This window comes from Herpailurus yagouaroundi, unplaced genomic scaffold, assembly GCF_014898765.1.
Source record: "Herpailurus yagouaroundi ecotype Mexico unplaced genomic scaffold, PumYag 29, whole genome shotgun sequence".
NCBI classification, from domain to species: Eukaryota; Metazoa; Chordata; class Mammalia; order Carnivora; family Felidae; genus Herpailurus; species Herpailurus yagouaroundi.
Window position 1 is genome coordinate 77,971,111 of NW_024412377.1, and position 72,089 is coordinate 78,043,199.

The window sequence follows — 72,089 nt, forward strand, 5'->3', positions numbered from 1 at the left end:
TTTCCATACAACACCCAGTGCTCATCCCAACAGGTGCCCTCAATGCAAATCACCCACTCTCTCCTCCCTCCCACTCCCCATCAACCCTCAGTTTATTCTCAGTTTTTAAGAGTCTCTTATGGTTTGGCTCTCTCCCTAACTTTTTCTTTCCTTCCCCTCTCCCACGGTCTTCTGTTAAATTTCTCAGGATCCACACAAGAGTGAAAACATATGGTTATCTGTCTTTCTCTTTATGACTTATTTCACTTAGCATAACACTCTCCAGTTCCATCCACGTTGCTACAAAAGGCCATATTTCATTCTTTCTCATTGCCACGTAGTATTCCATTGTGTATATAAACCACAATTTCTTTCTCCATTCATCAGTTGATGGACATTTAGGCTCTTTCCATAATTTGGCTATTGTTGAAAGTGCTGCTATAAACATTAGGTTGCAAGTGCCCCTATGCATCAGCACTTCTGTATCCCTTGGGTAAATTCTGAGCAGTGCTATTGCTGGGTTATAGGGTAGATATATTTTTTAATTTTTGAGGAACCTCCACACTGTTTTCCAGAGTGGCTGCACCAGTTTGCATTCCCACAAACAGTGCAAGAGGGTTCCCATTTCTCCACATCCTCTCTAGCATCTATAGTCTCCTGATTTGTTCATTTTAGCCACTCTGACTGGCAGGAGGTGATATCTGAGTGTGGTTTTGATTTGTATTTCCCTGATGAGGAGTGATGTGGAGCATCTTTTCATGTGCCTGTTGGCCATCTGGATGTCTTCTTTAGAGAAGTGTCTATTCAAGTTTTCTGCCCATTTCTTCACTGGATTATTTGTTTTTCGGGTGCGGAGTTTGGTGATTCTTTATATATTTTGGATACTAGTCCTTTGTCTGATATGTCATTTACAAATATCTTTTCCCATTCCCTCGGTTGCCTTTTAGTTTTGTTGACTGTTTCTTAGTTTTGTTGATTGTTTCCTTCACGGTGCAGAAGCTATGCTTCTGCTTCTTTGAGTAGCTGGGAGGCTACATGGGTGGCTCTCTAACCACTTTCAGGTGAACGATTTCACTAAGAAGTCCTAGCCTCAGTTTCCACCTTGATTCTGGCTCTAAGCTCAGTATTTAGACTATTTCTATGCTACTGATATCCGCCGTGCCTCTACTTACTGTCTGCATCTCTAGCACCAGTTCATGTCTTATTTGCTTATTTGCTTGGGAGGGGTTATCCTCAGAGACTGCCACTACCTTATGTGAGAGAGCAATGCCTGCGTGTGTCACAGCTATGATATAGTTGTTTGGAAGTTAAAGGATCTTTCATGTCACACCACTCTACTGGAATACTGGTTAAATATGGGAAAGAGTGGTATATATTATTTACCTTTTATATTTATAAATGGATATAGAAAATGCAATATGATTTTTAATTTTTCTCCTCTAATCTGCAGTTTTTACTTTGAATTTTTCTAGGCTGTGCTTTAAATACAATTTTATGATTGATATTATTTTCCTTTTAACATGAAGTAACGTCCTTTATTTATATCTTAATGTCCCTTAAATTCTATTTTTCATATAAATTTGCTTTCGCTAGTCTTTATCTAGTGAATTCTTTTCCACCCTTTTATTTATATTCTTTTGCAACAGGTGTTCAGCTTTTAATGAGAAATAGTTATATAATTCTAATCTTATGTTTCTCAGAAACAGTAAATTTATGTCATTTATCTTTATTGTGGATATTAATACTAATATGCATTTGGTCTAACTTTTGCAGTCTGTGATATATGCCATGCTGCTTTTGCTTTCTTTTTCTTTTACCTTTTTTAAATTCATAAGTTCCTCCTTTCCCCCCATTACACATTATGTTATACATTCCATTTCTAAACTCGGTGATTAGTCTTAAATATTAAACAAGCTTATTAAGTACTTCTTCCCTAGACTTCCCACAGCTTTTAAACTCTTAGTCATGTGTTGCTTATACACATCTTTATGTGATTTTCACTTGTGGGTAAAAGATTGATAGAAAATTTTAGGTTTATAACAATTGCCCCTTAGAAGTTTTAAAATAAATTTCTATTGTCTTCTGAAATTTTTTTATTATAGATGGTGTCTGCTACAATTCAGAATTTGTTTTGTTATTTTTGTTGTTGTTAGTTATCATTCTTTTTTCTTGGGTAGTTTTGAGTTTTTCAATATGTCCCTGATATTAAGTAGCTTTATTAGAATGTATGAAGTGTATATTTCATTTTCTGTTCCACTTGCCTTATTGTTTGTTGAGTACTCTCAGGTTTCTTCGAGTCTCAAAAATTTTAGCCATTATAAGTCTGAATTGTATCTCTCCAATTAGTTCTCTGTGCTGCTCCTAGAAATTCAATAGCATACTTGTTGAGTTTTCTTCTCTCCTTTCTGTTCTAAAATTCTACAAGATTTTCTCAGTTTTATATTTCTGATTATATATTTCTATGTGCCTAGTTTACTATAGAGCTTTTCTATTAAAATTTACAATACCAACTATTAAATTTAAATCCAACATTTTAACTGGTTAATTTTTATATTAGTCTGTTATTAAGAACTACATGCTTTTATTACACAATTCATTGGAGTCTGAGACTCCTAGATGTCTTGGGAGCAGATTCTCAGTAAAAGCAGCATGTGCCACTTCCACATGTGGCTCATAAATCTCTCACCCATGTTTTCCCATGCTCTTCCCATTTTCCTGTCATCTTCAAGATGGTAATAGGAGCAATCCTGAAGCCAAGTACAAAGATGGAACAACCACCTACAAGTCCAGGTCACTGAACAACTGTATGTGTCAAACCAGTAAAATTCCCACTCTGGACTGTTTGAGAAATACCTTATCTTTTAAGTCAGTAACTCTTACCTTGAAAACTCATCTTGCATTGGAATATTTCTCTTTTCCACAAGACCACTCCTCCCTGTGCAGTATTTTCTGAGGTTATCTCAGCCCAGCCCAAGGGTTCCACAGTTCTTAAATAGGTCAACCAAATGTTTGTAACACTAAAGGACAGTATTTCTTTCTTAAAACCAGCATTAAGTTGGCCAGCGTTGAACTTGTACTGCTACTTCTTTTTACTCCCTCCACCACATACAAGCAGTCTGTTTGTTCTACAAGTGGGCAAAATTTTACCAGCTGCATTCATGTAGCTAGCCTGGCTTTGGGACTCAGGCATGAGCTATGCTGTCTGTTTTCATACGCAAAGGTTGAAATTTTAGACTCAACTCCTGCTTCTGAGCTCAGGGCTATAGGGCTTCATTTCTGATTGTAACTTGTAAAATCTTTATTTTTTTGTATTTTATTTTTAGCACTGTGATACTCTTTTATCATCTCATAAACTGTTTCTATGTATTTGTGGAAGTAAGAACAGTTATCCTTGTGTACTTAAACTAATTTCATGAGTTCTCTAATTCATTCTAAACAGTGAGGTGTATGTAGAGATATATATACAAAGATATTTTAGCATTGTTAATACAAATAAAAAGTGAAAATGATTGACAGAAGGGTTTGATTAAATATATCACACTATTCTGCAGAATAGAATGTATACAGTCAGTAAAAATAATTATGTTAAAAGCTACTAAGTTGAACATATATTAATTTTCCAAATTAAAAAATAGCCATTTATAAAACATTTCATATATGTAGTTAGGCATTTTCATGTTTGTTTTTTTTTTTAATTTTTTTTTCAACGTTTTTTATTTTATTTTTGGGACAGAGAGAGACACAGCATGAACGGGGGAGGGGCAGAGAGAGAGGGAGACACAGAATCGGAAACAGGCTCCAGGCTCCGAGCCATCAGCCCAGAGCCCGACGCGGGGCTCGAACTCACAGACCGCGAGATCGTGACCTGGCTGAAGTCGGACGCTTAACCGACTGCGCCACCCAGGCGCCCCAGGCATTTTCATGTTTGAATATGTGTGTGCATATACATGTTACAGTGATAGGCTATCAGATTATTTTAAATCTGTGGGCTCTAAATGTGCATTTTCCAAAATTTTTATGATGAACATTTTCTTATTTCAAAAACCAGGATTAAAAAGTTCAATTTCTAAAGGTAATGCTAGACTTTCATTGTGAAAAGAGTTGGTATTAATTCGTAATGTGCTTAGAAAATAATTTGATAAAAAGATATTATTTAGCTTGTGATTTTTTATTCTGTTGTTTCTGGCACCAAAATAATACTTATGCTTATTTACAACACTCTGGGACTCAAATCTGGGATCCTGAGCCTGCTGCTTCATCTGGCATATGTTTAACAAACAGATGGATCTTCCATTATACCCCAAGGGTCAGAAAACTTGGGCTCTTTCAAGCAAAGCATAAATTATTTAGTAACTTCCTCATGGTTCCATTAATGACCTGATAGATCAGCACATCAATGAAATGTGTATAGTATACTAAATTGATGGCGGTATGAAAAATTCATTGAATACAAAAGGAAGAAACAGATTAATTAAAAAATAAGTGAGAAGAAAATTTGCCAACATACATTCCTCACAAAACCTTAAGAGAAATAATGAGGTAAACGAGAACAATGTAGGGAAGCATTAGGAAACAATGAGTTTAGAACCTTTGGAAGATGCTTTTTTGACTATATATGCTTAGAAAAAAATATATAAATTTCTGTTGTGAATTATGTCTTAAAAACGTAGTTGAAACAAAATCTAGAGGGCTTATGCATCGAAAAAAATTACTGGACTTGACTGCTTTTAAAGCATTCGATACAAACTAATTTTTTTGAGGGTTGGGCAAGTAACTGTAATTTTTATTTTCCAATGTATCTGCCTAGTGATCTCCATGTACTAAGTGATCATGAAATCATTGCTGAATTGAACAGAATTGATTGGAGTGTCCAAAAGTAAAAAAGTGGGGGAAAAAAGTGAAAAGTGATATATACAATTATATAAATCTGAAAAATGACAAGGCCAAATTCAGAAAACCTATCCTTTATTTGCTATAAATATTTTGCTCTCTAATTAATATTTCTGTATAGAAAGTACCTTTTAAAAATTTTTAGGTTTTAGAAAATTCATCCTTAAGTTTTCCTGTGCCACTTATTTACTCTTTCCTTTTTAAGTCTTTTAAGACTAAGAACGGTGGGAGTAGAAATAGATGTTTTTTCAAGGTGAAACATTTAAAAAACCCAAAGTTCATAAATAATGAATGTATCTTGGCCTAGAATTTAACTGATGCACACAAAAGCTAGCCTACCCGATGAGGCTGACTTTCCCCTAAGCTTTGAAGGTAATAATAGCTTTAACCTTCTTAGATGAAGAGAAAAAAGAAAGGAAAAGCATGCCTCCAAGTAGGAGGCAGCTATGTTTATGAACCCTGACGCCTGGCTAACATATTTTTGCATAAAACAAGGCTTGCTAACCATGGAAACATAAACCTAAATCATGTTAGTCAGCTCTGATTGTGAGACACAGCTGTAATGGAGAGTCTGACTGTAAATACAACCTTGGTAGGTTTTCATGTTGCTTCAGCTAATATACATAGGTATTCATTCTGCAAGGGAGCATGCAAACAACAACAAAACAAAACAAAACAAAACAAAACAAAACAAAACAAAAACATGCTGCTAGGGTACAGACAAAAGAAACTAATAGAAAATAAAATTTAGATATCCACTAAGGAACCCAACTTATTACCAACTTCTTAAAGGTTCCTTCGTGATATCTGGGCAATCATAGATCATCCTTCACTATTTTAAATTCTCTTTAATTAATCAAAAATTTTGGCTAAGGTATTCATTTGTTAAATGCAATGTATTGGCGATAAACTATAAAATAGATCCAAGAAGTCCAAGGTAATTTCTTTATATACCATTTTTATGTCTGCAAAAGATAAACATTTTGCACATATCCTGTATTTCGTATCTTTTTATTTTAGTATTCTCCCATGAAATATATATTTATTCCTCACCATTATTAACTGAGATACCTCTGAAACCTTAACGAATTGCATTTTAGTAGTGATATCAACTCTTTAATAGTTAAAACTTGTCTTTAAGCCCAATTTTTGTAACCTATAGAAAAAAATAGTCTTGGATCCTATGACTCATGTTTTGAATCCACATTCTATCATAATAAGATAAATTTTGAATGATTAACCAGAATAAATGCCAGAAAGCCTACCATCCTCATAATCATAATTTCAAATATTTTATATTCCCGAACTATTTTCCATCTGGAAAGCTTACTCTTAATAACATTCCCATCACTTCTGGAATACTTTTATTTCTTCAAGATCACCAACCCATTGATCTCTTCAGTTGTTTACAATCCATCAAGGCTGTCATGTTTTCAGATCTCTCATTATCTAGTTTAGATTCCATTGCTAATCATTTTAATATTCACTTGCAAATACTCTCAAATGCTTTGCCTTCTATTTTTTCTTTTGCAATCATTTGGCAAAATCTAAACCCAGTTCTATCTAACTATCATATAAATAGCTGAATACCTAAAATAATAATTATTCCCTATTCTCTTTCAAACAGAAGTCCGTTACATTTTTTCCTTATGCCCATACTACTCATCATGACCAGGTAATTTAGAAAAGGCTGACTCAACCCCAGATGTAAATTCTGATTAGACTAAGCCGACTATATATATATATATATATATATATATATATATATATGTGTGTGTGTGTGTGTATGTGTGTGTGTGAGTATGTGTGTATGGTCAAGTTAGCTAACATGCAGTGTAGTTAGTCTTGGTTTCAGTAGATTCCTGTGATTCATTACTTACATATAACACCCAGTGCTCATCCCAACAAGTACCTTCCTCAGTGCCCATGACCCACCTTCTCCACCACACCCAACCCCCCACCCTCATCAACCCTCAGTTTGTTCTCTGTATTTAAGAGTCTCTTATGGTTTGCCTCCCTCTCTTTGTAACTTATTTTTCCTTCCCTTTCCCTATGGTCTTCTGTTAAGTTTCTCAAATTCCACATATAAGTGAAATCATACGATATCTTTTTCTGACTTATTTCACTTAGGATAATACCCTCCAGTTCCAACCATGTTGTTGCAAATGGCAAGATTTCATTCCTTTTCATTGCCAAGAAGTATTCCATTGTATGTATGTATGTATGTGTTTGTGTGTGTTTGTCTGTGTGTGTGTGTGTATACACACCACATCTTCTTTATCCATTCGTCAGTTGATGGGCATTTGGGCGCTTCCCATAATTTGGCTATTGTTGATAGTGGTGCTATAAACATTGGGGACCATGTTTTCTCATTCTACTTGTTGAGGAGTGGTTGAAGCATGTAATTATGACAGAATTTGGGGCAATGAAAGAAGTTTTCTAAGTGGCTTCTAGAAACAGTTTTATTATTATTAACAGTTACAAAGAGATAATGGTGTTATGGTCTACCTTCTTTGGCTAGATGTCTGCATATGGCTCTAAAACTTTGGCAACCATTTTACATCCATAAGGGAGGCTGGTCTAAGAAAAGGTCAAACACTTGGAGAATAGCCAAGGAAAGTTGCAAGAACTTTGGTTACTGCGACCCACTGACATAACTGGAATAATGAAACTTGAGACATATTACTTGATAAAATAATTCACCCTTACTGGTTAAGTTGATTTGGGATTTTGTCTTACTTGTAAGCAAAAGTATTCTGAGAAATGTGGTTAAGTTGATTTGGGATTTTGTCTTACTTGTAAGCAAAAGTCTGAGAAATGATACTAATTAGCAAGTTAATCACATACCTGGTTTCCCTTTTAAATTATGATCAATTACTCTGCATAGACACTGTATACCACTGAGCACCGAGCAATACCATATCCTTCCTAGTAATTTTACTTTTCTACTGATTGAAAATGCTATTTTATACCATCTCCTTTTTTTAAAGATTTCCTTATCACTTTAATTCCATTCTTACTGATCATCTTATCAAAATCACAATTTTTTCATTCCTAATGTTTCAATCTTAGTGTCTGCATCCTACTTCTCCTTCCCTCTTCTTACATTTGAAGAAAACTTTATGCTTCTATAAAGTACCAAGCCCTCCATTGAATTCTAAATCTCCATCACCCTTGGTCTCTAAAGGAATTAGATTCCCTAAGTCTTGTTTCTTCACTCCTGTTTTCTGTAAGAAAAAAATTGTTTTCTATATTGCTCCTACTTGATCTCAAATTCAGTCTTAAACTTATTTTTTCTGGGTTAAGTCTCCACCATTTAATTAAGACCAATTTAGCAAAGCATTCAATAAATTTCATGTTTCTCAACTCAATATATACTTTTATATCATGTTATTAAAAACTTTCAACAGTATCTGATAGAGTTGACCACTCCATCGTTCCCAAACATTTTCCATTTCCCTTTCTCAGCCATGGTGTCAGCCTATAATTTTTCTTCTATTTCCATGGTAATTCTTCTTCTTTTAATTCTTTGCATATCTGTCTCCACTAAACCTTTAAAAGTTCAAGTTTCTTAGAGCTCAGTCTGGGGTCCTCTTCTCTGCTGAATGGACATGCTCTCCTATGTGACTGGGGACCCCCCTTCATTCTCGTAACTTTTTCCCCCAAATCAAATATTACGCACACAGACACATCCATATACATTTTCTGTAATCTGTAATAAGTCAAGAACAGACAGGAGAATTCTTCACAAAACTCTGGACATTGAGGTTTCTCAGATGATGAGCTTATGACTTCTCCTCCCTAAATCTATATAATCTACCCAGGTACTTTCATTTTTACCCATGATAAATACTGTCTTATGTTGATAATGTACAGTATTTTTACCTCCGTTCAAGAGCCATAGACTTAGATACCAACGCTTTGTGGCAATACTCAAATGTATATTTCACCTCCTTTGCCTTCCTGACCCATACCCAACTATCTACTTGATATCCTTACTTGCTCATCTCACTGAAATCTTACAATGGAAATCTTGATATATTGGTCATCCCCAGAAAATACTTATCTCAAACATAATATTTTGTCAATCTGCCCTATCTCAGAATACTACAACTAACCCAATTGCTGAAGAAAGGAAATGGGGAGTCATTTTGACTTCTTTTTCTTTATCTCCCTAACCCAATCCATCAATAGCTCCAACTGGTTTGTTGTGTGTCTAAATTGTATTACATTTCATACACTTAGATCCATTTCACCTCTTACCACCTTACTCCCGCACACCACCTATTTATTTAAAAAGCCTTCTAACTAGTTTCTCTAATTTTCTCTGAACTCACTCCAATGTAGTCTCCATATAACAGCCAGAGGGATCTTTTTAACACAAATTAGATTAAATCACTCTCTATTTTAATCCTTTCTGTAGCTTCCCATTTGCATTTCAGTTATAATAAAACCCAAATTTCTTGCCAGGCCTTTGTAACTGTGCAATCTGGCCCACGTTGGCTTTCTAACAGTGTACTAGTCTCTCCCACTAGCTCACTCAACCCCAGGCATTCTGGTGTTCTCTCAGTTTCTCTAATGGCTCAAATTAGTTTCTGTTTAGGAAGCTTTCAGAATGTAATTCCCTGGAATGCTTTCCCACTGGTTTTTCACACATAGATCTCTTTTCATTCCTCCAGGTCTCAATTTAAATGTACCTTCTTGGGGAAGAATTTCTTGAATCCTATGTTAAGGGGCTTACCCTGCCCCTACCAATACTTTTTTAATATAGCAACTACATGTTTCCTTCATAGTGCTTATCATAGTCAGTCATCATTTTATCTATGTTTGTGTACTGGTTTACTGTCTGTCTCCTTTACTGGAATATAAACTATATGTTTAGTTTACTCCACCACCTAGTGTGTGTGTGTGTGTGTGTGTGTGTGTGTGTGTGTGTGTGTGTGTATCTCCAGTCTTTTCACTTTTAGGCAGAGCGACTAACACATAGTGTGTGCTTAAAAATTTTTCTGGAATTAGTGACTAAATATTAAGACTCAATAATATTATCCATAATTCAAAGAGAAATGTGGGGTATGATAAACTTTTTACAGAAGTCCTTTAGAACTCTCCCTGAAAAATCCTGAGATACTAAATCTTAAATTTTCATGCAACCCTTTCAATACTTTAATATTCAGAATTATGTACATTAATTTAAGCCAAGTCTCATTCTAAAATTAAACTTCAAAATACTAAAGTACCTTTCGAAAATATAGTAAAAATTCCAAATTGAGGAAAAAAAAAATAAGGTAGGAAATTGCTTCAAAGTGGAACTTATGTATAACAGCAGTAACTACTACTTAGTGAGAAATAGTTTCACATAGACACTATGCTAACTATTTGCACTATCCTAAAACAGTCATCATACTGAGCTTATATTATGCCAGTTTTTCAAAATAGGAATACTGAGGTTTATGAAAATTAAGTAATGCCTATGACCACACAGCCAGTGGAGTGCGAATGCCACTAAGCCCGAGTGCTGAACCTACATGTTGTATTTGCCACTATGATATTGTTGCTTCTCAACAAGGAAGGAAAAATGCAATAAAAACCAAGCGTGACAGATTGTACATATCTGCTTATTGATTACCCATTCTTACATGTTTTTTAGCTTGCCTTTCTGTAAAACAGACTGTAGAGCTGAAAACTGTAATCTCCAGACTGCTTTGCAGTATCAAGCAGAAGTCTGGCAATAAACTGGAACACAATCAGTCAGCCTTTGGGCAGGGACATCTGATCTGGCGTGTATAATCACAGAGGTATGTTTTTCTGGGGCAGCTGTAGCAGTTTGTTATCTAGCTCCTGGTGTCATAAGTGTTAGGAGATGTTTCCCTTTGTACAGTTTTTCTCTGGCCCTTCTGGGGATTTTATGAACTAACTGTTACTAATTAAATTATTTAGAATGCATTGTTCGTGCACCTAAGTACTGTGATTGGTTCAGTAATTGTTACTAGAAATAGGTTGCTATAAGTAACAGGAACCAAAATGTGGAATTGACTTAATGGATAGAGATGAAAATTCAGGTCTTAGATACTTGACACTAGAAAATAGGTCACACTTTATACACAATGGAAAATATTTGGTTGGACTGTCATCTGAGGAACTTTGCAAAGCAAACTATATACTGACTGAGTCCTGTTGGAAAGAGTGGGACTGATCAGAATGTTGGCTAGTGCTGATTCTATTACCACATTTAGGAAAATGAAGAGCTAGATGAACCCAGGTGAAAGGTAGATAGCTTGGAGGCATGGATGAGAGGAATGCCACTTCGGCAAGAGAAGGGCTCTCTTCTCACAGTCTGACATCTGTATTGCCAGAGAATCCTATAATTTGAACTCTTAGAAGGCCAAAACAAAACAAAAACCACACAATTCACATCCTAAATAGAAGGCATTGTAAAGCAGCAAACTTAATCAGAGATAGGACTGGTAGGCAGCCAGGCAAATGCAGCCAGCATGAAGGCACAAATGAAATAAAGGGTTTAGCCTTCCCCCAAACATATGATTTTAAATTACACCATGGCAATAACCATTAAGTTAAAGCAAGAAGAGTGGGCAGAATGTAATGGCCAGGCAATAAAGACAATATCCACTGTTAAAAACATTGACTAGATCATATCTTTTGCTATAGTTATACCTACAGGATAGTGACTGGACCTGTATAACCTGCTAGTGTGTGACAGAATTGTACAGTGGCCAAACATCTAGTCTGGACTGTAAACTCGTGCAACTGTCATTGCTCCACTAAAAAGGTACGAAACTATTCCCAGGATCCCCCAACACACAACTGCATGTAATTATTTTTAGAAACTGTACAAGAGGCTCAACTATCACATCTGTGTAGCCACTCAGAGGGCAGAGCTAGAGACCACAACAATGCAATGAGAGAGTACAGAGTTGGCTGATACAGAGCTTCCTCTACCCCAGTTCAGGAGGTCCCTGCGGTCAACAGGACTTGAAGATTGCTATGAATGTTAATTCTCTGGGTTTTTTTCTTAATCCTCTATTCCCAAATGGAGGTTTAATAACAGGAAAAAAAAAAAAAAAAAAAAAAAAAAAAAGGACCCACATTTCCTAGTCTGCACTGTTTCTTTACCCAACTATGAAACAGTTCTGGTCAGTGAGAGAAATATACTAAGGATTTCTGGAAAATTTCATTTTCCTCAGGTCATAGATAGAAAATCTCTAAGGATGGCCATGAAAATTCCTTCTTTTGCTTTACAGGCATGTTCCCTCACCACCAAGAGGTGGAGGTTTAGTTCCTGTTTTCTTGAATCTGAGATGGCCTTAGTGATTGACTTCACTGACAGGATATAGAAAGGATATTCAGAATTTCTGAAAGTAGGGCATATGGAAACCTGTTAGCGGCACAAAGTTTAGTGATAGCATGCCACAGTAATGTAGAAAATGGAAAATTGTCCTAATGAATAGATATATCAGGCTAAGAAAAATGCCAGGCAGAAAGCTGAACATGCCAATTGGTTTCTGTTAGATGCAGAAGATAAGATCTAGATAAAGAAAGAATGAGCTAAAAAAGACAATATTCAACATTTTATAGAGGAATTTAGAGGATAAATAAAAGAGTTAGGACTTATTGGGCTCAAAAATAGAACTGTTTATCATGTCTAGTCTTTGCAACCTGCAAAAAGTTTCTCAAAATAAGAAACCACATCAGGGTAAAAGTCAAACCCAGAATATTTCCGATAACATGTAACAGGAGGGTAAAGTTCATTCTAGTGGTGCATTTGGAGCATCCTTCCCTGATACATAAGAAGCATTTATGACAAGCCTTCAACCAGATGAACAGGCTTCTATGAATATCAGTGAATGTCTTGTAGACTTTCCTAACTAAAAAATAGAGTTCCTAAGAATCCTAAAGATATGAAGACTCTCAGACCAAAGTAGAGAGGAGCCTTTTGGGGGGGTGGGGAGGGGGAGTGGGAATGTTGATTTTTTTTTCTAATGGAGTGAACCCTAATAAAACTGGACTAAACAAAGCAGTTCAAAACTTAAAAGAGCCCTTGGAGGCTCCAGCCTTCTGAAGGCAGAAAGCAGGCTGAGAAGACTACTCAGCAGCAAACACAGGCCAGTTGTAAAGGAAAAGAAGGGAAGTCTTAAGAGTGCAGCACCAGAAACCCAGAGGGCAGACAACTGGCACACAGCCTCATTCTCAGGGAGCAGGACTCGCCCCCACTCAAGGAACTTTTGATTCCTGTGTGCTCAGGCAGACTTCAGACTTCCTGTGTATGAGCGACTGCTATGTCTGTCAGACCGGATTTCTTTTTCTTTTTAAATTTTTTTTTTTCCAACATTTATTTATTTTTGGGACAGAGAGAGACAGAGCATGAACGGGGGAGGGGCAGAGAGAGAGGGAGACACAGAATCGGAAACAGGCTCCAGGCTCTGAGCCATCAGCCCAGAGCCCGACGCGGGGCTCGAACTCACGGACCGCGAGATCGTGACCTGGATGAAGTCGGACGCTTAGCCGACTGCGCCACCCAGGCGCCCCTGGATTTCTTTTTCAAATTGGGAGGTTTTTTTGTTTTTGTTTTTTTATTGCAAATTCATACAAATGCATCACCACTGTACTATTGAATGTGTTAGATAATTTATTGAGTTTATTGGGCAGACAACTTGTCTTTTTAGGCAAAAGGTTTCATTAGAGAGAAATCATGCTTGAGAAACTGCATTTGAGAAGTGAGACCCTCATCACCCCTTGATCCTGACTTAAATGATAAATCCTGGACTTTAAACCAATGTCATAATGCCTGCCACAACTTGGGAGACAGTGAAGGGCATTAGTCTACTCTGCATGTGGAAGGGACATGAATATTAGTAGCCAGAGCAGACTGTAGTAGTTACTCTCCAAAATTGGCCACCACGGATTCCTTGTCTCCATCCCCCTGTTGCTTCTCACATGATAAGCTAGGCTCTCATGACAAGCTTTCCTTCTCATGCATATGAGTACACCTTCTTTTCTAACCAAAATAATGTGACTAGAAGTGGGGCACGTGGGTGGTTCAATTGGTTAAGCATCCCACTCCTGATTTAGGTTCAGATCATGATCTCACAGTTTGTGAGTTTGAGCCCCACATCGGGCTATGCGCTGACAGCATGGAGCCTGCTTGGAATTCTTTCTCTACTTTTCTAACCCTCTCCTGCTCTTTCTCTCTCTCAAAAAATTAATAAACAAACAAACAATGTCACTAGAAGCAATATTCTCAAACATCAGTGACCAGGTCATAAAAAGTCTTACTGCTTTTGGGGCGCCTGGGTGGCTCAGTCGGTTAAGCGTCCGACTTCAGCTCAGGTCACAATCTCGCGGTCCGTGAGTTCAAGCCCCACGTCGGGCTCTGGGCTGATGGCTCAGACCCTGGAGCCTGCTTCCGATTCTGTGTCTCCCTCTCTCTCTGACCCTCCCCCGTTCATGCTCTGTCTCTCTCTGTCTCAAAAATAAATAAACGTTAAAAAAAAAAATTAAAAAAAAAAAAAAAAAGTCTTACTGCTTTGATTTTTAACACTTACTCTTGAGATGCTTTCTCAGAATACAGCTGCCATGCTATGAGAAGCCAAAGCATGTGTAGGCATTTCAGCTGAGCTCCCAGACAACAGCCAGCATCAACTCAGCCATGACTGTGTCACCTTGGATATTCAGATCTGTTAAGCCTAAGATGCCTCCAGTCCCAGCCACAATCTGACTGTAAACATGAGAAATACCAAGTAAAAATGGCCAATTGAGCCTAAATCATTACATAGAACCATAGGTGATGATACTAAATTATTTTAAGCTACTAAGTTTTGGGAACGTTTGATATGAAATAATAAATGGCAAGAACACCTGTTACCAAGACCAATTATTTTTTTCTGGTACTTTCTTCCTTCCTTTTGCAATCAAAGGCATGATTCCTACAGCTAAACAGTCATCTTGAGACCATGAAGGAAACACCAAGACATTTTTAGAGACTTTGACCCTGAATTTCTTGATCTATAAAAGAAACACTAGCAACCACAAACCTCTTGACTTCGAGATAATGAAAAAAATAATCTATTTGGATTTTCAGTTACATGTAGCCATGCTAATAAACTGATACTCCAGGAATGAGATGAATACACAAAATGATATACCATAAGGTGTTGTACTTTGCTAAACAGGGGTTGCTGGTTCAGCTTCAAGTTTTATGGGCAAAGAAAAAAAGTCAGTCATACAAATTACAAAATTGCCAGAGTACATAAAATAAATATCCAACTAGCTGCTCAATGGTAACACAAATATTTCTGGTACTCAACTGAAGGAAATATTTATCATTTCCTTGTATAAAAACTGATGATGTCATATACAACTTACTCATTGTTAACAAGTTAAATGTAACCTTATCTTTCACAGCTAAAAATTTCATAATCTCTCTCTTCAGCAAAGGCATAATCCCAGATAGTCCAAAGTGATTCTACAAAATGAAAAACAAAAGCAACGAGTACAGCTTTACAGGCTACTGGCAGTCTGAATTAATCCAAGAATTGAATTCAAAGTGTAGAGGAATTGGTGGCCAGTGGTTTCTACTTCCAGTCTTCAAAAAAACTTCTTGCTAGTAAGATTTTGATGAATCAATATGATAATATTGAGTGCTGTAAATACTTTATTATTCAAGATAGATTCAAATGCTGATATGGAGACAGAGTTAACATTCTCTTATGGAAACTGAGCCTAATTAGGATATGTGCCTGGGTGGAAGACTGTAATTCAGTTCACAGATTGGCCAAGATAGTAGTCAGTAACAGAATAAGGACATTCTTGCAGAACATTTCTGTTCATTTTACAACAAAAATGGAAAACTGAGATGCTAATAATCTAGCCCACAGAGTATAGGCCCCATAATTTTTTATGCCCCATAATTTTAACTTGGAAAAATTAAATTTTGTACTGCCAAATGCTCTCTTTGATTATATGTATATGTGGACATGGTATTGACTAAATATAGCAGGTGAGGAAGATGCTAAGGAAGATTCTGTGACTTCTGGTTTGCATACTTAAGTGAATGCTGATGTCCTTCACTGAGAATTGGAACACAGAATAAGGCCTAGTCTGTGTGAGGACGATCATGAATTTGATGCCTCTATGAGCCATCCACATGGGGTGGGAAGTATATACAGGCGTTTAAATATACAGGTCTTAAATATCAGAGAAATTTAAGGAAATACACATCTGTGAATAACATGCTGACCAAAATGGCCTTAACATTCTATTCCCCTTAACTTGACTAAAATGAAAACTTCTTCCTAACTCATGATTCCTTACCTACCTTTTTGTTTGTTTATTTATGAGAAAACATAATTGTAAATTCTCTCTCTGCTCCTTTGAGATGTAAATCTTTTTTTTTTTTTTTTTTTCCTTGTAACCTCCTGACAGTTTTACAACCCAGAATGTCTTTCTTAGGGACTTGGGAACCATCTGTTGGAAGCATAAGTAAACATCAAGGGAGATAGTACCCTTATCTCCCAGTTCTGGTGGGAGAGCAGGAGCCCAACTTTTCTGGGGTCAAGTTGCAAAACTATCATCATAACAATATGACAAGTTTATTTTCCATTTAGATAAAGTCAATTAGTAAACATATATGGACTGTAACTTTACCAACATCCTCTAGTACTTTAGGGCTTAAGAACCCTTCTGATCTTTGTTTCAGTGGACTTTAGATTTTGTTCTGGCCTCTATTCTTCTCTTTTTAAATAATTATTTATTATTTGGGGAGGGCAGGGACAGAGGGGGAGAGAGGAAGACAGGGAGAAGGAGGGATAGTAGGGGGAAGAGACAGAGAGAGAGAGAGAGAGAGAGAGAGAGAGAGAAAATCTCAAGCAGGCTCCACATGCAGTGTGGAGCCCAACATGGGCCTCATTCCCATGACCTGGGATCATGATCTGAGCCGAAACTAAGAGCTGAATGCTCAACTGACTAAACCACCCAGGCACCCTAATATACTGTCCAGTATTGTAACAGCCTTGAATGAAGTCTTCCTTGCCTGGTGCAATTTTTGATTTGACACTGTCTGTATGATAAGTGAAGTCATGAGTAGTTATGCCAAACTTATGCTTATAGCCTAAGGACAGATCAAAGTATGAAGAGGAGAAGATCTAAGAGAAACATAAAAGTAAAGAGAACTACAAACAAAAGGAGAAAGAGAGGAAGAAAAGCAAACACATGTTGAAGAAGTGATTCCTTTTATAGGTTTTTTTAAAGAATATTTTGGTAAAGGCTGACTTAGATAACATTAAGACTTACCTTCCCGTTATTATGAATCAGTAGATAGTTGCATAAAAACAGGATTATTTTGCTTTCCTGTGAAATTAATTTTACTGAATTATATTGGAGTGTGATGCCTACAGTCTATATTAAAAGGCATTTTAAAAGATGTGCATGGCATATTTTGTGAGTTTATCATAAACATGTTGAAGAAAGAGTTATCAGAGGACCTTCATTATATTACTACTTGAGAACCCAGGAAAAGAAATTTCCTTCTAGTTCCTGTACTAGCAGTAACTGAATAGCTTTACCATCCTCATCAGTGACATTAATGGCACACTTATAGCAAGGTATGGAATTTCATAGCATAGACATGAGATAATAAAATCATAGCATGACCTTATTTTCCTACCTATTCCTTCCCTGTATCTCTTATTTTCTTACCTCTGCAAATTAATTTTATCTTTTTGTTGTATGTACATTTACAAACAACCTAATCCTTTCTTTGGAAACAAAGTGAGATTTACATTAGTAAAAACAAATTTCTTGAACTTATATTCAGTAGACCATTCTGCTACTTTCTAGTCTTGGATTTGAAACAAACTTTCCAATCTTTCTAAGCCTTAGTATCCTTATCTGCAAAATGAGGATAATAATCTCTCTCTCAAAGAGTTAGTATGAGAATTGAATGTATTAACAAACCTAAAGCATTTAGCACACTAGTCCTTCAGTTAGTATGAACTATTAGTTTTATGTGGAAAATAGGAGACAGTGAAAAAAGAAATACTGGAGTTACTAAGAGGAAAATGATGGAACCAGAATTCAGTACAAGATCTGTTAGACTCTGAAGCTCTGTTCTCAATCACAATGTGATTCATTGTTAGACTGGAAAAGGATCTCAATCTGAGTTTACAAAAGAATTGCTCATGTAGCTTTCTTTATTTTGTTTTCTTTTTTCTTTTTAGTTTCTTTATTTTGAGAGAGAGCATGAGCAGGGGAGGAGCAGAGAGAGAGACAGAGAGAGAGACAGAGAGAGAGAGAGAGAGAGAATCTCAAGCAGGCTCCACACTGTCAGCGCAGAGAACGAGGCAGGGCTTGATCTCATGAACCGCCAGATCATAATCTGAGTGGAAATCCAGAGTTGGGCACTTAATACAGTGAGCCACCCAGGAGCCCCAGATCATGTAGCTTTAATTTTTTTTTTTTTTTAATGTTTATTTTTGAGAGAGGGAGAGAGGCAGAGACAGAGCGAGAGCAGGGACGGGGCAGAGAGCATGAGCAGGGAGAGCGCAGAGCCTGTCACAGGGCTCTAACTCATGAACCACCAGATCATGACCTGAGCCGAAGTCAGCTGCTTAACTGACTGAGCCACCCAGGCACCCTTTAGCTTTCTAACTGTACAGATGCTTAAGCCACTCCCAGTGCCAATATAACATGAATTCTTCAGTGTGGAACCAGTAAATGTATACTTAAAATAATTTTTTTTTTTTTCCATAGGCCAGGAACCATCACACTTCCTGCAGAAAAGACATCTTCTTGCTCTTTAATACTTCTAGGAAGAGACCCCCTTTGGTCCTGCTAACAGTTCTGGCCTTCAGATCCCAAGATACAATGGTTTTTTTAAAACCATGTACATCATAAACAAATTGAAAGTAAACTAAACTGTGAACAGATACCCAGAGTAGGTGCGTTTGCTTGACAGCATACTAATTCAGGAGCAATAACCAGTGGGTTCCTATGGATGCCAGAAACAAGCTTGATTAATCAACCCCTATCTATCAAAGTCTATTTTACCACAGAGAGAAAACAAAATTACGGAATATTATGAAATAAAATTCGCACATCCATATTAAAAGGTTAAGCCAAAGAATTGGGATGCCTACTTTTGGAGCCTAGCTTGCCATATTTCAAGGAAAAAAAAAAAATGCAGATTTTATCTTTTGTGAAAGACTGCACCTATTGATTTTACCTTAGATTTTAGGGTTTGTTTAACCCATAGCATGGGTATGGTGTATTGCAAATCTGATAAACCCTCTGACAATGGTCACATGCCTGTTGCTTGGAAACAAGTAAATCTACAGGCTTCCTGGACCTCCCTGACCACACTGGTACTAGTCTATTTAAAATTTAGCTAATTAACCCATGAGAAGCTATTCGCTCATAATAGTTTATCAGCTTACTGAGTAAAATGCGGTTCGAATTTTAGGAGATTAGACCCTGAACAGATGAAGAGTTGCAACAGACTGAGTGGGAAAAATACATAAAACAAGGGGATAAGAGCTAAAGTCTGAAGCTTAAAGACTTTAAAAACAAAACAAAAACAAAACAAAACACAAGCTGTACTCTATGTCAAGAACTTTCTTCAGGCAAGGAGGTGAGCAGAGTCAAAGGATGAAGTGAACACCTAATCCTTCTTAGGTAATAACAATAGGTGGAGACTAAGGCTGCTTCAAAAAGGACACTGGCAGATTAAGAACAATAACTATCAGAGATGTTCGGCTTACTTTACTTCAAATGCCTATTTAACAAAAGCAATCTGAGTGATTTTGTTTTATTCTTGGATGACATAGCATGGGTACTGAAAGAACCTGTATAGTAAGAATGGAGAGAAATACAAATAAAAACATATTTAGAGATGAAAAAAAAAAAATCAGAGCCAGACACCTGCCAATACATCCTACACTGTGGCTTTATAATAGGATCTTTTAATGGAACACACAGCATTCAAGGTTTCTCAATGAGCTAGTCATGAAAGCTTTGGGGAGGATTCCTCCCCTAATTTCTTTGCTCTATCTTTATCTCTTGCTTTGTAACAGGCTATTCCCATGGGCAGGTAAAATATATTGGAGTCTGTGGATTTAAAATGTTCAACTTCTGATATAGGAACTGATAGTGTAAAATGAGAAAATATCAAACATCTATCTTACTAAATCAAGCATAGCATCTATATTGAGAATAATTTTTGCTTGATTCTTACAAGTCACTGAAACTATTCATAAAAGTCATTACTGACTGGGATAGCTTTGGTGGGGTAGCCAGAGAAATATTCAGGGAAATAAGTATTTTAAATATTTATGGAATGGCTTCTTTCACTACATTCATCCCTTCAATCCTTTTTCTCTAAGTTCTTTTTACATTCCAACATAAGAAAAAAAACAAACTATCTTTCCTTTATTGTTTCACTTAGAGAGGCAAATTAGGTAAAACTATACTACATAAGTAAAAAGGAATAAAGTTAAAAAGGACCAAAAGAAAAAAAAAAAAAACAAAGGACCAAAAAAAAAAAAAAAAAAAGGATAGGTGATACAGGGTCAGACTATACCTTCAGTGAGGCAACTAAACCCAGTAACCACCTGTGAGCTGACTCGGTGTGGTTTGAGTACCAAGCCCAACAGCTTGTCTTCACTGTATTGTAGTGACTGTCTACCTAATAATTATAAGAAATTAGGCAGAGAGAAGCTACTTAATTTTCTAGCCCCATGCGGTGATTGATCAGTTGAAGTGTATGACATCTATAAATTACTCCAAACCCATCTTTTCTCTAATTTACTCTAGTCCTAAACTATGACCACAACTATACTACTTTCCATTGATCTCTAATTCCTAGGGTAGGTTCTTACCAACAAATTATAGCCACAAGTAAGTAAAAAATGAGAAAGGAGAATAGTAACAGGTTTTCACAACATCTAAGATATCACCAGGTATTTTATAATGTACACATAACTTTATAGATGAAAATCCTAACCATTTTATCAGCATGCTTGTTACATATCCAATGAAGCTAAAATCTGGCATACTATCTGGCACTTTAATCAAAGTGTGGCTTATTATGATTACTATTTAACAGATTTGCAGTTCAGTAATGATTATATGAATATAATGAAATAAGAGCATTTCTAACAAACATGCCAGAATTCCCATATTCAGTTGAAGGATATTCTCTTTAAAGCAGTCACTTAGAGAATTTGTGTATTTCTAATACAGTTGCTGCTGCCCAAACATTTCAGTAACACCTTTTTAAATTTGTTTTTAATTTTTTTTAATGTTTTTATTTATTTTTGAGACAGAGAGAGACAGAGCATGAGCAGGGGAGGGGCAGAGACAGGGGAGAGACAGAATCTGAAGTGGGCTCCAGGCTCTGAGCCGTCAGCACAGAGCCTGATGTGGGGCTCGAACTCATGGAGTGTGAGATCATGACCTGAGTTGAAGTCGGACATTCAACCGACTGAGCCACCCAGGCGCCCCAGTAACACCTTTTTTAAACCTAACTTAGAGGGGTGCTTGGGTGGCTCAGTCAGTTAAACGTCTGATTTCAGCTCAAGTCATGATCTCATGGTTTGTGAGATCAAGACCGGAGTCAGACTCTGTGCTGACAGCTCGGAGCCTGGAGCCTACTTCAGATTCTATGTCTCCCCCTCTCTCTCTCTGCCCCTCCCCTTCTTGTGTTCTGTCTCTCTCTCCTTCTCTCCCTCTCTCTCAAAAATAAATAAACATTAAAAAAAAAATTCTAAACCTAACTTGGAGATCATTTATTAAAATTATCTTTACTTCATCTTAAACATTATTCTTATCTTCAGGCAGATTTGATTTTTACCTCCATTTAGTTTTAATTCAAAAGTCAGTTTATAAATAACAGCAGTTAGTAAATTAATTATTACTATTTCTAAGATACTATAGTATATGATTTTCAAATATCACAAAATGGTAGGTAGGGGGCTAAAATTAAATCCAATATTATGTTGTTTTAATTACATTTAAAAATGAAGAAAGTTTATATAAGAAATCTGGATCCTTGGCTTCTCTTAGAAAACTATGAGTTCATAGTATTGGGCAAGTGTTTCCTCATGGTAACTATTGGTGGGAGCTAAACTGAGGCTGTTCCCTTCAGAAGAGTAAATGTATTTTCACTTTTAAGTTCCTACTTAGACAACATATAAAAATACAGTGACATCAAGGGGACTAGACTTATTGTAGTTAATTTAAGCCAGTTAACATACTTGATAAAACTAAGTTGGCATTTCAGGTGGCCAAATACTCCAACTTACCTCATTGCTAGAGGATTACCTATCCTTGCCTTGTTGAACTCTGGAGTAGCCTTAGGGTGTGTTTTGGCCAATAAAATGTAGATGGAAATGAAATATATCACTTTAGGGCAGAAGCTTATGAACTAGCATGTAGTTCACCACATCTGGACATTTAGCTACGAGGCATTATTCCAGGCAGAGGTTTCTCCATCAGCATTGACCCTGAAGAAAAGACAACGGAAGAGTAGAATCACAGTCCATAACAAATGGGCAGCAATCTTTGTTGTAAACCACTGTGATCTGGGGACCATCTGTTACTACTAAACAACTTAGACTATCCTGATAGACAGACACATATTTAATTTACCTCCCTGGCCCATATCAGCAACTAAATTTGTGACCCATGCTTTTCCTGTAAGTTCCTTTCTAAGTTTTAGAATGTGGAAAACTGAAGCCCAACAGGGTTAAATAGCTTAGAGTTAATAAAGTCAGTCTCTGTATTCAGGTCTGTCTGACTCCAAAGTTTATGCACTTACTTTAATTCCTTTTTCTCCTGCACCAAAATATATGACTGGAATGTTTTGTCATTACTTCTTTCACAATACTGTAAATAAATAAAATGGCCTTGAAATTCACATTTTTCTAAAATATCTAATCAAAGAAGGTATCTTAACAAGTTGCTCAATAAAATAATCTTTTTTGAAAGATTTTTCTAGAAACCATATAATATGTATATATTAATATATAATTCTATAGTCTTTGGATTTATTCTGTAAACATATTCTGTCTGTACCATGTTAAAAGAATTTTTACATCATTTCTTGTTTTGCAAACAACTCAGACATTTATTAATTTACAAAAAACACAAATGCAAAGTAATAAATTTGGCTTCTTTTTCCCAAAAAAATGGGAAATACATCTTGGTAAAGAAATTTTAAATTATTTTTACACACCAGTTGGTTGTTGGGATTTATAGTTTTATCAAGAAAAAAAAAAGGCAAAAATCCTCCCCAAAACAAAAAGTCCCCCCCAAAACCCACAAAAAAACAAAACATTAACTGATTAATATATAAAATTGTTTACAACAATATGGTAAGCAAGAAACAATAACTGATCAGAAAACACCCTGCTTTAAAGTAATTTTCACACAGATTTCTACTATAGTGCAGTTCACTCCCAACAACTGTGAGCCCATTAAGAGCACTTCTGTACATTCAAAGACGTAACAAAATGATACAGTATTTATTGCAACAACAAATTAAAGGTTGTTATAATATATATAACTTAAATACCCCGCCCCTAGTGATAAATTGGCTTCTTATTCCTTAAACATAGAAATTCTGCTCTTCATTGTAGAAAGATGAAGTCCTTTCATCAAAAGGCACATTCTTATCTGCAAAAAACAAAACAAAAACAAAAACTATAAATGTTCATCCTGGAATAAACTTGAACACATTTTAAAATATCCCCAAAGATTTGGCCTGGCAGGAAGGTAATGAAAGTATTTAATGTAAGGGAATTGCAATGAATGGCACTGAATAAAACAAACGATTATTTTGCCTATATTAATTAAATCAGACCCTATCTTTTGAATTATAATTCTAACATTTCCAAAGAGATTTTATATGGTAGTGACATGTAGAAGAAGTACAGGCAAATCTATTTCAAATATATAGTCTCATGTGAAAACAGGAGTGACCATAATACTTAATGCTTTGATTTATTTAAAACAGGGCCTGCAACCTATTCAGCTATGTGTGCTAAGTTTAGTACTTAAATACATCACCAAACATATACCGAGCTATTATCTGCCAGAAAAAATGCTTGATACTGGGGAAGATGGTGATGACAAAAAAGAAAAAAAGAGAAAAATAATAAACATTATTCCCTGCTCTTGTTATAGAACCACAAATAAAGGGCAGAAATCACTCAGAGGACAAAAAACCTGGCCTAGAAAGGAAGTCTGAATTCTAATACCATTTTGGTCAATTATTTACTGGATAAGTTCTTCTTCTTAAGAATGGCATAAAACAGGGATGCCTGGGTAGCTCAGTCAGTTAAGCATCCAACTTCAGGTCAGGTCATGATCTGGTTCATGAGTTCAAGCCCTGCAGTGGGCTCTGCACTAGTAGTGAGGAGCCTGCTTGGGGTTCTCTCTCTCTCTTTCTCCCACCCTCTCCCCCTCTCTCTCTTGCTCCCCCTGCCCCTTCCCCACTTGCTCACTCTCTCTCTCTCTCAAAATAAAGACATAAACTTAATTTAAAAATTTTTTTTTAAAATTAAAAAAAAAAAGTAAAGAAAATGGGATAAAACAGGGGCACCTGGGTGGCTCAGTCGGTTAAACATCTGACTCTTGGTTTCGGCTCAGGTCATGATCTCATAGTTCGTGAATTCGAGCCCTGCATTAGCCTCTGCATTGACACTGTGGAGCCTGCTTGAGATTCTCTTTCTCCCTCTCTCTCTCTCTGCCCCTCCCCTGTTCATGCTCTCTCTCCCCAAAAATAAATAAATAAACAAAAAAAAAATCTGCTTATTAAAGCTTTTTAAAAAAGAATGAGATAAAACAGTTTCCAAGAATTTAAGGATGTCTTTTTATGGAAACCTTCAGGATGAAAACAGAAAACTATTATAATAAGAGTCCAAGAGCTGGGAAAGAGTTGAGAGATGCAGACCAATCACACTATTTGTCAGGTGACATGGTAAGGAAGAAAAGCCAAGATTCAAGAAACAGAATTAAGGAGATTCAGTTATTAATGACAGAAGCTCAAGAAGCATTTCAGTCTACATAATCATATTCTGTTGCTCCTTATTTTACCACAGCACTCTTCAGTCATGAGGATTTAGTCACAGAAGTTTAAAGATTATATCAGATTAGATTAGCTGCTCTATCGTTCTATTGACAGAATTCCCACTGCACACACATACACAAAAAGCTACTCTGTTTACATTGGATTCCTACTCATACTGCTCTGCAAAACAGCTACTCGTGAACGATAATTCCTTAAAACACATACATTCATTCTGTGACCTCCAAACCCAAATATTTCTCTTACTAGCTGCCGAATTTAACCTTCAGAAAACATCTTGAATAGTTAGGGTGACATATTATAAGCTGTGTATTTAACACTAATCTACTTTTTGTTTGCTGATAAAAATATTGACTCATTTTTGTCTTTGCTTTTGCTAGTAAAAGGGGGTTGAGGTGTATTGGGAAGAATATAGTTCTGAGAAATTTTGACTTTCTGATAAAGAGACTGAGGTGGGGTGGGTTATTGCCTACCACCCTCTTGTTACCCGAAACACAGATGTGGTGGCTGAAATTACAGCAGTCATATAACCAGGATAAGACAAGCATGAGGAAAGGCTGGAGAAAAGTGCATAAATTTAGACTCTGATCAAACAGCCATTGAGTCAATGTAAGGAGCCAACTACTACAGATTTCTTATGACATGACAGAAACTCTTGAATTCAGAAAAACTTCTGCTATTTTATGTTCTTTATTAAAATAGGGAAAAGTAAAAAGTTGTAGAAAATAGTCAATCATAGAGAAGCAGAGAGTAGAATGGTGGTTGTTGGGGGCTGAGGGAGAATGAAATGCAGAATTGCTATTCTATGGGTATAAAATTTCAGTTATGCAAGATGAGTAAGTTCTAGATATTTGTCATACAGCGTTGCACCTATAGTTAATAATATTGTATTGTGTACCTAAAAATTTAAGAAAGTAGAGCTCATGTATTCTTAACACAATAAAAAAAATCACCATGCTCTTCTATGAGGTAAAGCAACTGTGCAGTTTTTAATAATTTTTATGGAAAGCTCAGTTTGAGTACTTTTCAAACCTCAAGAATGTTTTGTCTCTTCATATTACAAAATGATGCAATAATAAAAAAAGTCATTATTTTCAAGGACAACTTAAAAGCTACCTCAGAAAATCTTAAACTATCAAAACAGCTACAAATCCAAATCAAGTTAAAAAAAATGTCTTAGTGCAGTCAAGAGTATTGTTACTCTTTATTCATTTAAATAAATTTGGAAATATTAGATGCCTGTTTTTGTTTTTTTTTTTTGTTTGGTTTGTTTGTTTTGTTTTTCATCTGAAATTCTTTTAAAGAAGATACAGTATCTATGGATCTGGAAGAATGAATAATATCTGAGAACACTAGGAAAGGTTAATGACTTAATAATTGTGTTTATAACTTTTCTGTCCATAAACTTGAGGTCTTTGTCCCTATATTGTCTTTAACCCCATTCAGGCACATCAGCCTCATGGGGTAGCTATGCTTTGCCTCCCATATCTGTCTATCTCAACTTAGAGGGACTATAATCCAAACAGTCACAGCGGGGTATAAATCCTGAACAAAAGCAGCAAGCATTTCATTAAATGGATCAACTGCTACATGGACAGAAATTTGTGATTTAACTGTTGTAGAAGTGTTCATTTAATAGAATTAATTTAAACCAGATCAAGCAAACATTTTTGCTCTAGGTCTGTTCTGTCCAACAGCCACTAGTCACATCTGGCAATTTAACTGTAATTTCAATTAGTTAAAATCCAGTAAAATTAAAACTTCAGTTTCTTAGTCACACTAGTCAAATTCAAGTGTATGAGTCACATGTGGTTAGTAGCTATCAAATTAAATAGGATAACTCCAGATCATGCAATGAGATGAGAAAGGGCATTACCAAAAAATCTGATGTTACATAACATTTGTTAAAATAACATACAAATAATTCATGTTCTTGGGGCACCTGGGTGGCTCAGTCGGTTGAGTGTCTGACTTTGGCTCAGGTCATGATCTCACGGTTTGTGGGTTCAAGCGCTGTGTTGGGCTCTGTGCTGACAGCTCAGAGCCTAGAGCCTGCTTTGGATTCTGTGTCTCCCTCTCTCTCTGCCCCTCCCCTGCTCACACTCTCTCTTTAAAAAAAAATAAGCATTAAAAAATAAATAAAAATAACTCATGTTCTTATGCACATTGTGATGTCTAATTAATGGAGCAAGGCAAATTTTCTTCTAAGGCTCAATGTCCACAGAAAAAACATACAACAACAACAACAAAAACAACAGGGGCATCTGGGTGGCTCAGTTGGTTGAGCATCCGACTTCAGCTCAGGTCATGATCCCACTAATCATGAGTTTGAGCCCCACATCAGGCTCTGTGCTGACAGCTCAGAGCCTGGAGCCTGCTTCAGATTCTGTGTCTCCCCATCTCTACCCCTCCCCTGCTCACACTCTGTGTCTGTCTCTCTCAAAAATAAATAAACATTAAAAAAAAAAATTAAGGCTCTCTTTTACTACCTTTTATTAATTATTACTTTTATCATTTAAATAATGACAAAGTTGCATAGTACCCTTTAAATGGATAAAGTACAGACTAAACGTAACATTACCAATTTTTATCTAAAATAAACATTAGTACTTTGACATACTCTTATATTCTATTTACTTTGAATACTCTTAGTGTTTATTCTGATAATATGTTTCACAGTGAAAGTAGTGTTTTAGGAATTAGAACTATTTTCAAATTGGTAACTGAATAAGACCTTCTTAATGAGTGTTTCTGGTTAAATACTTATATATCAAATCTGCTTTCTAATTCTGATATATTGATGTTAATATGAAAAAAATATTTTGTGGTCAAGTAACATTGAGCACAAATGTAATGAAGACATATATATTAAATTTAATGAAGCAGAATAGAAGTAGCTAAGAAGCAAATTTAGGGTTTTAAAAATTACATACTTGAAAAAATAGAGGTTAGAGTGGGAGAGAGCCAAAGCATAAGACTCTTAAAAACTGAGAACAAACTGAGGGTTGATTGGGGGGGGGGGGGGGGGGGAGGAAGGGTAGGTGATGGGCATTGAAGAAGGCATCTTTTGGGATGAGCACTGGGTGTTGTATGGAAACCAATTTGACAATAAATGACATACATTAAAAAAAAATTACATACTTGATAAAAATGACTAAAACAGCCTTGAAGTGATGTAATTGCCAGCTTTTAGAAGCTGCTACCAAGCCTGTTAAACTGTCCTGTGGTGTACATCATTATAAAATACTACTGGTTATTTTAATGTTTGGTGGAAATCAAACAGAATAGCAAGAAAGTATTGTTCCCATTTGTTGTACATTGTTTTAAACTGTTTTGGGGACTGGTTATGAGTATTTGTTTCCAATATTTTTCTTTGAGGAAAAAGGGACTTTTTAGTCAGTATATGCTGATTCCTCAACAGTTTTTCTACGCAAGAGGGCTGAAACATCCTACACAACACTTAAAAACCAACAGTTGCTTTTTAGTTTTGTGATTTCTTTGTGCAAAAATTTTAGTAACCAAACATAAGAAATCACCTCTCATTTACAAAATTAGGATATCAATAGTAAATTCAAGAGAAGTTATATTAACCAAGTTGCTCAAGTTACTTTTTTTCCCATTCATATGTTTTCCCAATTTCACCATATTAATATTAATGTTTAAAGTACTACATATGAGGACACTGCTGGATAACTCTGCAATATCCACTGGAACACAAATGATAATTCTTACCTAATTATGGTACTTCCATTTTCCTTCCTAGGAGTTTAGTTTAGAAATGGCCACATGACCAGTGATATGGAAAGCAAAAACAAAAACAACCTTACTTAGAATTTCTGGGGAAACTTTTCTCATTCCTAAGAAAGGGATACAAGACAGCAAGTCGCTAACTTCCACTGAAAGTGCCATTCTAGATATGATTGTAGAAACTGCTGGCACCGTCCTATTATCAGCCTGAAAATAAAGCCAACACATGAAGATATGAAAAACCAAGGGGACTGCAAAGAAAAGAAGCCACAGTCTTAATGTACTGTGTCCAGAGTTAACCCTGTGACATACTATTATGTGAAATAATAAATTTCCTTGAATAAACTTAGATGAAACCATATATTGGCAGTTTCATATGGTTCCATCTAATACAAAGAAACAGTGAAAATAACTACCCCAAATCCTACCAACAACAAACATTAAAATTCTGATGTATTAAAAACCAAAGTAAAAACACTCCTCTCAGAAAGAGCTGACTACAAAAAGATAGTTTGAGGCTGTGATAAAATTCTAAGCAAGGAAATTCATTTGCCTCTCTGGAAATAACTTGCTTCCTGTTATTTTGTGGATAGAATCTGGAAAATAAAGAGGAACTAATTTTAGAAAGAACTTAAACAATGAAGGCAGCATCAGTAAGAGCTGATCCCACAAGAATTACTAGCAGTTATACTCTAAGACTAATATGATTCTGCACTGCAGTTGGCAAAGTAGGCATATCATAATATTTACATTCCTTATTTTTAGGGTCCTCGTTTGCAAAATAAAGAGTGATAGCAAGTGCTGATATAAAAGACAGAATGAAGAGAATTTAGAATTATTCTCTTTATTATAAAGGTATAAATCAAGTAAATATTTAAAAAATGGAATTAGGTTACAGTAGGAAGAGAAACCTATTATTTAAACTCTCTGAGACTCAAACATCCTAATCTTTAAAATAAGACCAATGTGGGAGTGGGGGGTGGCAGTGCCTGGGTGGCTCAGTCTGTTAAGCCTTGGACTTCAGCTCAGGTCATGATCTCATGGTTTATGGGTTTAAGCCCCACATCAGGCTCTGCACTATCAGCTCAAAGCTTGGAGCCTGCTTCGGATTCTGAGTCTCCCTCTCTCCCTGTCCCTCCCCCGCTTGTGCTCTCTTTCTCAAAAAATAAATAAACATTAAAAAAAAAAAAGGCCAACAGCAACTACTTTGCAAGACTGTCTTGATGATTTCATAGTACATGTAAGGAACCCAGTACAGTGTCTGCTATATCCTCCACTAAAGTAGGTAAAGTAGGTACCTACTAACAAATGACTATTGTAATTGCTCCTATTGTAGTTCTCTGACCCCACTCAGTCCAGGCTCCCCACTGGGTTCATTGACAATATCCCTTATCTTATCCCTCTAAAGACATTTCTACCAATATCATCCATTCCCTTGATTTCTTCTATCATTTATACAGTAGGACTTCAGGTAAGTCTTTGGTGAACGTCCTCTTTTAGGGCCTAAAATGACCTTATAATACACTCTCCACAGAAGTACTAATTTTCCCTCTATATTAACTTTTTAAAAGTGTATTTGTTTGTTTTGAGAGAGCAAGAGTGCGTGGGCGGGGGAGGGGCAGAGAGAGAGAGAGAGAGAGAGAGAGAGAGAGATCTCAGGAATCCCATGAGATCATGACCTGAGCCAAAATCAAGAGTTGGATCTTTGACTGAGCCACATTGGTGCCCCTCCCCTCTTTTTAATGGGAGAAGCAAATGGTATCAACCCTGATTATCTGTTACCAACGTCAGTCACAATGAGATCTGTATGTATCTTTCCCACAAGATAAATATGAAATGTTGACTAAATTGATGGAATTATTCATGTTTATGCATGTTTAATTTCTAACACCAACATTAGAAGATCAGAGCTTTGCTCACTGAATCAGCTTCAAATGAAGTAGCAGAGTTTGAACTGTGTATCTCATTACAGACAATAATCTCTGAACTACAGAAGGTAACAGGAATATAAACACATAGCTAGTCACAAAGTAGAAAAGAAATGTGTCCACCTTCCCCAAAGTGAAAGACATTTCAAAAAAAGGGTCTGTAACTGTACAGACTATGAAAAAATTCAAAGCAGAGGTCTAGAATCAGTGTAGGTGTTATTTAAATGATGCTTAATATTGTTTGAAAAGGAATAAAAAGGGAGAATAGAATAATGGTTTGATGTTTGCTTCTTGGTGTATGGAAATATCCATCTCATTGCTCATTTTGCAAAAGTAGCTCTGGCCTAGTGAAGAACATTACCCCTGATTGTGCCAAGGTCAAAAACCAATTAGGTGAGGGGTTCCTGGGTAGCTCAGTCGTTAAGCGTCCGACTTCAGCTCAGGTCATGATCTCACAGTTTGTGAGTTCGAGCCCTGTGTTGGGCTCTGTGCTGACAGCTCAGAGCCTGGAGCCTGCTTTGGATTCTGTGTCTCCTCCTGTCTCTGCCCCTCCCATGCTCATGCTCTCTCTCTCTCTCTGTCTCTCAATAGTAAATTAAAACATTAAAACATTAAATTAAAACATTAAAAAAAAAAGGGTGGGGGGACCTGGGTGGCTCAGTGGGTTAAGCCTCTGACTTCGGCTCAGGTCATGATCTTGTGGTTTGTGAGTCTGAGCCCCACATCGGGCTCTGTGCTGACAGCTCAGTACCTGGAGCCTGCTTCTGATTCTGTGCCTCCCTCTCTCTGCCCCTCTCCCCATTCACACTCTGTTTCTCTCTCAAAAAAAACAAATAAACATTAAAAATTTACCAAAAAAAAACCAATTAGGGGAATCTCAAGTCTAGTCAAGATTTCTTTGTTCTGTATTCCTGGCCTACTACCTTGTTAACTATATAAAGATGCCTTTTTTTTGTTTTTTTTTTTTTTTTGTCTAATTTTGTTCACCACCATATATCTTAGTAGAGTATTTGGGGACAAATGACAGGCAGTTTATCACTGCTCTTAATGAAAAAATAAATTCATGAAATTTGCTATGTCCACTGGGATGTCTTATATTTTCATGGTTAAAACTGATTTTCATACTCTTTGACCCATAATCTCAGTACTAGAAATTTACTCTGAAAATGCACATGCACAAGGTTATTCATCGTAGTATAACTTGTAATTGCAAAGTAATTAAAACTATCTAAATGTCAAAGCATAGGCAATGGATTGAATAAACCATGGTACCTACACACCATGGGGTACTATGAAGGTGTTAAAAATGAAAAATATCTTTATGAACTTATAAAGCATGACTCACAGGAGATATTACAAAGCAACAAAAAGGTATAAAATAACATATATTATACCTTTTGTGTAAAAAAGAGGAAAGCATAAGAAATACATATTTCTGCCAACTTCTATAAAAAAAAAAAAAACACAGGGTAGATAAACCATAAAATAACGAAACTGATTACCTAAAGGGGTGAGGTGGGGAAAATGACATGTAAAGAATATAAGAGGGAATGCTATTTCTGAGTGTATGTGTGTGTATATTTAAAAAAAAAAAAATGTGTATAGTTTTTACTTTTGGAAGCATGTTAGTACTTTTCATATTAAAAATGCCAATGAAAATGGGAAGGGGAGGAAAAATCTGAAACAAAAAGCAAACTCAAATGACTTAAATTATATTTCAAGTGATTATGATAATCACACTAAAGAGGGGAGGAAAAGAGAACCAAGCCAAATCACGTACATATCTAACTATATATTCTGTCTTGGGCAAGATGAGGTTGTAAAGAGAGAACTAACAAACTCTAAACCTTAGCTGGCTTGTTTATCATAGTGCCATAGGTAAAGTAATTCTGAAACTGTATTAATATTATTTTAGGAATAAGCAACTGAGTAAATGTGCTGATGTTGTTGGGATCCAGAACATTGTTGGAAGTCATTCTCGTGACAGAACAAAGAGAATGCAGCTATGGAAAAGGAAGAAGGCAAGAAAGAACCCAGTGCCGATAGACCAGCATGATAGAACGGGAGGTATGAAGTAATACTATGTAAAGTTTATGTATATATGTGAATACGCATGTTTATATGGGCATGCGTGTGTGTGCCCACACATTTCATAGCCCTAATGGCTGAAAGGACCAAGAAGTAAGGACACACTTTAGTAACAAAGAGCTCATTTAGGGGCCACTAACAGAAACCAAAGCTCTTTGGAGAAATGGCTGATTCCATCACTACGGCAGGATAGATACAAAATGAGCGTGGAATAGCTTATTAGGCCAGAAAGTAAGGAAGTGCTTTAAAAACAATGGGAGCAAATCACAAGGACACAGAAGCCAGCTTGAAGAGGCTCCCACTGGCAAGTACAACAATGAATTATACACCACTGAAACAAGAGAAGAATCATGATTCTATACTGTCAATAGTTAGATAAATGAATGCAGAAGGAACGAGGAAAAGCTCTTGCTTACACTATAGTATCAATGCTAATTGGTAAATATGAAGGAAATGTTGAAGTTGGAAAATCATTACTTTGCAACTATCACAGTGAAGATCAGATCTGGCAAGAATTAAGACGAATGACTGCTAAACCTAGGGGAAAATTTTGATAAGAATATTTTCCGGGGCGCCTGGGTGGCTCAGTCGGTTGAGCGTCCGACTTCGGCTCAGGTCATGATCTCGCGGTTTGTGAGTTTGGGCCGCGTTGGGCCCTGGGCTGACAGCTCCGAGCCTGGAGCCTGCTTCGGATTCTGTGTCTCCTTCTCTCTCTGCCCCTCCCCAACTTGTGCTCTGTCTCTCTCTGCCTATCAAAAATAAATAAATGCAAAAAAAATTAAAAAAGAAAGAATATTTTCAGGATTTTAAAATATCTTCTTGGTTGCAGTGAGGAAAAATTGTAACATACTAGAGAAACTGGGCAAAACTTTAGATAGGTGCATCAAAATTACTACTGCTAATGAAGGAAAGAAGGACATTGTGTGTCTCCAGATATGACAGCCTGAGAAAGTACTTCAGGTAAGAATGTATAACCTGGATCTAATTACAAGGAAACATCAGAACATTAGGTAAACATAAAATGAGGGAGATGCATTTTTCTGTAGCTACACTATGAGGTAGAACACAAAAGAAGAAATGTAGTAAAATATGTTGTTTTTATTTAAATTCTAGTTAGTTAACATATAATGTAATATTGGTTTCAGCAGTGGAAATTAGTGATTAATCACTTAGGTACAACACCCGATGCTCATCACAGCAAGTGCCCTCCTTAATACCCATCACTCACTTAGCCTATCCCCTGCCTACCTTCCCTCCAGCAACCATCAGTTTGTTCTCTACAGTTAGTTAAGAGTCTCTTAAGTAAAATGTGAACAATAGGTAAATCTAAATTTAAAAATAATAGGATATTCTGGGATGCCTGGGTGGCTCAGTCAGTTAAGCGTCTGACTTCAGCTCAGGTCATGATCTCACAGTTTGTGAGTTCGAGCCCCGCGTCTGGCTCTGTGCTGACAGCTCAGAGCCTGGAGCCTGCTTCAGATTCTGCACCTCCCTCTCTCTCTGCCCTTCCCCCGCTCTTGCTCTGTCTCCTTCTCTCAAGAATAAACATTAAAAACCATTGAAAAAAAATAATAGGATATTCTTTGTACTATTTTTATTCTTAGGACTTTTCTGAAATTATTCCCAAACAAAAAGTTTTTTTTTTCCTAAAGTAGTGCATAAATATATGTTCTTGAGGAAAAAAAAAATCAACATAGAAAGATATAGAAACAAAAATGAAAATGAACTGTCAACCTCCCAATCTCAACCTTTCGTCACTAGAAGTTAACCTTCACAAAGTTAGAATTTTTTTTTTCTTTTTCTGTTCTGTTGTTGTTGCTCTATTGTATCCCAGGTCAGCGCTAGGCACTAAACAGTTGCTGTGTAAATTGCTTCTCAATCATTCATTTCTTGGATCAATAAATGAATGAATGAATGAATGAATGAATATGTAAGCACTGTTTATTTACTGTTCTCCCTACTTTAATCAAACATATCTACATTAAAGTTTTTTCTACGTCTTTTTTTAAATAAGTGGAGTCATACATAGTAGTAAAAGATTATCACTGGGGTGCCTGGGTGGCTCAGTCGGTTAAGTATCCGACTTCAGCTCAGGTCATGATCTCACACTCCGTGAGTTCAAGCCCCGCATCGGGCTTTGTGCTGACAGCTCAGAGACTGGAGCCTGTTTCAGATTCTGTGTCTCCCCCTCTTTCTGCCCCTTCCCTGCTCATGCTTTGTCTCTCTCTGTCTCAAAAGTAAAAATAAAAACATTAAAAAATAATAATAAAAAAATAAATAAAAGATTATCACTGATAATTAGAATTACCCCTGAAACATGCTTTCCTATTATTATAACCATTTCTCCCACCTTAACTCTCCAAACACAGTTTCTAAATCTGGTTCCTAATACCTTTCAAAGGCTCTTGAATAATTAACTCCTTTCCATTTCTCTTGCTATCACTGTACTACTGGCCACCCCATGTACTTGCACCATCTAACTGGTCTTCCTGGTTGCCTTACTCCTTATCTTACTTTCCTCCAATCTATGTAATCTTCAAAACACAACTTTGATTATGTTTCCTATCTTAAAATTTTCTAAGTGGCTTTTCATAACCTGTAGAATAATTTCTCACTGATTGTCATGGATCATGATCTGCCTTTTGATTCTTTGTTCTTCCTTGCTCATCACTCTTACTTTTGCGTTCAAAGCTCAAAAATTATTCACTCATTCATTTATTCTCACATAGATTAACATAGCATCTATTTAACTTCTTTTAGTTATATTTTATTACTTTTTAAACTTTATTTTTTAGAGAGAGGGAGTGAGCAATCAGGGCAGAGGGGGATGGGGAAGGGGGAAGAGAGGAAGAGAGAGAGAGAGAGAGAGAGAGAGAGAGAGGGAGGGAGAGAGGATCTTAAGCAGGCTCAGCGCTCAACATGGAGCCTGACATGGGGCTCAATCTCACAATTGAGCTGAAATCAAGAGTTGGATGCTTAACTGACTGAGCCATCCAGGCACCCCAGCATCTATTTAACTTCTTTTAGATTCTTGAATACTCTATATTCTCTTTTGCCTCTTGTGTTGTGTGCCTGCTGTTCTCTCTCCAGCTCCCACCTCTACATCCACCTTTAATGTTGCTAATTTTTGCTCATTTTTCAGTATCCATTAACATATTACGTCTAAGAGGCTTTTCTGAATCATTAGTTTTTGCTTAAGTGTTCTATGTCCCTAGTACACGTTCTCATACCACCCTGTATTTACTGTTTATGTAACTCTAATGTCTAGCTCCCTAATAGAACACAAAATTCATGAAAAGTGGGCAACAAGAGTGGTGTAAGTATTAGAGAAAGGTCTGTGGTGAGGCAGGATACAAAATAAAAGATAACTACAGCCAATTACATCTCATGGAAACCATTCCCTCCTTTACATGCCTCCTATATTCCTTGGTCCTGTCCCTCTCCATCCTTCAGCTCTTCTAGTCCACCTTCTCCACTACTACAAGACATACTCTTCTACAACATGTATCTGATTATCTGATTACATACACTTCATACAACACCAATGGTTCCCCATTGACAGCAGGTTGATACCAAACTCTTTAGCAGATTATAAAACTACACATTTCCCTCAAAAACAAACAAACAAACAAACAAAAAACAAAACTTGCACATTCCTATGTCCTGCCAGAGCTGATCCTCCCATCCTTACATGTATAAAAATCCAAGATTTCTGTACTCATGGTATTTGTAACTAAATCTGGACTCTAGTTTTCTTTTGCCCAAAAAATCTCCTCTCTGTTCCAACATGTCTTTCCCTATTGAAGGGATTTTTTTTTACTACCTCCTTTCTTCATTCCATCTGCTTTGAAACTAAGTCCATAGCCGTTAACTCTGCTTATCCAAACTTCTTAGGAAGCATCTTAACAGCAAGAATAGATCTGAGAATAGATATCAGACCATTAGCTACACTATGAGACCACTAATACCACAATTTGCACAAAAACATGATTTACAAATAGAATAACAGACTAAAATCAAAATATTTTCAGAATTCAAAAAGAAAATCAAGTTTATTAATATTTCTCTTTCTTTCTCTTTCTCACGCACATACACACACACAGACTTACTACATGTTACATGTAGCAGCTGAAAGAACAAAGCTCTACAAGGAGACCTACAATGAAGATTTCTTGTGGGGATGATATTCTGTTTATACCTATTTTAGCAAAGCAATGTGCATGTGACCTATTGGTTGGGTAAAACAAAGAACTTCATTAAATAGAACTAAATAAAATCTGTTAGGATAAAAACTGCTAAATGAAATACTGTATTTTTTCTACTTTATTTTTTCACTTTACTTATCAAGAACTTGCCTCCTAATTCATGGAATGAAACTGTCCAACACTTACTTACCTTCGAGGATGATTGGCATCAAACAAAGTGTTATCATCATCCTCATCATCTTGTTCTAAAGGTGTCAACTCCATGTTTTCTATGTTAGTATCCAAAACTCCATATCTCCTAGTCTTTCGGTTTCTTCTTCTCATCCTATTAAATAGAGCATATTAATAAATAAAAATTATTTGGATATGGCATAATGATCCTTATTTTATATGTAATTATAAATGAAAAATAAATTATCCCTCTGTTGCTGACATACGAGGCACTCAATATCAGAATGGCTACGTTTCAGAAATGGAAATGATCTACTACCTAGGATTATTTATGAAACAAAATCTATCCTAATCCTACATGTTGTGTACCATTTCTTCTGTCTGACACATTCTCTTCTCAATAAGCTTCTGGTATAGACAGATAAACTTTTAAGCCTTAGTTTGGGTACCATGTATTCACCGAAGCTTTCTATTCCAGCCTTTTCCCTACTTCCTCTATGCCTTCCCATTGGGCAGGATTAGGTATTTTCTGCCCCACTAAGAAACTCTATGTGATACATGTTCAAATTCTACACTAAGTAGCTTACAAACCTGGCTGCATATTAGAATCACCTAGGGTATTTTAAAAAGCTCCACACTTAGTCCATATCTCCACATAATTAAATCAGATTTTCCAAGGAGAGGAACTAAGCATCAGTATTTTGTTAAAGTTCTCCAAGTTATTCCAATGTGCTGAAAACCACTGTCTCAAGTCAGTGGTTCCTGAAGTGTCATTTCCTGGACTAGCAGAATCATAATCATCTAGGAATTTATTAGAAGTGTAAATCCTCATGCCCATTCAGACCTACTGAATATGAACTTTGAACTTGGGGCCAAGATCCCTATATTTTAACACTTCTTGTCAGTATGATACATGCTAAAGTTTCAGAACCACTGCCTTAGAGGACAGAAAATATTTTAGGGTGCTAAACATTAATCATTATTTAAATTCATATGGAAGTCTCTGACTTAGGATTGCACTCTAAGGTTTTCTCTCACATAACTTGTTCTTTTCCTTCAAATTATTTATCTTAGTTTGCATTTATATTTACTTGTAGATATGGTTATTTGAGTGTTTATTTGCCTCTCTCTTCCACTAAGCTCCAGGAGGGCAGCTATACATGCCTTGTTTGCCATTGTATTACTGCTTTGTACAACAGTTTCTGATTGATTAGGACGCTCCTTAAATACTTGAGGGTCTCAATGATACATTCTAGCTCAGTGATCCAAATCTGATCCTACAATCAATGCCTAAGTCACCTCCAATGCAATAACCTCAAATCCATACACAAGAAAATATGTTTTACACAAGTTTCTATGGGAGGTTAAAAACAAAACAGAAGATATTTCAGTAACAACATATATGTTTATGCTTCTGGGTCACTTTATATGATGTAGTAAGTGTAAAAAGATATACTATGACTACAGTGCCAACTGGGAAAAGCTATACAAGCCTCTGTAAAGATGACAGTGGATCCCCTGAGAGACAAACTGTCTCACACATATACATACTCAAGAAATATTTGACTCTTATGAAGCATCAAGCATTGTGCTAGCTTCTGAGGGTAAAGTACCCGGTCTCAGTGATGAAAATTTAGAAAATACTATTAAGTCTGGACAAAAACCAAGAAAAGATCCACCAGTCACTGCCTATAGATCTATTTATATGCCTACCCAAACATGTTGGAACAGGAAACAAGAAGTTTCAGTATAGTATTTAAAACTACAAATGCAACCAACGTAAGAGTTAATACTAATGTTAAAACTAACAAAATAAAATAAAATAAAATAAAATAAAATAAAATAAAATAAAATAAAAATAGCAAAAAGTAAAAATAGCAGTAATTAGTATAAGCTAGTCTTTTATATGGCAAGAAACTAAAGGGTTAGGTTGTTAAATTAGTAAGCACATCCATGTGTGCATGTCTGTATGTATGTATATGTGTGCAAGCACATTCATACACACTCACACCCATGTAGAGATCAGAAATCTAAACTTTTTCTGCAAAGGATCATAGAGTAAATATTACAGACTCTGTAGCAATCACATACAGTCACTTGTCACATATTCACCTTAATTTTTTGCTGTTGTTACTTTGGTTTTTTACAACCCTTTAAAAATGTAAAAAAAGAAAAAAATCTTGACTGATAGGTCTTAAAAAAATAGATCAAGAAACCACATGTGACTGATGGGCCATAGTTTACCAACCTGTGATTTAGACTAATAAAGGGTTCACAGAAAAACTAAGAAAATAAAAGTACTGATCCCGGAAATAGGAAAAGCACAAGGGAGATATACCTAACTAATGGTTCTTTTGAACTACATAATTCAATAACCTTTGTCATGCATTCCTTTGGTTTCAAAAAGTGAATACACAAGAGTAAGTGAAGGGATGTGGCAGTGTAAGTTAAGGATATTCAGAGTTAGAATTTCTCCTCTTCCCTTTTGCCAGTCTTTCACTCAATTTTCTAAATCATGTGGCTTTTCAAACATTCTGGCATTTTCACTAAACAAAGAAGAAATTAATGTCATGTGAATTATTTTTGATCCTTCCAGGTCATATATTATTTGTCAAAGAGTCAATACGTCAGTAACCTAGTCATAGTCGGTCACAGGATACCTTGGCAAGTCTTAAAAAAGGGAATGATACAAAAGTAGACCTTAAGGACTTGAAATTTTATCTCAGCTGACACTCCTCTCCACTCCCAAGGTCTTCATTGTTTCTTGAATGAATCTTTCAGTGAGTGGCTGAACTAATCTGGCTAATCATGCTATTTTCTATACTTTGTATAGTGTAAATGTTTGACTATATTGGTAGGAGTGAGCACTCTGTTACTTATTTTAGCTTGCACTGTCTTTTATCATTTATATAAATGCTGTCTTCCAAACATGAATCTAAGCTCTTTAAAAACAAGAACCTACAGAGAAACTACATTGTTAGGCACCCAATAAACAGGGGAATGCTGTTCAATTTAAGTGAAGTTAGCATGTTGGGGCGCCTGGGTGGCTCATTCAGTTAAAGCATCTGGCTCTTGACTTAGGCTCAGGCATCATCTTATGGTTTATGAGATCGAGCCCTGTGTCAGGCTCTGTGCTGACAGCAGGAGAGAATTTAAAGAATGAAACTCAATTTAATAGAATTTAAAGTTGAAATCCAATTTCTCAAAAAGAAAAAAAAAAAAAAAAGTCTTTCCTAAGTCTAAAGATCTAGGCACTGATGGCTACATGGCTGTGATAGTAACATGGGTATAAAAACACCAAATATATCCACATGAAGTGATTTTTCTCAGGGAAGGTCAAAAACACTTGTAAACCTTTAAGTTATTGGGCCGATTTAATAAGCCATGTACTTAAAATAATAATAAATATTGAACATAAAATACAAAACACAAAATAAAAGTACACATTTTAGGTAAAAAGGCTACTTTTATCTTAATATGCAGTACCTTAGTCTTAAACAAAAGTATAAGGCGGCTTTAAAATTCATGTAATTTTAACAGCTATGGTTCTTTTGTCACAATTGAATGTTTTCTTTAAGCTCATGACATCCCATCTTGTCTACATGTATTGATAATTACATAAATCTATAGTTACACTTTTCTATTAAACATAGTAAATGCATATTGCAACCTGAAAAAAAAATGTTGGCTCTCAATTAACAAAAAAATGAGGATTTTATAAATGTGTAGAGGAAAATATAGAAGATTAAAAGGGCAAAAGAAAATAGCTATATGGTTGATTATATTGAATGATATTCACTCATCACATGGAATGCACAAGTAAATGATCTTGAGATCCCTTCTAGGTAGTCAAGTTAATAGCTAACCAATATAGTTTGCAAATTCTTCAAAATTTTATTTTACTAAGGTTGGTAGGAATTATTTCCATTTAAATAACATGTAAAAGCTACAGTACAAAAATAAAACTAAACTACTAAAGTAAGCTTGATAAAATTTTATGTAAAAATGTATGAGGCTACATAAAATAAACACAACAGAATAAAACTCCATTTCATTTTACTACTCTATGAAAGAGAGAAAACTGATCAATGTAACTTGCAGTACCCATCTGGTCTTATTCTTTTTGTGTTCTTTTAAATGAAAGCCTGTAGGTATTAAGTATGGAATAATGTAAGTAATATTACTTAATTTCTTCCAAAGCATATTCAAAACTAAACTGAGGAATATATCATCTACTGGATATTTTATACACAGAAACTTCTCTATATGAGAGACATAATGATTAAGCTGAGTAATTTTTAAAAATTTTTTCTGGGGCGCCTGGGTGACTCACTCGGTTGAGCAACCGAGTTCAGCTCAGGTCATGATCTTATGGTTTGTGGGTTCGGGCCCCATGTTGGGGTCTGTGCTGACAGCTCAGAGCCTGGAGCCTGCTTCAGATTCTGTGTCTCCCTCTCTCTCTGCCCCTCCCCCACTCATGCTCTCTGTCTCAGAAATAAACATTATTTTTTTTTTTAATTTAATGTTTATTTTTGAGAGAGACAGGGAGGGAGGGAGGGGCAAAGAGAGAGGGAGACACAGGATCTGAAGCAGACCCCAAGTTCTGAGTTGTCAACCAGAGCCAATGCAGGGCTCAAACTCATAAACTGCAAGATGATGACCTGAGCCCAAGTCAGATGCTTAACCGAATGAGCCACCCAGGTGCCCAAGCAGAGTAATTTTTTTTTTTTTTTTTGGTTTTTTATATGTTTATTTATTTTTGAGAGACAGAGGGAGACAGAGCATGAGCCGGGGAGGGACAGAGAGAAAGGGAAACACAGAATCCGAAGCAGGCTCCAGGCTGTGAGCTGTCAGCACAGAGCCCGACGCCGGGCTGTAACTCATGGACCATGAGATCATGACCTGAGCCAAAGTCAGATACTTAACCAAGTGAGCCACCTAGGCGCACCAGCAAGCAGAGTAATTCCTAATAAGTAAATGTACAACTACTACAAAATTTTTGACTTGACTATTTTTGGCAAAAAAGTAAATCAGTGACCAAGAATGATTTTGAAACTGATTACTTTGCCATTGTAACATAATGCAAATAAAAATTAGTGAGCCACAATTTTAGCCACCTATGATTTATCAAGAAATCCAACTCAATTGGATATATAACATATTATAAAAATACTTTTATCTGACCTGTCTCTCATTTCCATATCCCATTGCCAAAACCAAATCCATCAGTTATCACTTCAAGTTCTTCAAGAAGTAGACACCAACAAGAGATAAGACTATGTTATGGCTTGAACTGTGTCTCCAAATTCATATGTTGAAATCCTAACTCCTAGATCCTGAGAATGTGACTTTATTTGAAGATAGAGTCTTAACTAGTCAATTAAGTTAAAGTCATTTAGAATGGGCCCTAATCCAGTGTGACTATTGTCAATAAAAAAAAAAAAAAAAGAAAAGAAAAGAAAAGAAAAGAAAAAAAGAAAGAAAGAAAGAAAGAAAGAAAGAAAGAAAGAAAGAAAGAAAAGAGAACAAAGAAGATGAAATTTGGAGATAGACTTCCAAGTGAAGATGAAGAGTCAAGGAGAGAAATCTGGAACAACCTTCCATATATTAATCTGCTCAGGCTGCCATAATGAAATACCATAAAATTGCTTAAACAATGGAAATTTATTTGTTACTATTTTAGAGTCATCAAGGTATGAGCAAGGTAGGTTTCATTCCGAGGCTTCTTCTCTTGGCTTGTGGGCAGCTTCTATTTCACTGTGTGCCCACATGATCTCTTCTTTGTGTGTACAGGGAGAGAGCTCTTGTATCTCTTCCTTTTCTTATAAGATGCACCTGCCCTATTGGATGAGGGCACTGTCCTTACGACCTCATTTTACTTTTATCCCATCTTCAAATACAGTCACATATGAATTTGGGGGGTAAATAAACATTCAGTTCAGAATATTCCCTCATAGCCTTCAGAAGGATCCAAGTCTGTTAATTAATAGACTAGAGGAGATTTATTAGGGGGAAGGCCTCTGAAGGACAGATGGAGAGAATAGGAGATCCTACAAAGGCTAATGCACGCCTTAGACCTGTGCAAGAGAGTGGAAAAGAAGCATAACTGGTTAGGAAGAGCAGTAGACAATAATGCAATTATGAGAACGCTTTGACCAGGACAATGGGATGTCCTCACACAAAGGCTGCCCATTAGAGGAGGGAGTCCTCTGTTAATCAGGATGGCCAGATTTAGCCACAGTCAGTCACTGGCTGGAAAAGGCCTAAGAATTACGGCTCTGGCATGGATGCAATGATGGATCCAAAGCTGTGGCAGCTGGAAGTTGTTGGTCAACTATGCTTCCTACAGCAGGGTCTCTTAAAGGGAAGTCTATTCAGTGTAGCTTCATGGCTGTCACAATCACAAAGTCCTATTGATTATACTTCCTGAGAATTACTGAAATCCACTTATGGTCTTCACCACTGCTATCACCAATTGCCTTGACTATTAAAATAGTTTAATAACCATAGCACTATCTACCTGGCCACCCACTAAGCTTCCCTCCATTTTCTAAAATCTCCACCAATTTCCTTTAGCTTAGCAGTGATGATTGTGTAATACGGCCTATAAAGTCCAACATAGCATGGCTCCTAACTTACCTTGCTAGCCTCACCTTGCTGTTTACTCTACATTCTGCTTCACCTTCTGCACCCCATCCACAAAGCCTTCTAACTCATTCCCATATAATTGCCATACGTGCTCTGTCATTGGACTCATACTCTTCCCCACACACCACACTGTTGCTGAGTTAATGCCTATTCATGTTTCAGCTCTAGCTCAGTTATCACTTCCTTAGAGAAGTCTTCCTTAATCTACCTAACTAGGTCATACATAAACACCTAGTACTGGCTTCCATAGCACCCCTGATACATGTCCTTTGAAGTATTTATTCATGATATACTTGTATACTCTTTTGTGTAAACTATTTGTGTTCCCTACTAGATTTAATTTCAGGGGAGCAGGAAGTAAATTTGTTTTTGCTCACCGTGATAACCACAGCACACAGGGAATGGCATAAAGCAGATGCCTACTATCCGTCAAACTAAAATATATGGATTCACATATATATTGCATTTTCTATGTGTACCAACAAAACCTACAATTTTATATGTTAATCATCACCTCTGGGGTAAGAGAAGCCTGAAAAGAACATCATCTCCAAAATTATACCAAAACCTATAGGAGTTAGCCAATTGTTAAATCAGAATACACATAACAGCCTTCTGGCTCAGAGGGAGGGGGGGAAAAGGACTAGAATAATTAAACATATCAAACATGCACTCACTCCAGGACTTCTTAGATACTCATTTAGGATGTTTTAAGTTGAGCCCGGGTGATTTTCATACGCTATCCAAACAAGAACCACTAGTATTCAGCTTGCAACCTGTACTGAGTAGTTTCATTTTCATCTTTTGGGTATGTAAAATTACAATGTTGTAATGTGTAGTTATACTTCATTTAGATTCTAAATAATTGAAGTTTATCCATTCAAAGCCAAACTGACTTTTTCCTTATTTTCTTTTAAATTCTCAGCATTCTACATGGAGATATATCCAATGCTAACAATATCTCTACCCTATTATACAGGATAAAATGAGCTAATTCTACTATTTTAGATGTCTCAATATTATTATGATTATTCCATTTTTCTGTAAAACAATAATGCTCTCAGGAGCAATTGATCCCATGTTGAAGTTCTCAGACTATGGTGCTTTTTAAAATCATTTGGCTTCCTTTCATAATTATAATTGGGTCCTCTCTATTGGCCTATCATCTACCAAGCTCTGTCACTATCATGACCTTGACCAAGTGCAGCACTAAATAGAAGATTCCCTCAACAAAGTATCCTGCCATTCTTTATCTCCAGTAAAATGTTCACTGCTAACACCTAAAAGTTAAAAAAGATCAAATGCATGTTCATCTATGTTGAGGATACTGCACTATTTTCTCTGATCTCTTCTCACCCAGCTCCCTGTAATTTAGCACATACAATCAGTTCCTGGGTTTAAACTTGTCTCCTATTTTATGTTATAATGGTAGAGAGCCCCAGGTGAAGTAAATCCTAAATAAGTACCATAAAGCTTAGCTAGGACATGTCATGTAGTAAGTGCATAGCACATAGCTCCCTTGTTCATTTCTTGCCTTGGTCTTTACATGGATATCCTAGTGTTCTTTTCCTGGCACTAAAACTTGGGATGTGAGGCTTGATAAATTCTTCTGACCTCCACTTCTAAGAATTCAGCATGGAATTATTCCCCAACTAACTTTAAAGTACTATTTACAACTCAGCATTTCCAAAGTTCATCCTATTTCACCTCCCACTCTAAGACCAACCCCTCTAGTGGGTTTCTCTTACAATCTCCTCAGCTCCCACCCTGTCTCTAATAATCTTGCCAGTCCTAACGTCTTGCTGATCATAGGTATTTTAGGAGGTCAAATACTACATGTATAAAGAATGGTGTGAAGAGGTATGAAAAAACAGAGTAAAAACCCCAAAATATATTACAATTACAACTCTAGACATACAAAATCACTAATAAGGTTAACATTTACCCGGTCTGCACATATGACAGGCAGTGAGCTACACAGCTTACAAGAATTACCTGATATAATCCTCACAACAATCCTATAAGTACCTTCATTTTATACATAGAAAAGCAGGGCTTGGAAAAAATTAAACTTGAGATAGTAAATGGTAGAGCTAGGATTCAAACACAGGCAATTTGGCTCCTGAGTCTGGGATCTTAAAACATTAAGCAAGACTGTCTTCCTAATGAATCAAAGTAATTTTAAACAAGGTCACAAAATCAGTTACCAAAACAGTCTTCTGATCCCTAATATAATTATCTCACACTATACCAAAGTGAACATATTATTTTAGTGAACTGCATTTTCTGGTTCATCCTTTTGCAGTAAAACTAATAACCCAGTAGCTACTTGCATTAACAAGTACATTTATGTTTTGGTAAGGCCATCTCTTAGTTCTGATCACAGAAACAGAATCTGCTTTTTGTTTATCCAAAAGGAAACCCTACTTTGCTTAACAGAATCATGATTTTGTTTACAGAGCAATTGGGCCCAGCCCTAAGAGATACATAATGATCATAATAATTGGTGTAAACCTATCATGGAAATATAATTTTCCTTTTGCCAGTCATTGTTTAGGGCTGAGCAGATAAAGCAGTTCAGACAAATGAGATAGAAGGGGATGACTCTAGCAGTGTGGTTTCTGGGAAAGGCCCCCTTCTTTTTTGTGTTTGAAACACTACTGTGTGAGAACAGAATGCTTAAAGCTGAGGTAGCCATCTTATGAAGAGACAAGGATGGAAAAACCCAGAATTCTTGATGCTATCACAAAATCACAGAACCATGTCTGAGCCTTGTTCATATTCATGACAAGCAAATAACGCCACCACCAAAATATGTCCTTATTTTAAAGTCACTTTTAACTGGCATTTTATTACCTACAGGTAAAAACCTCCTAACTGATCAGGGCACCTAGCATCTTAGCTTCTCTGAGATGGGCTGACAATCTTCCATAACTCAGATGTGTATTTCCTTCTGATGTTATTCTTTTTTAAGAATCTTTTAGGCAGGTTCTATTACCAATCCCTACATTCTGAATATATTACTCACCTTTTTTTCTTAGCAGAGTTCGATAAAAAATCAGTGCCACATAATAAGCCCACTAAAACTTTTCACTTTCATTCTACCCTTGTTTTTCCAGTAATTCAGTAGTCTCAGCTCCATCTAGATCATCCAAACCTTTTCAGTTTTTTCTCTCCTCAGAGACTGAGCAGCCCAAATTCATGAACACAACAGTTCTTAAATTGGACTCCTCAGAGTGCTAGGTTTCAGTGGAAGTATAGCCAGTCTCTACCACTAAAAAAGATGGAGCTCTAATATTAGAACAAGGCCTGCTATCATGAGACCTGTCATGTCTGCTGTCCCTATCCTAAGAAAAATTACTTTGCCTACAAGCTTTTTTGAACGAGTAACAACAGTTAATGGTATATTCTACTGTGCAAAAGTCCCCTACTCTCAGCCATAACTAAAACCATCCTGGGATAGATACTTTTTTTCAAGGGCTATCAGTCAATCTCTAGAAGGGATTGTGACCCATGATGTGGCCTAGCCCATAAAGATAAGCCAATCAGAATACTTTTTAGGGAGTCAATGTAGAAGAAAACACATGAAACTATGGGCAAAAATGAACATGAGGCAATTTGAAGCTGTGATGGAGATTAACTCTTTCTCAAGAGTTAGTATAGTTAAAAAAAAAAAAAAAAAAAGAGGATAATTTTCCAGTGGGGATCAATGTGCATCCATTATAATGTATCCTATGGGTAAGAAAACATCGGGAAATAGTACAGACTAAGCTAACTGCAAAAGCGTTATTTAATTGTTTATTATTTTCAGTATCATTAAGAATTTGTTTTCCTGTTCTGTAAAATACAAATTCATCCCAATGAAAAAGTGATCAATCAATCACTTCAAAAACTGCTGTGCAATATAGAAGGAACACCAAAAATAGAATTCAAACTCTGGATTCTGCAGGAACTTGGATACTTTGTAGCTCAATGACCTTTGATATATCACTTTATATGGCAGACAATACTAGGGCTCACCAAATCTGGAACACACACACACTCTCTCTCACTTTGTCACTTCCCAGCTCATCATTCAGTTAGGCTACTTTCCAGGCAGAGGCAATCAAAGTCCCTGGGCATTCTTTAGTCTCTTTTACCAAGGTCTGACACTGTAGCGGGCTTAGGTTGAAAGGGCAAAACCCTAAGATCAAAGTCAGCCAAACTGCTGAGTTGCTGTGCAGAGGACAACTGTCCTGGAGGAGAGCCCAGGCCTGCAGCTGCATTTTCATAAGGGAGAAATAAACTTTTATTGCATTAAGTCATTGGAACTGAGACTGTTTATTATCTCAGCATAAGCTATGGTACCCTGATTAAAATATTCAGACTCTCAAATGCATTCCAATATCTGTAAAATCGTCTACACAAGAGGTGAGGATAAAGTAATATAATGTTGATTTAAAAAAAAAAAAAAAACTTTATAGTGGTGTCTGGGTGGCTCAGTCGGTTAAGAATCCAGCTCTTGATTTCAGCTCAAGTCATGATCCCATGGTTCCTGAGATGGAGCCCCATGTGGGGCTTTGCATTGACAGCATGAAGCCTGCTTGGGATTCTCTCTCTCCCCCCTTTCTGCCCCTTCCCACAGCTCATATGTGCTTGTGCACTCTCTCAAATAAAAAAAAAAAAAAATTTAAAAAATTTCTATGAAAGTTCTGCATAAACATACATGAACTAATATGAACTATATGTCTAATATGCCTAATGAAAAGAAAAAGGATATAATTGATAACATAGGATTATAATTATTCAAAATATAGTATTGCTAACATGAATTGATATTTACAGGCTTGAGTATAAAAGAGGAGTAGGAACCTACATGGAATAGTACACATGTACACATTTGTATGTATGTACATTACCCAGTACAAAAGTTTATTTTTCACCTTTTGTCTTATTACTGAGAAAATCAGTGAATAAATAAAATTATAATATAAACTAGAGACAAGCCACAGTGCATTTTTACTTTAGAAAAACATAACACGGTTTGGCCACCTCAAAGGAATAACATTATCTCTTAAGTAGACTCAGTATCTTCATGTTATTCTGAGAATTGCCAAGTCTATGCCTATTTATTGGTATAGAAAAAAAATAATATGAAAGAAATTAACAGTAAATATCTCTGGAAAATAACTAGGAAAAACCTAAATGATTTATTTTAAAATATTTTATTTATTTTGAGAGAGAGAGGAACACAAGCAAGGGAGGGGTAGAGAGAGTAGGAGAGAGAGAGAGACAGAGAGAGAGAGAGAGAGACAGAGAGAGAGAATCCCAAGCAGGCTCCACGCTGCCAGTACAGAGCCGAACACGGGACTCAAATTCACGAACCATGAGATCGTGACCTGAGCCAAAATCAAGAGGCAGTCATTTAACTGACTGAGCCACCCCGGAGCCCTGGAAAAACCTAAATGATTTCTTAGGAAAATGATTTTAATTACTATAAGATTCCAAATTTATGATTGAGGTACTTTTCATGCTATGTTTTACATCATACTGAGCAATGCAACTTATCAAGACATACCTTGCAACCCAACTTTAAGTTTTTATTGTCTTTCTCGTATTTGAGAAAAGACAAATTAAAGTAAATTAAAAACATAAATTTGACAGTATCAAAAATAAAGTTAAAGGCAAATGCTGTAATATAGAAGATAAATACCAACAAGGGCAATGGACAAAACAACTCAAACTCTGAAGAGAAGGAAAAGCAGAGGTTGTATTCTAGATATTCAGCTATTTAACAACTGCAAGACGTAGAATCAACTAATCAAGACAGACAATGGCTGTAACAATTGGTCCAAATATACTGGAGGAGTATACTGGAATATACCATCTGAATATTAGCACTAAAGTTTCATAATTCTATTTGTTGATTATTTTATTTTCAGAAAAATTCCATTGTAACTAACAAGATGCTTCTCAATTCAGTTTCTCCTGTTTGTCCCAAATCCAAACTTTCTTAGTTACCAGAAAATGCATCTCCCAGTTACACTTATACAACTCATCCTGATTACTGCATTTATCTTAGATATATGTAATGAATATTATCTTGAATAAATATATACAAATATTTATGTATTTTAAAGGGCCCCAATTGACTTTTCTGCACAGCCACAGATGCTGAGTCCACAGGTCTTCAAGTACAGAAAATATGTGAAGTGGGGCACCTGGGTGGCTGAGTCAGTTAAGCATCTGACTTTGGCTCAGGTCATGATCTTACAGTTTGTGAGTTCAAGCCCTGTGTTGGGTTCTGTGTTGACAGCTCAAAGTCTGGAGCCTGCTTCGGATTCCGTGTCTCCTTCTCTCTCTGCCACTCCCCCACTCATGCTCTGTCTCTCTCTGTCTCTCAAAAACAAATAAACATTTAAAAAAATTAAAAGAATAAAATCAGCTAGGAGACACTGTTTATGAATCAAAAACTAAGCTTTAGCCAGATACCAAAAATGTCAGTACCATGATGCTGGACTCCCAGCATCAAGAATTGTGAGAAATAAATGTCTGTTGTTTACAAGCCACATGGTCTGTAGTACCTTTGTGATAGGACCCTGAATGAGCTAAGACAACAAAGGGGACTGGCACCACAAAGGGTTTTTGATACAGCTGATGTTTTATTTCCATCTTAAAAGAAATGTTAGATAAAACAAAGAATGCATGCAATCTCTTTGTTTGAAAAATACATTTCCATAAAAATATGGCCCATTTGAGACTAGAACACAAGATATACATGGAAAATGATGAAAAAAAGATTGGGGAGGACCTTACATGCTAAGCTAAGGAATATGAACCTTATCCCATCAGATGCCATAGAATAACAATGCCCAACAGAACTTTCTGCAATGATGGAAATATCCTATACTGTGCAGTCCAATATGGTAGCCAATACACTCATGTGATTATTGATCTGTGAAATGTGGCTACTGCATCTAACAAATAGAATTTAATTCTAATTTACTCAAGTTTTTAAAGCCACATGTAGTTGGCTACCATATTGCACAGCCATAAAGCACAAATTATAAGCACAGAGAATGATTGGATCTACACTTCAAAAGGAATGCTAGCTGTTTAGAATGTAGGTTGAAAGACAGATATACTTGGGAGTGAAGAGACAAGTTAGAATAGTACCACCAGTAGTCAAATGATATGAGCCTAAAGGAATGTGATATTAGTGAAGCTGGCCAAGTGGTAATGTAGTCAAGAGCTATTTAGAAAATGAAACTCTATGAGTGGATGTAGAACGTAAACAAAAGGGAGACTTGGCATGGCTCAGGTTTCTAGTTCAAGAAACTATGTATATGGTGATACCATTTACCTTTAGAGAACAGTGAGGGAAAAGTTTGGGGACAAAAATGATGGTTACAAGTTTCAATTTTATGAGTTTGAATCATACATCCAGTAAAAGTTGGGTGGTTATACATGATGGAAACTCAGAGGCAGTTAATAACTTAGAGGTGGTATTTAAAGAAGTGAATTTTTGATGGATCACTCAAAACACATGGGCAGTCAAACTGCAGAGTTAAGGAAAGGACCTAGAAAATTCCCAAATATAAAAGAGGTGAAAGACATTCTCTTCCACAAACATTTAATAAAGTATTTGTCTTCCAGGAACTGGGTGGGGTCTTTAGGGAATAAATATGAATAAGATATGGACTGTTCTTCAGATTAGAGGTGTAAAAGAATTCTAAGAGCAGGAAGAAGAGTCCTTGGAGAAATAAGTTCAAGGATAACATGGACAACAAATATTGAAAGAGTTAAGAAAATCAGAAGATGAAGTAAGAGATAAAATATTGAGTGCTACAGGAAAGACAGGAAAAGTGTCCATGAACTGATGTGAAAAGGTTATTAATTATCCCCTGCAAGGGCACTTTTAGAATGGTAGAAGTAAAACCAGACTTCAACAACCAGAGGAGGAAATGAAAGGTGTGAAAATAGGGACATTTCAATGGAGGTTATCTCTCCCTTCTCACCCACGCTATTCCTACACATTGGTTTTATTCAGATTCTTTCTCTCCATGATTTCTGAAGGACCTTCCTTACCTTTAACTTCAATATTTATTTTTCTACTAGCTGTTTTCGTATTACTAATATCTAAATATATTTCAACACTACATTCTTAAATGAATACTCCTCTCTCTCTTCTATTCAATACTTCTCCCTGACAGCATAGCCGAGATTGTTAAGAGTGACCAAAACATATCCCAGGAGAAAAGGCCGACTGAAAAGTAGATTCAGTTATAGGGAAAGTTTTTAGATCATTCATGCTGATTAGGAATAACAAGCCTTCTATTCAAATTTAATATTTTTTGCTGTATTAAGTGACTGTCCAAATAGTCTTGTCTATGGGAATGAGATTTCCAAGCAGCCCCCACCAATTAGCTTGATCTCTTGCAACATACTCCTAAAAGTTCAATGTGTTATCACAAAAAGCATCTACTTTACCCTAGATGTTAAGCTCCTAGAGACACAATATCATCTTACTTATCCTTTAAGATCCAATGCCCAGAACAGTTTATGAAGTGACATAATAGTCACTCAAACTTAATCATGAAATGATTTGACTGGAATTAAACGTGGCCCATACAATAACTTGTCCAACCACGTCTTTGCATAGTCACATACATCACTATTTTACAAACACTCCCCAACCACTGTGCCACATATGAAAATGGTTTACTGATGTGCCAAAACAAAAATACCCTCAGCCCTTGGGTTGCTATCAGGGTTCAAGGTGGACAGAGATCAGAGTAAATAGTCTTAAGCATTTACCCCACATGGATATTAATTTCTAAGTATGGCATGACATGGAAAAGGTTGGGAAGCATTGCCCTGGCCCAGATACCCCCAACAAATTAACCTCATTGCTTTTGCCTCCCAGAACTGCATACCTGATAAACACTGCTTAAATACAGAAAATCCTGTTATCACATGTAAAAAACAAAAACAGAGGAAAGAAATAGTTTTAAAAGCATTCCCTAAAGCCAAGATTATTACAGGTGAAAACAGAAAAGACAAGTGGAAGAGATCAGAAAAGAGTAATGAAAGAAGAAAAATAATAGTTATCACTATTAAAATTCATTAAGCAGTTATTATGCCCCAGGAACTGTGCTAAGTGTTTTGTAGAGATTCTTCACACAATCCTTTCTGGTAAATACTATCATTTTCTCTATTTTGCAACACCTAAGCTAAACCTTAGGGTTGCCATTTAACTCACCCAAGGATATACACCAAGTGTATTCTCATAAAAAGCTACTATAAGAATTCAGGGAATCTGACTTCCCATCAGGCTACACTGAAATGGGATCATGATAGCATATTGGAACAGAAGTCAGGAGAGGAAAAATTACTCAAGAACTAAATGATAACAAATACAGCCAAACTGTTCAGAATAAAGACTCTCCTTGTAGAATAAAGAACACTTGGGGAGCGCTGGGTGGTTCAGTCAGTTGGGGGTCTGACTTCGGCTTAGGTCATGATCTCACCGTTCAGTTCGTGAGTTCAAACCCCTTGTCAGGTTCTGTGCTGACAGCTCAGAGCCTGGAGCCTGTTTCATATTCTGTCTCTGTCTCTGTCTCTCTCTCTCTCTGCTCCTCCCCTGCTCATGCTCTGTGTGTCTCTCTCTCAAAAAGTTAACAAACATTAAAAAAAATAAGAAAAAAAAAAGAACACTTAGTAATTTGAAGGTAGTGACTTTACAGACTGGTGGTAAAATTGCAGTATACTTTTTGAGCCAGGCATGAGAACTGGCACTTTAAACTGATGCATTAGGGGCGCCTGGGTGGTTCAGTTGGTTAAGCATCTGACTTCTGCTCGGGTCATGATCTTGCAGCTCGTGAATTTGAGCCCTGCATTGGGCTCTGTGCTGACAGCTCAGAGCCTGGAGCCTGCTTCAGATTCTGTATCTCCCTCTCTCTGCCCCACCCCCACTCACATTCTGTCTCTCTCTCAAAAATAAATAACTGTTAAAAAAAATTTTAAACCGCTGGATTAAAAAACATCTAGCAAGATGGGTATGAATAATTTATATTCCTCCTTGAAACCTAGAGCAAAGATGGATCAGGGAGGTAAACATCTGTTGTTTTTGGTGACTGCATCCTTTTCCTGTTTGCACTCATATTCCTTTATTGGTAGTATCTCTACCACAATAGTCTGGTGAGATATTAGGATTGCTACCATCTCTGCTAAAAGATAGGCCAAATTTATTTCTCCATCCAAGGAATTCAATCCCTGAGCTGAGGGACAAAAAAAGTGAAAACCACTGCATATCTATACAGTAGGGTGGAAAGAAACTTCTGTTTTGGGTTCTTACCTCCTAAGCTGCTTTTAGTTCCTACCTATTACCAAAACCTGATTCTTTAGTTACTCTTTGACTTTTTGAGATATAAATAAATAAATAAATAAATAAATAAATAAATCCTTCTAGTTTAAGTTAGCCAGGGCTGTTTCATGAAACCATGTTTTATGGTTACTGTTTCAACCAAAATAGTAAGTGATACAAGCAGTAACTTAATTCTTTAATATTAGAAGGAAGCAGGAAAGGAAAAGTATATATAAGGAGATAGATGAGAGATGTCATTTCTTTCTTTCTTCGAGGGAGGGAGGGATGTTATTTCTTTTGAGAAACCTAATGACTATTTTCCCTAACTAAACATTTATTTTCTTAGTCAAACCTATTCCATTTATTAAATATCTGGGTGCAAATACTATGCTTAGTCCTGGATGAAAAATAAGTAAATTGCCTCTGCTCTCATAGAGTTTCTCTAAGTTCTCCATCAACTTCATTTCTCAATGATCCTGGACATATGAGATTGGTATATCACTGATACATAAGCACCTTGACATTTTGGCATTTGACCTCAAAGCCAAATTAACATTTTACAGTATTTTAAGGGTATGGCTAAACATTTTGGGAAGGTTAAGTTTCATCTGTGCAAAGAATATCAATTCTTTAAGAATGTATACTTGTTAAATATATTTCCAAGCTCTGAGTCTTTGTATAAAACATTCAATATATACTACCTAGCTGAACAAATGATGCCAAACCAGGACAATTTGTACATGTTGAGAAAATTCCACTTTCCAAGGATGCATAAACACATAGAATGGAGTCCCAAAAAGGCAGAGACTTCTCGCATCTTGAGCCCTGCTAATTCTCACCACAGGGCCCACCACTGACAAAATTTAAGTGCTCAAGAGTATTTACCAAATAAATGGCAGTGAGAAAATATATAAATGTTAACTAGTGAAAGTATTCCCTATTTTTGCCTAAAATGAGTGATTCCTATTGATGTCTTATGAGTTTACAAGCTTCTTGTAAGTAACCAGATGGGAAAGATATTACCAATCCCACATCCATAATTCAATAATGAATTGCTCCAGGAGGAATTGAGGTAGAAATATGTATGATTAGATTAATAGAAGTTGCTGTAAAATAACACTACTCCCAGACTGGGTCTAGCAAATCAAGAAAACCTTTGGAGGAGGGACGGGAAGCAGGGAATTGAGGTAGGATATTAAATTATTTGAGGTAGGATATTAAATTATTTAATATAGGATATTAAGTTATTTATTAATAATCAATAAATGCCAAGGTTAACTCACTTTTTAAAAATAAAATTTGAGACTTTTAATATTCACAAAACTCACTATGTTTTAAACAGAAAGATACTGTGCATATAATATTCACTTGTTTTTTGTTCGAAAATAAGCTAGCCATCCTTATGTACAGTATCACTTTAAATTGGTTACTTTAAGTAATCACAGGAAGCAGGATGGTAACTAGTCATGTTGGAAAAGTTCAGACAGAGCTAGGTTTCAATGCAGTTTTGCCATGGCCCAACCATGTGTCCTTGGACAAATTATTTAAAATAATGTTAAAAAATAAAATAAAATAAAATAATTATTAAATTAAAATAAAATAAAATTAAAAAAATAATGTTTCAGTTAGAAAGTAAGGTTAAAGAAAACTAATTTTGTGTCTTAGCTTATTGGTATAGGGACAATTAAAATTAAATTAATATTGTGTAATTACTAGACACTAGGTATTAATAGTACTTGCCTTTTATTACTTTTTCATAGCATCCTGTGTGTTCTTCATTATAACAATTGTTTGATTAGTGTCTCTCTGCTCCTCTAGTCTATAAGTGCCATGGAGGAAGAAATGTCTATTTCGCTCACCACAGATCCCCAGTGCCTAGTTATGAGCAGCTGAATAAATACTGACTGCCTAAATAAAGGCCAGCATACTAAATTTCATGCTCATCTCCACTATATAAAGTACCTTTCTTTCCCCATTTTTAATGAGGAGATGTTACACTGGAAAGGTTAAGTGACTTGCTAAAGATCAGAAAGGAAGAAAGGGTCAGGATTGGAATCTAAGCCTTGGTCTCCTAATATACCATATTGAATACAAAATGAAAAAGCATCAATGCCATGGCATGAAAAAAGAAATAATTTCCTGCTTTTAAGGCAAGGACCATTCTTCACAAAGTTATACCAAAATTGCTTATAACAATTGCTTATAATAATCAACCTACATGCTAAAAAATAATAACCCTACAATTTTTTTTCTTGCTTTATAGATTTTACTGTGACAAGAATGTCCTACAGAGAGAAAGGAAATCTAAGTATTAATGGAGATGTTCATTCCTCCTTATTCTATCAATAAGAAGCAAATACCATTAAATTGCTAAATCTTCACCATCTAAACAATATAAAAAAAAAGTAAGAATGCTCAACCATTAGACAACTACTTATACAAAGCCTATCATATGTTGTACATAATATTTAGCACTTAGGATATAGCAGAAGATAAGACAGACAAGGAGCCTCTTATAGAAACTGGGTATTTTTAATATTAGGAAGCCTACTCTTTCCTTTGTATACATTTTCCAATTTCTACTGAGATAATCTAATTGTTCTTTGGAATATTTTCAGGTTCCAAGTTAATGTTATTTCTAGTTACATATTCATTGTAACTGAGTTAGATTAAAACAAAACAATTTGGAAATTTCATGGAGTTCAAGTATTTTACAAATAAAATATTCTCCTCATAAATGTTACCACATAAGAGTTAGGGAAATGATTTTCACCCATTCTTTCCCGTGACACAAATAAACTAGCACTGGTGTGCTGTGACAAATACTTTTAAAGTGGGGAGGCAAAATGAGCATTCACCAAAATAAATAATTCACCAAAATAAATAATTTCATCCCATAATCTGGAAGCAAATATATGAGTTCTGAACATTGCCCAAACACTGTCAGCAACAATCAAGCTTTGGACATCAGGTAGCCAGCTAATTTTAGGACTTGAACTGAATGAATATATTAGATGCTGGTTAAAGAGCACAGTTTTCCTAAGCTATAGTTCAGAATTTGGCTTTTAACATACACTATGTTAGTGAGTTATCCAATAGAATCATACCGAAAAGTCTGTACTCTTCTGAGCATTACAGAAATGAAGACAGAAAATCAATGGCAATAAACATTATATATAAGATTTATAAAAGCAAATTATAGAAGCAAAATAAAAACATAAGGATCATCCCAAAGTTATCATCAGGCCCATAATTTACAAGTATAAGAAATATAATACTCAGGGTACTCTGGACTTTCATAGGACTATACAGATAGCACTAAATAACAGATAGTGAGAAAAATAATTTCTGCTTCAATCTTTATATCAAAGTCTTCTAATCTTTATATCAAAAACAAAGTCTCAGTTTGGTGGTAATGTCTTTAACACCTCACGAATATTTACTTACTTCCACTTTAACAGAAAGTGGACCTGGATTCACTGGCTTTGTGAACCAATAGTACCCACCTCAGATAATGCGATTTACACCAGTGGTTCTCAAATGTTTTGGTCTTTTACATTGTTAAAAATTATTCAGGATTCCAAAGAATTTATATTTATGTGAACTATGCATATCAATATTTAATGTTAATTAAATGTAAGAAACTTTTAAAATATCATTTAAAATAAATCCATTACATGTTAACTTTTTTATGAAAAATATATTGTCAAAAAGAAAACCAAAAAAGTGAAAAAGTCACACTGACAGACTTTTCCAAATCCCTTCAATGTCTGGCTTAAACAAACAGAACTACATAGAAAAAGATAAACTGCCAGGTTTTCATATTTTCTCCTGCAATCATTTCCAAAGTGTTTGGTTGAAATATATGAAGAAAATTGCTGTTCACATAGATATGAACTTGGAAAAAGGAAGAGGATTTTAATAGCCTTCTTAGATACTAGTGCGTATTTTGTTTTTTAATACTACATCAAAACTCCACAAGAGGTAAAAACTACTTAGTGCTTCCTCAGCACTTTTCTTGGACGGATCCTTCAAATAGTGAAGCCTTGGCTCTGTAAGTCAACTCTTCAGAGAGGGAGTAACCAACGAAGCCACTTTAATCATCTTATAGATTTTCAGCATTGTAAGTCTTATTACAGATTTGTTCTAACTCAATCTTATTACATGGAATATTTAAATATTATGATTGATGCCATAAAACAATTTACATCAGTAATAAAAGAATGTATCAAATGAAGATTATCATAATAAATGTCACCAATTGGATATCATTCCTTTTCAACTTTATAAGGCATTAAGTAGAATAATAAGTGGCAATCAATCATCTACTTTTATTCATAACCTGGTATTTACAACATAATGACCTGGTCTACTTAATCAAAAGTCTGATCATATGTCAGACCTAGACATCTTGTTAAAGGGGAAAAAAAAGAGGGAAAAAAAATCAAACAAAGAGTGGAATTTACAATCCTGGATTATCCTTAGACCCCGTGGGACACTAGATAAATCACTTTACTCTCCTGAGTCATCTTTGTCATATTTAAGGTGTTATTTAAGTCATCATTTCTGTTCCAAATCTAATATTTAAAGAACTCCACAATCTAGCATTCTATAGTAAGAATAGGCTCAAAAAATTTATTTTGTAAATTTAAACTTTTGAATGACTTAGAACTATTATTTATAGATGAATTCATTTTAGAAAGGATTTTTCAGAGGGTGAAATATCAAATTTATCCACTTACTAATTCAAAATTTGGTATATTTAAATTCAGATATGTTTAGTTTTGTTAGGTATTAAATAATTGCTCCAATATTAAAAGTGACTATATTTGCCTTTTTTTTTTCTTTTGCCACATAGGAAAGGAAATGTTACCATGCAACTGATAACATTGTGCATTTAAATACTTTGTGCCATGCAAAATGAATGCTGTTTCTGACTAATGAGGTATATGACATAGATTGAAGCATACAAAATTGTTACTTTTCCAGGTCAAAAACAGTGGAATGCAGGAAACTTCATATAGTATAAGCAAATTACTTAAGGGAAGATTAAAGACCAATAACAAGAAAATGCTGGTAAGGAATAACTTTTCTTCTCTTAAATTTTATGAGATAAAATATTCATAAGGTTTTTCTGCACTACTATTATTCCAAATAATAATGATTTTCTAGTAAGTAACAGTACCATACAAAGAACTCTAGGACTCACAGACGCTACTAAATAGGAATCCTGCCCTTAAGAGGTCTGCATTCTGATAGGCAAAATGAAAGTACGCAACAATATATAAAGCAGAAAGACAGAAGTATTACAAGATAGTGTGGTCAAATACAAGATTAGTTCCTAAGAGGAAAGCATGCCCTTTGAACAAGGTAAAGAGATTTGGAGGTGAGGTATTAATTTATAATTTATAAATGAAAGCGAGTAACTACTTGGTTGTTTAACTTCTTATAGTACATAGGCTTTTAAAGACAACCGTCATGATCTCAGGCAGGCACCCTTGATAATGGGGGCAGGGAGGAGTAACACCAGGTCAAAGAAATCTGCCTTGCTAGGTCACCAGGCAGCCCATCTTAGGCCTGCAGGGAAAGCTCACTGAGGCTTTGCCTCACCTGACCGTTCTGACGACGAAGTACACCAGCACCGCGCCGCTCACCACCATCAACACGGTCAGGGCCCGCTGGGTCATTGGCTTGTCGCCGGGGTTGGGGCTCACAGCAAGGCTGCCACCCAATGAGTCTTCTTCCCCGGCCTTCCCTCCTGAGTCTTCTGACGCAAGTCCTGCCCGGGGGCTGCTGCCATTGCCGCCCTCAGAGCCCCGCGGCCCTTTAGCTTCTGCGGGAGGGCGGCCCGTGGACTGGGCAACGGCGGGACCCGGAGGCACGGGCGACAGGGTCCGCGGCCCGCGGTCCGGAGGCCCGGGGTCCGGCGCGGCCTCGGCCGCCTGCAGCAGCACAGCCAAAGGCCCTCCCAAACCTGGCAGCAGTAGCAGAAGCAGGAAAGCGGAGATCAAGAGGGGACTGAGGCAGCAGTTGCAGTGCGGGGCCTTCATCGTCCCCGGACCGTCCTCTCACCACGCGGGAGCCGCCAGGCTCGCCGCCCTGGCTCCAAGAGGAACCATGGGCGCAGTGGAGAACGAAGAAGAGGTGACCAAATCGGGAACTGAGGCCCAGCCGTGGAAGGTGGTAGGGGCAGCAACAGCGGCAGCGGCCAGGAAAACCGGAAGTTCGTACATCTCAGCAGCCAGCGATACTACGGACGCTTTAGGTTGCTAACAAGTAGGGGCAGGCGCGTCTAATGACGTCAGGCGCGCCTGGTAGTCTGCGCACGCGCTTTGCCAGGACAAGGGCAAATCTTTCGGTTTCGTCACAGGTAAGAAAGTAAACACGAAAGGATGGTGTAAAGTGTGCAGCAACTCTGCTTTGGAAAACCATGAGAAATCGGAAGCTCATAATTGAGGTCCTTGGTGCAAAACTGCAGAAACACAGCTAATCATTGATCAAGCGAGCTTGACTTTGCCTCAGCTCAGGTACAAATTACGGTCATGTTTCCGACTGTCTCTAAGACCCTGACTCCCTTTCCTTAGTGCATTTACTTTAGAAACTTGTGATTGTAAATTCATTCTCTGCCTTTCTGAGATACAAATCCTTTTAAAAGTTCTTGCCAGTTTTACAACCAAAGGCTGTATTTCTTAAGGAACATCTTTTTTGAAATGTGATCAACAAAGAAGACAGCCACCCTAATAAGTCCCAGGCTCTGTGGAAGGGTAGGAGAGCCTAACTCAGGCAGGTCCCTTGACCAAGTTCTAAAACTACCTTCTGTCACAAAACTATGAGAGAAATTAACCACTTCCCTCCGGGAAGACCAATTAGTAAACACAGGTGTTCTATGATGCACCCTACCTCAGCTTTTAAAATCTCCAGCTGTTTCTGAGGACTTGAACTAGAATAGAGTTGTGCGATAATTTTGAGTAAAATCTTCCTTATCTATTTAACTTTGACATAAGTAATATATAATGTTGGTTTGAGCAGATAACTATAAACAAAAGAGGCCGGACCGCAAGCCAAAGTGAATATTTGTTCTTATTTAAAAACACTTACTTATTCAACAAATTGATTAGAAATTCTACTCCTTGATTAGCATTGTGGTAAATTATGTGTATCGGACAATAGACAAATAAGATTGGATCCTTGCTCTTATAGCACTTAAGTTCAAGTAGAGATAACACAATGAGCAGTTACATTAATTCTGAATTCTGAAGTGTTACAAATGACAAGTACAGATCTAGGGTAAAACTTTTGTAAAGGGCTTTTGTAGGTAGTGTAGATAGGATAATATCTTTTAGCCACTTGGAAGTAACAGAGTAATGCAATTGCTCCTGCCTGGTAAAATTACAGGGACTAGACATCTTAATTCTTGGTTGCAGTGTGAGGGAGAGCATTAGTGACACACCCTAATTTTAGCTTTCAACCTGGCACTTATCAGTAATAAAATGGCTGTTTGGATTTTCTATCTTCCTTGATTCACAATTTTCATCAGAGTCGTATATAGAAGAGTGTTGGTATTATATGCTCTCCACCACCTCTCAAAAACCTCCAGTATACAACACATCAACCCCCCCACCCCCCCAAAAAAGGTATCATCTTTCCTTCCTTAAAATATATCATTTTACCAGTGTGTACTTTATTTTGATTTGATGGCATTATTCTTCTCCAAGATGCTCAAGTATAAAATCGGAGTCATCCTTTACAATTGGTTTACCATCTGCAGCAGTCTTTGCCAGTAACTGGAATATACAAAGTACTAAATAATTTAAATAGCAGAGTCAAATTATTGTTTCTAAATGATTAGAGTATGTCATGTTCTGATTTTTTTCCAAATATTACTCTCAGCCACCTGAATCAGAATCTGAAATGGAGTATGTTTAAAATGCAGGTTTAGGTCACTATTCCAGAAATTCTGAGCTAGAATTCTTGGGATTGGGGACAAGGACCATCTGCATTTTTACTAAGCTCTCAGAGTGATTTTCATTTGCATTAAAGTTTAAGGATCTTTTTCCTTTCCCTTGCCACATGCATCTAGATGTTGTCAAATCTTACCCACTTCCCTCTCACCGTTTTCATTAATTCCTTTTTGTGCTTCTGACAGGGAATCATTTTTTTATATTGCTAGAGCTATTATGTTGGTTATTTGGGTCCCAGCCCTTTTTACCTGTAATTAAACTTTATGTACTACTGCTGGGGTAAACTTTCAAGCTCAGATCTCTTTTAAAATAACAACACCAAGTATATTCTTACCCAGAGATTTTTAGTCCTCAACAACAGTGAGGACTGCAAACCAGCTACAAATTATTGTGTTCTTGGAAGAGCATAATGAAAAAAAATATTTTCAATTTCATCACAGGAACTAGGAGCAAGTTTCCCGGGAGAAAGTACTATATTTTGCTTGTGTATAAAATGACAACTTGAGCCACACATGTCTATTTAAAAAACATTATATAATTATACCAAACTATATAATGAGTGTTTCTGAATTATCACTATTAACAATAAAACTACATGTTCATTTCCTTGTTTTCATTTGGCTTGTCAACAAGTTGTGCCGACCAATAGAGATTTAGAAACATATAAGTGAGAAAAATTCTTATAACAAAGAATTTATATAAACTTACTTAAGTTAATATGCATAATGGGAAAAGGTTGCCATTATTCTGATTTATCAAGGAATACCTCAGCTGACCGACAACAGTCTTCCATGAAAATACAGTGGCCTGCTGAGTAAAGTCTAAAGCCTACAGTCTGGTATTGAATAATGATACTGAGTACTAATTAAGTATCTATTGTGTACTAGAATTCATATTATCAAATGTTAAGCTATTATGTGTTTAATCCTCACAAAAAGCCATCATTATTCCTGTTTCGTAATTAAGGAAACTGAAACACAGGATCATCATTTGGGTGAAAATCCATTTGAGTGAAAAAGAGCTGGGCAGTCTAGCAGCAGAGGGGGGCTATTTCCTCTTACATTTTTATCTTCTCCTAATTAAGAGTTTCCAATTTTTGACCCTAGCTTATAGTCTCAACCAGCTTGGTCTCAAATCAGTGCTCCATAACCAATAGCAAAAAGATCTCAGTGGCATACAGCAAATAGGCATTTATTTTGCACATGTTTGATGAAGCTGAGGTTGACTAATTTAAGCTGACCTTGTATAGGCTTGGTTCCAGGCCAAAGACTGAGTTCACTTTTACTCCAGGCACCTCTCATTCTGGGATCTCATGGCCTCCTGGGTCGTGTCCTTCACAAGTCTAAGATCAGAACTTCATGAAGCAGAATGGGTGAGTGGAAAGGCAATAGGCATAATTCTCAAGGAGACAATAGGCATAATGAGAAATGAGGAGCCATGTGCATCTTTTTTTAAACGAAAACAACTGGTTACCACAAAGTCCTACCTTATGCCCTTGACATGCATTTCATTGGAAAGACATGTGTTACATGGGCACTTCTGGCTTTCAGGAATCTGGGAATTTTAATATTTAGATGGATGTTTTCTAGTCTCTAGTCAAATTGTATTTATGCTAACAAAGAAAAAAAAGAAAGTTTATATTGATATGTATTTCATTTTTAGTTCAATGTAATGGCGAGCAAGGCTCAATAAGTGTTCCCTGGTGTTAGAATCTCCTTGTCCACTAAAATGAGGGAAGATGGGAGGATGGCTCAACTGTAATAGTCATTCATAGTCATATCTGACTGAAGGAATCTCTTACCTTTTAAGGGGCAGAAACTTCCATATCAGTGGATTGTCTATATCCTGAAATCCAAAAGTAAACAGAGTCCAATTGTCCAGAAAAGAGAATATGAACTGATTACATAACCAAGAGGCCAAGAGAACTTACTGAAACCTAGAGTATAAAGGCAGAATTGGAATGTCAGTTAGACAACTAAAGAGCAATAGTTCAAGAATAAGGGAACAGTGCTATTGGGATAAGCACAGCATAACCAAGTAGGAACATGAATAAATGTTAGAATTAAGTGTCTAAAAGAAAATTACCACATTACTGGGCTATGATTCCTGAGAGGAAAGAAAAAGGTGAGCCTACAGTTGCTCTGGACCTCTGTTTGGGGAAAATTTCCCAGCTCCAATGCAGTGATCTGAAATTCAGTCAGAATATGGAAGTCTTTCTTATCTAAGGAGGCAGAGATGAATGAGAGTTTGAAGTGGATGGAATCTGTGGGGCAGGGATTAAGAGAAGGAGTCTGTAGAGTTATGTCATTCATATGAGGGTTCCCCATAAGTCCTTTACTGAGAGCTGGGCTGGACAGCCACAGGCATGGTCCCTCAACGGTTATAGGAGAGTGACTGCTAACAGAGGTGAGAGCAGAACAGAGATGTTAAGACATTAGAGTGCTGAGGACCTTGAAATTTTGGCCCAGACATACTGAATAGACCTTAATAACTCCTAACAACATGGAAATCAAGTTGAGTCACTGTTGAATGATAAAGGCCACACCCAGAGAAAGGCCCAATCCAACAAAGCTTAAAACCAAGGCCTAATATGATTCTTAGAGGACGCAGAGTTTGGAGTTCCAACCTCTCCAGTTTAGAGGGATTTGGAACATAGAAAATATAGCCTCAGGAACAGAGATATAAAGATTCAAGAAAAGTGAACAGAACCTCATGATCTTAAGGGACACTATTATATGATTTAATATGTGCATTGGAGCTCCAAAAGAAAAATCAGAATATAGTGAGGCAATAAACATTTTTGAAAAATGAGAGCAGAAAATGTTTACTTACAGTGCCAAGAGGATCACATCAGAATACAAAGAAAACTACCTTTAGGCATTTCAGACTCCTATAGACAGTCACAAATATCAGAATCCAAAATAGAATATCTTGAAGGGAGATATATAAAAAAAGATGCATTACATTAAAAAAATAATGATAGAAATGAAGGCATACATTTAATTAGAAACAATGTAGACCAGGAGACAAATGTAATGACATCTTTAAGTTGCTAGAAAAATAAAACAGCTATTAATCTTGAATTAAATAGGTGATAAAATTAGCTTCTAAAATTTATGGTGAAATAAAAATATTTTCAGGCAATTGAAATACAGATGCCATTGTATAACATTGGGTCAAAAGTTTACAAATATTAGGTTACAGCAAATAATTACCCTTCAATAAACAAAATACATTTTTAAAAATCTCTTCATCAATAGGGAGTAAATAATACAAAACTATTACATATGATATAATCTACACTAGTTAACCACAACTGCATTACTGGTTTTCATTGGACACAAATTGGCATATCTAACTTCTCTGCCAGGTTTTATAAAGAAAAATAGTAAATAATGACAATGTGTGAGCTCACATATGGTAAAGGTAGAAAATCATTGCTATAGGGGCGCCTGGGTGGCGCAGTCGGTTGAGCGTCCGACTTCAGCCAGGTCACGATCTCGCGGTCCGTGAGTTCGAGCCCCGCGTCGGGCTCTGGGCTGATGGCTCAGAGCCTGGAGCCTGTTTCCGATTCTGTGCCTCCCTCTCTTTCTGCCCCTCCCCCGTTCATGCTCTGTCTCTCTCTGTCCCAAAAATAAATAAACGTTGAAAAAAAAAATTAAAAAAAAAAAAAGAAAATCATTGCTATAAAAATAATGTTACTGCAAAAATTCATGATCTTAATTTTACTTAATTGTATCTGAATTCCATATGTCTAGTGTAAATTTATCCTTAAAAAGTTCTGCCAAACAGGTAAAGCAAGAATGTCATATTGTGCAGAATTCGTCTGTATTATGTACTAACAAATCAGGGTCTTTTTATATCATTTTACACAAAATTGTTGCCTTCCAAAGTACTCCTTCCAAATGGGACAGTGTTATATGAGTGAGATTTTAATGTTTCTAAAATTCTCTTTTCTAAAGACTTTTAAATTGAAAGATAACCTATCGAAATGAGATTCATATAAGAATGCCTATTGGATTCAGTGCAGCTTGAAGTTAAGCTAGGATTTCAAAATATTTGAAGCTGAGAAAACTGCTAAGTGCTTGTTTTTGATAGCACAGAATGGGTTTAAAGATTTTTTTTTTTTATCATTTGGGAGGGATTTTTTTCCATTTCTTTATTTTTATATATAATTTATTGTCAAGTTAGCTAACATACAGTATATGTAGGGTGCTCTTGGCTTTGGAAGTAGATTCCTGTGATTATCACTTACACAAAATACCTAGTGCTTATCCCAACAAGTTCCCTCTTCAATCCCCATCAACCATTTTCCCCACGACCTCCTCACCCCAATCAACTCGGTTTGTTCTCTGTATTTAAGAGTCTCTTGTAGGGGTGCCTGGATGGCTCAGGTCATGATCTCATGGCTTGTGAGTTCAAGCCCCCTGTTGGGCTCTGTGCTGACAGCTCAGAGCCTGAGGCCTGCTTCAGTTTCTGTTTACCTTGCTCTCTGCCCCTCCCCTGCTCACACTCTGTCTCTTTGTTTGTAACGTATTTTCCCTTGCCTTCCCCTATGGTCTTCTGTTAAGTTTCTCAAATTCCACATCTGAGTGAAAACATATGATACCTGTTTCTCTGACTGACTTACTTCACTTGGCATAATACCTTCCAGTTCCATCCACATTGCTGCAAATGGCATGATTTCATTCTTTCTCATTGCCAGGTAGTATTCCATTGTATATATAAGCCACATCTTCTTTATCCATTCATCAATTGATGGACATTTGGGCTCTTTCCACAATTTGGCTATTGTTGATAATGCTGCTATAAATATTGGGGTACATGTGCCCCTATGAATCAGTGCCCCTGTATCCTTTGGATACATTCCTAGTAGTGCTATTGCTGGGTCATAGGTTCATTCTTTTTTTAATTTTTTGAGGAACCTCCACACTGTTTTCCCCAGGGGCTGCACCAGTTTGTATTCCCACCAACAATGCAGAGCATCCCCCTTTTTCCACATCCTTGCCAACATCTCTTGTTTCTCAAGTTGTTAATTTTAGCCACTTTGACTGGTGTGAGGTGGTATCTCAATGTGGTTTTGATTTGTGTGTCGCTGATGATGAGGGATGTTGAGCATCTTTTCATGTGTCTGTTAGCCATTTGGATGTCTTCTTTGGAAAAGTGTCTATCCATGTCTTCTGCCCATTTCTTCACTGGCTTATTTGTTTTTCAGGTGTTGAGTTTGGTAAGTTCCTTATAGATTTTGGATACTAACCCTTTATCCGATATGTCATTTGTAAATTGACATAGTAATGAAAAGCCATTCTGAGGAATACTGTATTATTGAAGATTGGTAGTGAGGACTGGGAAATTTAATCTCATTCTGGAAAAGAAACCTGGAGATTTATACTTTGAAGTGATAGAGAGGTAAGTGTACACAAACTGCAGATTCTTGGCCAATTCAAATTAAAGCAGGTATTAGACATTTATTTCTAGTCACTAGAGAGTAGTATTGTGTTAAACATCAAGGTAAAGGCAAATGTGTGTAGTAGATACATTAGGAGAATTTCAGAATTAGATTTTAGACTACTCAGATGAAATCAGAATGCCTATGAAGAATATTGCTTATCACAAAAAGATATAAGGAATAGTGAAAAAGTATATTATTAACTGATTTCAATTTTTAAGTGTTCATTTAAAAACACTGTGTTGGGAGGAGAAGAGGGAAGATGGCGGCGTAGGAGGACGCTGGGCTCACCGCGCGTCCTGCTGATCACTTAGATTCCACCTACACCTGCCTAAATAACCCAGAAAACCACCAGAGGATTAGCAGAACGGAGTCGCCGGAGCCAAGCTCAGACGAGAGGCCCACGGAAGAGGGTAGGAAGGGCGGCGAGGCGGTGCGCGCTCCACGGACTGGCGGGAGGGAGCTGGGGCGGAGGGGCGGCTCGCCGGCCAAGCAGAGCCCCCGAGTCTGGCTTGCAAAAAGCGGAGGGGCCTGACGGACTGTGTTCCGACAGCAAGCGCGACTTAGCGGCTGGGAGGTCATAAGTTAACAGCTCTGCTCAGAAAGCGGGAAGGCTGGAGGACAAAGGGAAGGAGAGCTGCTGAGCCCCCGGACGACAGAGCTCAGTTTGGTGGGGAACAAAGGCGCTCGCCAGCGCCATCTTCCCCGCCCATCCCCCAGCCAAAATCCCAAAGAGAACCAGTTCCTGCCAGGGAACTTGCTCGCTCCGCACAAACACCCAACTCTGCGCTTCTGCGGAGCCAAACCTCCGGCAGCGGATCTGACTCCCTGCTGCTGCCACAGGGCCCCTCCTGAAGTGGATCACCTAAGGAGAAGCAAGCTAAGCCTGCCCCTCCTGCCCCTGTGCACCTTGCCTACCCACCCCAGCTAAGACGCCAGATCCCCAGCATCACAAGCCTGGCAGTGTGCAAGTAGCCCAGACAGGCCACCCCACCCCACAGTGAATCCCGCCCCTAGGAGAGGGGAAGAGAAGGCACGCACCAGTCTGACTGTGGCCCCAGCGGTGGGCTGGGGGCAGACATCAGGTCTGACTGCGGCTCCGCCCACCAACTCCAGTTATACACCACAGCACAGGGGAAGTGCCCTGCAGGTCCTCACCACGCCAGGGACTATCCAAAATGACCAAGCGGAAGAATTCCCCTCAGAAGAATCTCCAGGAAATAACAACAGCTAATGAGCTGATCAAAAAGGATTTAAATAATATAACAGAAAGTGAATTTAGAATAATAGTCATAAAATTAATCGCTGGGCTTGAAAACAGTATAGCCGACAGCAGAGAATCTCTTGCTACAGAGATCAAGGGACTAAGGAACAGTCACGAGGAGCTGAAAAACACTTTAAATGAAATGCATAACAAAATGGAAACCACCACAGCTCGGATTGAAGAGGCAGAGGAGAGAATAGGTGAACTAGAAGATAAAGTTATGGAAAAAGAGGAAGCTGAGAAAAAGAGAGATAAAAAAATCCAGGAGTATGAGGGGAAAATTAGAGAACTAAGTGATACACTAAAAAGAAATAATATACGCATCATTGGTATCCCAGAGGAGGAAGAGAGAGGGAAAGGTGCTGAAGGGGTACTTGAAGAAATAATAGCTGAGAACTTCCCTGAAGTGGGGAAGGAAAAAGGCATTGAAATCCAAGAGGCACAGAGAACTCCCTTCAGACGTAACTTGAATCGATCTTCTGCACGACATATCATAGTGAAACTGGCAAAATACAAGGATAAAGAGAAAATTCTGAAAGCAGCAAGGGGTAAACGTGCCCTCACATATAAAGTGAGACCTATAAGACTCGTGACTGATCTCTCTTTTGAAACTTGGCAGGCCAGAAAGAGTTGGCACGAGATTTTCAGTTTGCTAGACAGAAAAAATATGCAGCCGAGAATCCTTTATCCAGCAAGCCTGTCATTTAGAATAGAAGGAGAGATAAAGGTCTTCCCAAGCAAACAAAAACTGAAGGAATTTGTCACCACTAAACCAGCCCTCCAAGAGATCCTAAGGGGGACCCTGTGAGACAAAGTACCAGAGACATCACTACAAGCATAAAACATACAGACATCACAATGACTCTAAACCCATATCTTTCTATAATAACACTGAATGTAAATGGATTAAATGCGCTAACCAAAAGACATAGGGTATCAGAATGGATAAAAAAACAAGACCCATCTATTTGCTGTCTACAAGAGACTCATTTTAGACCTGAGGACACCTTTAGATTGAGAGTGAGGGGATGGAGAACTATTTATCATCCTACTGGAAGCCAAAAGAAAGCTGGAGTAGCCATACTTATATCAGACAAACTAGACTTTAAATTAAAGGCTGTAACAAGAGATGAAGAAGGACATTATATAATAGTGACAGGGTCTATCCATCAGGAAGAGCTAACAATTATAAATGTCTATGCGCCGAATACTGGAGCGCCCAAATATATAAAACAATTACTCATAAACACAAGCAACCTTATCGATAAGAATGTGGTAATTGCAGGGGACTTTAACACCCCACTTACAGAAATGGATAGATCATCTAGACACACGGTCAATAAAGAAACAAGGGCCCTGAATGAGACATTGGATCAGATGGACTTGACAGATCTATTTAGAACTCTGCATCCCAAAGCAACAGAATATACTTTCTTCTCGAGTGCACATGGAACATTCTCCAAGATAGATCATATACTGGGTCACAAAACAGCCCTTCATAAGTTTACAAGAATTGAAATCATACCATGCATACTTTCAGACCACAATGCTATGAAGCTTGAAATCAACCACAGAAAAAAGTCAGGAAAACCTCCAAAAGCATGGAGGTTAAAGAACACCCTACTAACGAATGAGTGGGTCAACCAGGCAATTCGAGAAGAAATTAAAAAATATATGGAAACAAACGAAAATGAAAATACAACAATCCAAACGCTTTGGGACGCAGCAAAGGCAGTCCTGAGAGGAAAATACATTGCAATCCAGGCCTATCTCAAGAAACAAGAAAAATCCCAAATACAAAATCTAACAGCACACCTAAAGGAAATAGAAGCAGAACAGCAAAGGCAGTCTAAACCCAGCAGAAGAAGAGAAATAATAAAGATCAGAGCAGAAATAAACAATATAGAATCTAAAAAAACTGTAGAGCAGATCAACGAAACCAAGAGTTGGTTTTTTGAAAAAATAAACAAAATTGACAAACCTCTAGCCAGGCTTCTCAAAAAGAAACGGGAGATGACCCAAATAGATAAAATCATGAATGAAAATGGAATTATTACAACCAATCCCTCAGAGATACAAAAAATTATCAGGGAATAGTATGAAAAATTATATGGCAACAAATTGGACAACCTGGAAGAAATGGACAAATTCCTGAACACCCACACTCTTCCAAAACTCAATCAGGAGGAAATAGAAAGCTTGAACAGACCCATCACCAGCGAAGAAATTGAATCGGTTATCAAAAATCTCCCAACAAATAAGAGTCCAGGACCAGATGGCTTCCCAGGGGAGTTCTACCAGATGTTTAAAGCAGAGATAATACCTATCCTTCTCAAGCTATTCCAAGAAATAGAAAGGGAAGGAAAACTTCCAGACTCATTCTATGAAGCCAGTATTACTTTGATTCCTAAACCAGACAGAGACCCAGTAAAAAAAGAGAACTACAGGCCAATATCCCTGATGAATATGGATGCCAAAATTCTCAATAAGATACTAGCAAATCGAATTCAACGGCATATAAAAAGAATTATTCACCATGATCAAGTGGGATTCATTCCTGGGATGCAGGGCTGGTTCAACATTCGCAAATCAATCAACGTGATACATCACATTAACAAAAAAAAAGAGAAAAACCATATGATCCTGTCAATCGATGCAGAAAAGGCCTTTGACAAAATCCAGCACCCTTTCTTAATAAAAACCCTTGAGAAAGTCGGGATAGAAGGAACATACTTAAAGATCATAAAAGCCATTTATGAAAAGCCCACAGCTAACATCATCCTCAACGGGGAAAAACTGAGAGCTTTTTCCCTGAGATCAGGAACACGACAGGGATGCCCACTCTCACCGCTGTTGTTTAACATAGTGCTGGAAGTTCTAGCATCAGCAATCAGACAACAAAAGGAAATCAAAGGCATCCAAATTGGCAAAGATGAAGTCAAGCTTTCGCTTTTTGCAGATGACATGATATTATACATGGAAAATCCGACAGACTCCACCAAAAGTCTGCTAGAACTGATCCATGAATTCAGCAAAGTTGCAGGATACAAAATCAATGTACAGAAATCAGTTGCATTCTTATACACTAACAATGAAGCAACAGAAAGACAAATAAAGAAACTGATCCCATTCACAATTGCACCAAGAAGCATAAAATACCTAGGAATAAATCTAACCAAAGATGTAAAGGATCTGTATGCTGAAAACTATAGAAAGCTTATGAAGGTAATTGAAGAAGATTTAAAGAAATGGAAAGACATTCCCTGCTCATGGATTGGAAGAATAAATATTGTCAAAATGTCAATACTACCCAAAG

General features: G+C 36.8%; 1 protein-coding gene across 2 annotated transcripts; it reads right to left on the reverse strand.

Annotated features, from left to right (window-relative positions):
* Positions 1-22,980: 22,980 nt before the first annotated feature.
* Positions 22,981-60,382, reverse strand: FAM174A (family with sequence similarity 174 member A). 2 transcript variants are annotated; one of them, XM_040447783.1, is made up of 3 exons: positions 59,710-60,372; positions 37,126-37,260; positions 22,981-23,553 (listed from the first exon to the last, which is right to left on the reverse strand). In XM_040447783.1, the coding sequence occupies exons 1-3, from the start codon at positions 60,147-60,149 to the stop codon at positions 23,550-23,552; spliced, it is 579 nt and encodes a 192-aa protein (XP_040303717.1). In that variant the 5' UTR covers positions 60,150-60,372; the 3' UTR covers positions 22,981-23,549. The 2 variants fall into 2 exon arrangements, with proteins under 2 accessions (XP_040303717.1, XP_040303725.1); XM_040447791.1 differs by lacking the exon at positions 22,981-23,553 and having other exon boundaries at positions 37,122-37,260; positions 59,710-60,382.
* Positions 60,383-72,089: the final 11,707 nt, after the last annotated feature.

Bases quoted from the DNA above. Each gene is read 5' to 3' on its own strand.
- FAM174A (XM_040447783.1), bottom strand. From the start codon at position 60,149: ATGAAGGCCCCGCACTGCAACTGCTGCCTCAGTCCCCTCTTGATCTCC. The intron at 37,261-59,709 runs GTGAGGCAAAGC...TCTATTTAATAG, and splicing joins TTCGTCGTCAGAACGGTCAG to GATGAGAAGAAGAAACCGAA.